This window comes from Lolium perenne, chromosome 4 (genome assembly GCF_019359855.2).
Source record: "Lolium perenne isolate Kyuss_39 chromosome 4, Kyuss_2.0, whole genome shotgun sequence".
Lineage (NCBI taxonomy): Eukaryota > Viridiplantae > Streptophyta > Magnoliopsida > Poales > Poaceae > Lolium > Lolium perenne.
In genome coordinates, this window is record NC_067247.2 from 256173105 (window position 1) to 256245193 (window position 72089).

Here is a 72089-nt window from a genome sequence, read left to right on the forward strand (position 1 = left end):
ATAGTTTTTGGCTCAAGGATTTGGATGCACGAGAAGAATTCCTCTCAATACAAGGCTAGGCTAGCAAGGTTGTTTGAAGCAAACTCAAGTATAAAAGGTGCAGCAAAGCTCACATATGAACATATTGTAAGTATTATAAGACTTTACATTGTCTCCTTGTTGTTCAAACACCTTAACCAGAAAATATCTAGACTCTAGAGAAACCAATCATGCAAACCAAATTTTAACAAGCTCTATGTAGTTCTTCATTAGTGGGTGAAAAGTACATGATGCAAGAGCTTAAACATGATCTATATGAGCACAACAATTGCCAAGTATCAAATTATTCAAGACATTATACCAATTACCACATGCAGCATTTTCTGTTTCCAACCATATAACAATGAACAAAGCAGTTTCAACCTTCGCCATGAACATTAAAAGTATAGCTAAGAACACATGTGTTCATATGAAACAGCGGAGCGTGTCTCTCTCCCACACAAGCATGATCTATCAGATTTTATTCAAACAAAAACAAAAATAAAAGCACACAACGCTCCAAGTAAAGCACATAAGATGTGACCGAATAAAAATATAGTTTCAATAGAAGAAACCTGATAAGTTGATGAAGAAGGGGATGCCTTGGGCATCCCCAAGCTTAGACGCTTGAGTCTTCTTGAAATATGTAGGGATGAACCACGGGGGCATCCCCAAGCTTATACTTTTCACTCTTCTTGATCATATATCATCCTCCTCTCTTGACCCTTGAAAACTTCCTTCACACCAAACTTCTCATAAACTTCATTAGAGGGGTTAGTACTCAAAAAAACTTTAATCACTTTAGCCCTGCAGTGACACATTGAAAGAACTCAATAAAACATTAGCTACAGCTCTCCAAGTCTAGAAAGCCTTGCTTAAAGTCCACAAGAGACAATGCAAAAAAAAACAGAGACAGAATCTGTCAAAACAGAACAGCCAGTAAACACAAATTTTTAAGAGGTACTTCCGTTGCTCAAATCAGAAAACTCAAAACTAATGAAAGTTACGTACATATCTGAGGATCACTCACGTAAATTGGCAGATTTTTCTGAGTTACCTATAGAGAATCATACCCAGATTCGTGACAGCAAGAAATCTGTTTCTGCGCAGAAATCCAAATCTAGCATCAACCTTCTATTAGAGACTTCACTTGGCACAACATTGCAATAAAATAAAGATAAGGAGAGGTTACTACAGTAGTAACAACTTCCAAAACATAAAAAAACAGTAGCAAACTAAACACATGGGTTATCTCCCAAGAAGTGCTTTCTTTATAGCCATTAAGATGGGCTCAGCAATTTTAATGATGCACTCGCAAGAAATAAGAGTTGAAGCAAAGGAGAGCATCAAAAAGCAAGTTCAAAACGCATTTAAGTCTAACCCACTTCCTATGAAAAGGAGTCTTGTAAATAAACAAGTCATGTAGGCATAATGCAACAAGCATAGAAAAGTAACACAAGCGCAACTTCAAGATTCTCAACATAAAGAGGGAAAACTTAATATTATTAAGATGCATATAACTATGTTTCCTCTCTCATAATAACTTGCAGTAGCATCATGAACAAACTCAACAATATAACTATCAAATGAAACATTCTTATCATGAGCTATATGCATAAAATTATTACTACTCCCAACATAAGCATAGTCATTCTTATTAATTGTAGTGGGAGAAAATTCAACAAAGTAGCTATCATTATTATTCTCATCAAGTGTAGGAGGCATAGTATAATCATAATAAAATTTACTCTCCATAGTAGGCGGCACCAAAAGACCACTATCATTATAATCATCATAAATAGGAGGCAAAGTATCATCAAAGTAAATTTTCTCCTCAAAACTTGGGGGACTAAAAATGTCATGCTCATCAAAACCAGCTTCCCCAAGCTTAGAATTTTCCATATCATTAGCAACAATGGTGTTCAAAGAGTTCATACTAATATCATTGCTACTAGCATGCAAATAAGATTCCATAGGTTTTTTAATTTTCGCAGCAAACAATCCATGTCTTAACTCAGGAAATAGAATAAGAAGCTCATTGTTATTGTCCATTATGCCTAACTAGTGAACAAGAAACAAAAAGATGCAATTGCAGGATCTAAAGGAAATAGCTTCGAGCACTCATACACCGGCAACAGTGCTAGGAAATAGCTTAGTAGTCGGAGGATGTGAATACCTTTTACCTTACCTCCCCGGCAACGGCGCCAGAAAATAGCTTGATGTCTACGCACGCTTCTATTCCTGTAGACAGTGTTGGGCCTCCAAGAGCAGAGGTTTGTAGAACAGCAGCAAGTTTCCCTTAAGTGAATCACCCAAGGTTTATCGAACTCAGGGAGGAAGAGGACAAAGATATCCCTCTCAAGCAACCCTGCAATCACGATACAAGAAGTCTCTTGTGTCCCCAACACACCCAATACACTTGTCAGATGTATAGGTGCACTAGTTTGGCGAAGAGATAGTAAAATACAGGTGGTATAGATGGTGGTAATATTGCAGGAAGTAAAGATGCAGTAAACGAACATGTAGCAGAACAGTAAATAAACGGTGCCAGAAAATAGCTTGCTGGCGTGGGAGGCAATTCTCTGTGGTGTAAACAAGGCCTAGGGATCATACTTTCACTAGTGGACACTCTCAACATTGATCACATAACTGAATAAACAAATACTACTTTCTCTACACTCTCTTGTTGGATGACAAACACCATTCATTGTGTAGGGCTACAAGAGCACCTCAATGCCGGAGTTAACAAGCTCCACAACATTCGATATTCATATTTAAATAACCTTAGAGTGCACGATAGACCAATGCAATTATACCGAGTACTAACATAGCATGCGCCTGTCAACATTAGCTATGAAAGGGGGAATAGATCGCATCAATACTATCATAGTAATAGTTAACTTCATAATTTACAAGAGATCACAATCATAACCTATACCAAGTACTTCATGATGCACACACTGTCCACATTACATCATGAAGGAGGAATAGACTACTTTAATAACATCACTAGAGTAGCACATAGATGATATTCAACTAGATCACAAAGCTCATGATCACATAAAGATTACATGGGAGAGAGAGATGAACCACATAGCTACGGTACAGCCCTTAGCCTCGGGGGAGAACTACTCCCTCCTCATCATAGGAGACAGCAGCGTTGATGAAGATGGCGGTGGTGTTGATGGAGATGCCTTCCGGGGGCACTTCCCCGTCCCGGCGGCGTGCCGGAACAGAGACTTCTGTCCCCCAGATCTTGGCTTCGTGATGGTGACAGCTCTGGAAGGTTTCTCGTACCGTGGCTTATTCGTATCGATGTTTTAGGTCAGGGAGCTTTAAATAGGCGAAGAGGCGGAGTCGGAGGGCTGACGAGGCCGCCAGACAATAGGGGCGCGCGCCCCCCTGGGCCGCGCCGGCCACATGTGTGGGCCCCCCAGGGCTCCCCTCTGGTGCCTCTCCGGTGTTCTGGAAGCTTCGTGGAATTATAAGATGCTGGGCGTTGATTTCATCCAATTCCGAGAATATTTCCATACTAGGATTTCTGAAACCAAAAACAGCAGAAAACAGGAACTGGCACTTCGGCATCTCGTCAATAGGTTAGTTCCGGAAAATGCATAAAAAAATTATAAAGTGCAAACAAAACATGTAAGTATTGTCATAAAACAAGCATCGAACATCAGAAATTATAGATACATTTGAGACGTATCATTATGTTTTGGGGGAGGATACCCCTTGGGGTCTTCTTCCTCATTATCCCCCATCTCCAAAACTTCCATGGCCGCCGCCTCCACCACCTCCACCACGTTCTAGGACCTTCCCACCACGAGAACTCTCAAACTCCACCAAACCATAGATCGGGACCCTTGGAACATCTCCACCAAAGGATTTGGTCCCTCTCAAGCTATTTTGGGAGATCTTGGAGATTTGGCTCTCAAGGCTTTCCTAGGTGTTCTTCTTGTTCTCTTGATCAAGGAGGACCATGTCTTCGGGTACTTTGTTCTCTCTTTCTCTCTACTTCCTAGTTCTCATCACACATTGCACATCTTTGAGAAGATTTGAGGAAATTTTAGGGTTAGGGTTAGGGTTTGTAAGTCCTCATGCCTTTAGAGTGTCTCACAAACACAATGCACATACTCCACTCTATTGCTATAGTCTATGTCCAAGTTTATGAGTTTTTGCATGATTTTGTGGTATAAATTCTGGGCAACATCTCACAAATCGATAGATCCGGTCACCAGCCCGGTCAACCGGCCTCTCAACCGGCCGGCCCGGCCTGCCGCCCGGTCAACCGGATTGGCAACCGGCTCGTCCGGTCTGCCGTCCGGTTCGACCGGCTTGTGCGCCGGATCGCCCAGTACTTCGCATAATCTCATCAAAACACTTGGATATATGCTATGCTTTTTGGCTTCCCTACTTACTGATGACATGTACACGTACCCCAATGCTATCCTCGCTCTATTTTGCTCTTTCACAGAAAGTTGGAGTGGTGAAGACCGTGGCGCCCTTGCCAAGAGAGGACGGCCTACGGTGCCTCCACCCCGTCGTTCTAGCAGCCGCATGCCTCCTAAAACACCTCAGACTCATGACACTGGCAGCTCAGCTGGGGGAAGAACCAAGACAGTTGGTGGTAAGAGGAAAGACAAGCACGCAGCTCAAGAGGATGATGAAATAGTGCCAACCTTCAATATAGCAGACGCACATCGTGGTGATTGGCAGGATTTGAGGACGGCGAATCCATATCGCTATGAGCAACGGACTTACACTGGTGGGGACAAGTTCTTCTGGACCAAGACTCAAGCAGCCATATGGGAAGGTTTCTATGACACTCGAGAGTGTATGAAGAATGGTGCTATTGTGATGCCCAAGGCCATCAACCCTGACGAGCTTGCCTTGCATGAAGCCACAAAGTACCGCTTTGTGGTTGAAATCTTGAAGGGTTTGGGACTATATGAACTTGTGTGCCTGAAGCCCGATGATGAACAAGCAGAAAGCATCTATTGTCCCCTTCTAGTCCGTCAATTCCATTGCACCGTATTCTTCCATGATGATGAGGATCGTACTATCACTTGGATGACTGGCAAGGAGAATAACTCATGCACCTACACTCAGTTCTGTGCATCCATGGGTTGTGGTGGTGACCGTGCTCCAGGGTTCAAGATTCATTCTCGGCCTAAGCTTACTAAGGGTGACATCTCCTTTTGCTATCCTCCGAACCCTACACCTGGGCCTCCCACTATCTCTGGGATGTAATACTCCTATCTTGTCCTTGCCAAGATGTTCCGTGAGAGTCTCATCAGCAAGTCAGGCGACACTAGTGAAGTCAGGAACTACCACCTGAATCTGATGTACTATTGCCATCCTGACAGGGTAAGGAAGATTGATGGCTGTGATCTCATTCACTGTGAACTGAAGCGGTCTATTATGGGCCGCATGACTCCCAACTATGCCCAGTACGTTCACCGGCTCATCAACTACATTGTACCTCCTCCTCTCAACACACTTGATCAAAGGGTCATCATGGAACCATTCAAGTTCCCCACTCAGGACGGTCGCCAGGACGTCCCTTCCATGATGCCCTCCTCTGAGCACCGTTCCAAGGAACGCTATGATCATGATGCTAGTTCCAGCTACTCTCGGCGCCCCAAGCACGGTGCCGCTCGCTTCTTCTCCAGCATGTGGCAAATGTGCAAGAATACCAATGATGTTGCACATCAAAGTCTTGCTTTGAACCAGGAGACACGGAGGCGACAAAATGAGTTCATGGCTGCAAGGAATATCCCTGTCCCTCCTTCTGGCCCTAAGATGGAGCCTGTGGTTGCACCTGCTTGGGAGATGCCTACCATTACTGATGAGATGCTCCAGAACTTCGACCTCTCCATGTATGCTCATGGTGGCCTTCCTCCTAGGACTGCTAGTGCCCCTGCTGTTGATGATGATGATGACGAGGATGAAGGTGATGCGGATGCGGCTGCGTGTGATGATGGCGAGAGCTCCTATTCCGCTGGGCATGAGTTCTATTGATGGGTGCGCTAGCATCTCTCCTCTTTTCTTCGCCTTTTTGGTGTTCCGATGCCAAAGGGGGAGAAGAGTCTAGGACCACGGGGTTCTTTGATTGTCACAAGCCATGGGTGTTGCTTTATTTGATTCTTATATGGCTTGTGCTTATTTGCTTTGATTTCTCAAGAACCATTTGCTACTTCGAATAATTCGTGTATGGACGACTATTATGTGTGCTACTCTATGTTAGGATGATTATGTGTGCTATGCTTATATATCTTGATATGCACATCTCCATACCATGCTTGTTTCCTAAAGATATTGGGGGAGCTTCTCATGATCCACTAGTGTTGCACTTTGCATTCAAACGCAAATTCTCCAAGTGCACACTTTATGGGGGAGCCGTCTCAATATCTTATATGGAATCAAGGTTTAAAGCTTATGATAATATCTATATATGACTCTAGCTCGGTTTGTCATCGTATACCAAAAAGGGGGAGATTGTAAGGGTATTTTACCCTTATCCATTATTTTGGTAACAATGACACCGTGCTAGAGTATTTGGCCTAATACATGTTTATAAGGATAATCTCAGGTATTAGGCAAAGAGGTATAAATGGTGTATCAACGGAACAAGAAGGCTAATGGAGACCCCCCATTTCAACAACAATCAAAAAGGGGTCTACAGCAGGAATCCGGCCTGCCGCCCGGTCAGCCGGCCTACCAACCGGCCAGGCCGGCGTGCCGACCGGTCAACCGGTCGTCAACCGGGCGCCAACCATGCGCCGGACTAGCTCCGGTCAGCCGGCCTCCCAACCAGCGGGCCCGGCGTGCCGACCGGTCAACCGGTCACCAACCGGGCGCCAACCGGATGACCTCCTGGACGACACAAAGTGACCCCGGTCGGGGTCCGGCCTGCCGACCGGTTTGGATCGGCTGGTCCGGTCCCTAATCCGGTCCGACCGGCCTCTGGACCGGACACTCCGGTCTGTGATCAGGTTGACCGGGACTGTCGGGAGAAAAGCTGATGTTGTAAGTGACCAACGGCCATATTTCGAAGAAAACTATAAATAGCCCTTCTCCTACCTCTGAACAGTTAGGCACTACACTACAAGTTGTTCTTGAGCTCTCTCTCTCATACTCCATTGCTAGAAACACCAAAAGCCTCAGATCTCCCTCCTCCTCCACTCAAACTCAAATCCCTCCGGGGAAACGATAGAGGAGGACCCGATCTACTGTTCTACCAAGCCAAATCTCATTCCCCCTTGTATTCATCAAGAAACTTGCTCTCTAGGGTTCCTTGGAAACCCTAGGTGGGCAAGAGTGGTCCGGAAGCATCTGGGCTATGGATTTGCTCCGGGCAAGATTGTGAAGGTTTGGAGGCTACCTCAAAGTCTACCACAAGTGAGTGAGCTATTCCTTCGTGGGATAGGCTCCGGAGAATAGGGTGAGCCTTTGTGGCGTGGGGAATCCTTCGTGGGACCTCCACCTCTACAAACGTGACGTACCTTCTTGCAAAGGAAGGGAACACGGGAATACATCCTCGTCTCCGCGTGCTATCGGTTATCTCTAACCGAACTCCTTACTTGTGATTTAACTGCCTGTGAGAGCCTTCGTGCTCGAGTTAGTTGTATCCTCATATAGGTTGTTTCACTTAGTTTGCATGAGGCTCACCTTTATATTCCGCAAAGCCTAATATTGCAAAGAAAGAATTAAAATCTGTAGAAACCTATTCACCCCCCCCCCCCTCTAGGTTTACCATCTCTATACTTTCATTATGCGTAAAACATCCTATAAGTTGCAAGCCTCATGCATCGAATGCCAATAGTGCTCGCACCTTGTCCTAATTAGCTCGAATTTCCATGGATTATCGTTGCATTACATATGTTTCAACCAAGTGTCACAAAGGGGTACCTCTATGTCACCTGTACAAAGGTCCAAGGAGATAGATCGCATTTGATTTCTCGTTTTTGATAAATCTCACCTTAAGGACATCCATACCGGGACAACATAGAAAACGGATAATGGACTCCACTTTAATGCTTAAGCATTCAACAACAGATAATATTCTCATAAGAGATTGAGGATTAATGTCCAAACTGAAACTTCCACCATGATACATGGCTTTAGTTGGCGGCGCAATGTTCTTCTCTAACAATATGCATACTCAAACCATTTAATCATGATAAATCACCCTTACTTCAGACAAGACAAACATGCATAGCAACTCACATGATATTCAACAAATGTGTAATAGTTGATGGCGTCCCCAGAAACATGGTTACCACTCAACAAGCAACTTATAAGAAATAAGATACATAAGCAACATATTGAATACCACAATAGTTTTTTAAGCTATTTTCCCATGAGCTATGTATTGCAAAGACAAAGAATGAAATTTTAAAGGTAGCACGCAAGCAATTTACTTGGAATGGCAGAAAAATGCCACGTAGTAGGTAGTTATGGTGGACACGAATGACATAGGTTTTGGCTCAAGGTTTTGGATGCACGAGAAGCATTCCCTCTCGGTACAAGGCTTTCGCTAGCAAGGTTGTTTGAAGCAAACTCAAGTATGAACCGGTACAGCAAAACTTACATAAGAACATATTGCAAGCATTATAAGACTCTACACTGTCTCCTTGTTTTTCTACACCTTTACCAGAAAATATCTAGACTTTTAGAGAGACCAATCATGCAAACCAAATTTCAGCAAGCTCTATGGTAGTTCTCCACTAATAGGTTTAAACTACATGATGCAAGAGCTTAAACATGATCTATTTGAGAGCTAAAAACAATTGCCAAGTATCAAATTATTCAAGACAATATACCAATTACCACATGGAGCATTTTCTATTTCCAACCAAATAGCAATGAACGAAGCAGTTTTCAACCTTCGCCATGAACATTAAAAGTAAAGCTAAAAACACCAGTGTTCATATGAAACAGCGGAGCGTGTCTTTCTCCCACACAAAGAATGCTAGGATCCGAATTTATTCAAACTAAAACAAAAATAAAAGCATACAGATGCTCCAAGTAAAGCACATAAGATGTGACGGAATAAAAATATAGTTTCACTAGAGGTGACCTGATAAGTTGTCGATGAAGAAGGGGATGCCTTGGGCATCCCCAAGCTTAGATGCTTGAGTCTTCTTGAAATATGCAGGGAGGAACCACGGGGGCATCCCCAAGGTTAGACTTTTCACTCTTCTTGATCATATTATATCATCCTCCTCTCTTGATCCTTGAAAACTTCCTCCACACCAAACTCAAAACAAACTCATTAGAGGGTTACTGCATAATCAAAAATTCACATGTTCAGAGAGGACACAATCATTCCTAACACTTCTGGACATTACCCAAAGCTACTGAAAGTTAATGGAGCAAAGAAATCCACTCAACACAGTAAAAGAGGCAATGTGAAATAAAAGGCAGAATGTGTCAAAACAGAACAGCCCGGAAATACGAATTTTTCAGAGGTACTTAACATGCTCAGATGAATAAGCTCAAATTGAATGAAAGTTGCGTACATATCTGAGGATCACTCATGAATTTTCGCAGATTTTTCTGAGTTCCCTACGAAGAGTTCTACTCAAATTCGTGACAGCTAGAAATCTGTTTCTGCGCAGAAATCCAAATCTAGTATCAACCTTACTATCAAAGACTTTACTTGGCACAACAATGCAATAAAGTAAAGATAAGGAGAGGTTGCTAAAGTAGTAACAACTTCCAAGACACAAATATAAAACAAAAATTGCAGAAATAAAATAATGGGTTGTCTCCCATAAGCGCTTTTCTTTAACGCCTTTCAGCTAGGCGCAGAAAGTATAACTCAAGTATTATCAAGAGATGAAGCATTAACATTATTACCAGGGGCTTTGCACCTATCCTTCTTACTCTTATTCTTACTCTTTGGTCTAGGGAATACTTGACCGCATCCGTGTGTAGAGGTAAAATTTAGAGTGCCTTTTCCCACATCTATGGTTGCTCCCAAGAGTTTCAGCAGGGATCTTCCAAGTGTGATTTGTCCTGTCCCTACACATTCAATAACGAGATAATCAGCGGATACCGTTCTTCCAAGAAAGGTTGTGAACACACCTTCAGCTAGCCCCTTAGGACTTATAACAGAATTACCAGTAAGAGTTATTCCTTCTCCACCTTCAGTAAGTCCCCAAAGTGTCAAAGATTCATAGATACTTTTAGGCATAAGGCAAAACTCAGACATAATATCACAACGGGCATAAAAAGTTTCACCACAAATAGCAACCTTAATAGTAGGGACCCACATTGAAGGTTCAAAGCTTACTGGAACATAATCATAATATTCACGAATATGGTTGTACCCTTCTTTTAAACAAGATATATTTGTTTCAAGAGTGTTTAATCTATTATGAATGCTAGCAAGAGATGAATCAAAATTATTAGCGGGGCTAGATGATGTAACCAATTTCTTTATGGCATTAAAAGCTTGATCCCCATCGCAGTGAAGGAAATCTCCTCCCACTAAAGCATCCAAAGCATATCTATAGCGAACAATAAGCCCAAAATAAAAATTACTAAGAAGCAAACTTAGAGTCATTTTAGGTTCAGTTTTACCATAAGAATCAAAAATCCTAGACCAAGCCTCTTTAAAACTCTCCTCACTCCCTTGTTTAAAAGTAAAGATCAATTCCTCGGGTGACAGAGTAACAAGTGAACGACTAGACATGATAACAAAATAAAGTAAATGCAAGTAACTATTTTTTGTGTGTCTTTGATATAAAGAAAGCAAACAAAACAGAAAATAAAATAAAGTAAAGCAAGACAATAACAAAGTAAAGAGATTGGATGTGAGAGACTTCCCTTGCAGCGTGTCTTGATCTCCCCAGCAACGGTGCCAGAAATTAGCTTGATAACGCGTGAAGCACACGTCCGTTGGGAACCCCAAGAGGAAGGTGTGATGCGTATAGCAGCAAGTTTCCCTCAGTAAGAAACCAAGGTTTACTGAACCAGTAGGAGATGAAGGCCACGTGAAGGTTGTTGGTGAAGGAGTGTAGTGCGGCGCAACACAAGGGATTCCGGCGCCAACGTGGAACCTGCACAACACAATCAAAATACTTTGCCCCAACTTAACAGTGAGGTTGTCAATCTCACCGGCTTGCTGAAAACAAAGTATTAAACGTATGGTATGGAGAATGATGTTTGTTTGCGAAGAACAACAGAGAACAGAGATTGCAGTAGATTGTATTTCAGATGTAAAAGAATGGACCAGGGTCCACAGTTCACTAGTGGTGTCTCTCCAATAAGATAAATAGCATCTTGGGTAAACAAATTACAGTTGGGCAATTGACAAATAGAGAGGGCATAACAATGTACATACATATCATGATGACTAATATGAGATTTACTTAGGGCATTAAGACAAATAACATAGACCGCTATCCAGCATGCATCTATGCCTAAAAAGTCCACCTTCGGGTTAGCATCCGCACCCCTTCCAGTATTAAGTTGCAAACAACAGACAATTGCATTAAGTACTGTGCGTAATGTAATCAACACAAATATCCTTAGACAAAGCATTGATGTTTTATCCCTAGTGGCAACAACACATCCATAACCTTAGAACTTTCGTCACATCGTCCTGCATTCAATGGAGGCATGAACCCACTATCGAGCATAAATACTCCCTCTTGGAGTTACAAGTATCAACTTGGCCAGAGCCTCTACTAGCAACGGAGAGCATGCAAGATCATAAACAACACATATATGATAGATCAATAATCAACTTGACATAGTATTCCATATTCATCGGATCCCAACAAACACAATATGTAGCATTACAAATAGACGATCTTGATCATGTTAGGCAGCTCACAAGATCTAAACATGATAGCACAAGAGGAGAAGACAACCATCTAGCTACTGCTATGGACCCATAGTCCAAGGATGAACTACTCACGCATCAATCCGGAGGCGGGCATGATGATGTAGAGTCCTCCGGTGATGATTCCCCTCCCCGGCAGGGTGCCGGAGGCGATCTCCTAAACCCCCCGAGATGGGATTGGCGGCGACGGCGTCTCTGGAACTTTTCTAGTATCGTGGCTCTCGGTACTAGGGTTTTCGCGACGGAGAGAATAAATAGGCGAAGGGGCAGAGTCGGGAGGCGGCCGAGGGGCCCACCCCACAGGCCGGCGCGCCCCCCCTCCAGGCCGCGCCGCCCTAGGGTGTGGGGCCACCTTGGCCCCTCTCCGTCTCTCCTTCGGTGTTCTGGAAAGCTCCGTGGAAAATAAGACCGTGGGCATTTGTTTCGTCCAATTCCGAGAATATTTCCTGTGTAAGATTTCTGAAACCAAAAACAACAGAAAACAGGAACTGGCGCTTCGGCATCTTGTTAATAGGTTAGTGCTGGAAAATGCATCAAAATGATATAAAGTGTATATAAAACATGTGAGTATTGTCATAAAACTAGCATGGAACGTAAGAAATTATAGATACGTTTGAGACGTATCAAAGGCTCACGACTTGGTTGTTAACAAGGATAAGTTCTCTTATGGGAAAAGTAATGCACCTCTGCAGAGTGTATCGAATTGTGGCTGTCACTCCCTGTTCCGGGAAGGGAACTACGAACGCGGCAGGAAAGGAACTCCACGAAGTTCTGTTCAACCTGTAAAGACTGACGGGCATAGTTTTCATAATAAAATAAACCTTTTGAAGAAATGTTTACGAAAACTTGCATTCGCCTATTACTTTCTGGTCTATAGTTGCAGGTAGTGCATGATACACATATTTCCTAATGTGAACTTGCTGAGTACGCTCGTACTCATTCCCTCCCATTTGAACCCCCTTCTTAGATCTAGGCACCGAAGGAGAAACTACCGTGGAACTCGAAGACAAAGGAGTCAACTGCAATAAGATGGATAACTCAATCAATGAAGTCAATGGAGTCAACCTTTTCCTAATCCTAGCACCTAAGTAGCTAGAATTCTATAGCAAGCCAAGTATCTCTAGAGCTAGGATTAGCAATAAGTTAGACTACGAGTCGTTCTTCTGGAGCTTTATTTGAAGTTTTACCTCACTGTAAAGTAGGAGGCTGTGTTGATCTTCTGTAAACAGTTCATGTATCCTTCTATAGACATACCTTGGCCTCGCATATGTTTCTGTTGTACCACTCTGAGGGCTGTAATATGAGTGGAATGGTGTTTCACTTGTGTTATGTCAATGACTTGTGTACTACACCATGTAGTGGTATGCTAAGTCACCGCATCCTTCCAAATGTTCCAAGCAACAACAATGAAGATTGCTCTTGTCCATTGTGTTCTACCTTGTTCAACTATTTGACATCGATCTCCAGATGGCTGCCATGCAAGGTTGAGGGATGACCAACATTCATGGCTGAATTGACAGTGGAAAATTAGATGGTCAATTGTTTCCTTAGGAGTTGAAGAGCATATAAGGCAATCATACCCAGAGTTCAGAGTAAAATGTCATCTTCGTAACATGTTTCTAGTGTTTGTTTATTCCATTCATGGCTACCCGACTCCACATTAAGTTATCAGCCTTACGGATATGAAGTTTTATAAGAAAATCTCCACCTGAAATAGCCAACACATGCATGGTATATGCTCTGACGCCTAGTAGTAAAACACTAGAGAGGCCACGCCGTGGACGAAAAAACCAAGTAAAGTCATCCCCACCTGAAAGGCGGTTTAGGAGACTTGTCGAGTAGTCTCGTCTACCTGTTTCGGAAATACCAAGAAAATCCAAAACTATGTCCCTGAACACAATCAACAAAATGCAAATCTTTATCCAAGTCTCGAAGACCTCTACTATTTGCAAACATTTCATTCATTTGGAAACTATTGGAGAACTTGCAATGATTTCATTCAAAGTTGTTAAATTAATGGCAGTACCAAATCAGTGCAGGCTTAGTTAGGCTCGAGGGAGGATGTTGATGCAATATAGAGTAGGCTGCCGTAGTAGAATTAGGAACTACAACATGTGGTCGCCCAACACTACGTAGAAACTTTATTACTGTCTGCTGGCAAGAAATGCTCTAAGGGGAGCCATAGTGTATGCCAAATAAGAGTTTCAAATCGTGACTTTGGCTTTTGGCATTGGTTCCCTCCATTTTGGAGGGCATTGACATAACCAAAAATTAGGGTGTGGAAGCAAGTAGCTGCTCTTACAAACAAATTTTGACGACCACTATAAATTAGACGTCTTTCTCTCTCCCCTATCTATATTATCAATCTGTGTTGTGGGCCATGGAAACTTAACGCCAGATAATAGATTTGTAAGCACATTCAATCTGTTGTGGGCCTAATGTTGGAATTCTTTAGGAAATCTACACACTGTGGGAAACTTAGCCATTTGTAACCAAAGCTAATTTTTATTACGTGTCATATTTGTCCTTTAGCAACACTATGACTGCTCTAAGAGTACATCTTCTATACTCCTCGATGCACGTCGAGAAGGAGAGTCCACTATGTCTTGAGTGACATTGCACTTAGCACAAGTTTGAGGACCAGAAGAAATGAGAGGTGTCTGGTCAATTCGAGACTGTAAACCGCGACATAAGTGGCTGCGGTAAGTGTGGTGGTTTTAGTTGTTGAAGACGTGATGATCATCTCGGGGCACAAAAGAGGCGCCTTGGGAGCTCGTCAAGTCAAGGCGTAGCCTGCCGCATAGCTTTCGCTCCTCTGGTGATAAAGACTCATCCTCGCCCTCCTTCTTTACTCAACGGCCCAGGGGAGACCTTGTCCAACTCCACACTTGGGTTGATATCTTGAATTTCATTCCATAACAGGTCCCGTTGGGCTAGCTCTTTAGGGCCAAAAGAGCGTCAGAAGAAAACCTGCCAGCCCATCGTAAAGAAGGCATATGAGTGACAAAAATCGTAAGGTTGGCACAAATATTGAACAATCTTGGATATCGGGTACAAAGTGGTGTATCCCCAAGCCACCAATCTGTCTGCACACAAATTATCTGACCATTATCGAGGTTGAATTTTGCCCCCAGATTGAACATGTGCTTGATTTTGTTGAGGCTTTGCCAAAATTGAGAGTCACCCTGGCTAGTGGTGGCAAAGATGTTACCAGTACTAGAGTATTTGACTTGTATAAGCTTTGACCATATGGGTTGGTTTCTTCCTTCGAGAACAGGTGCTAAAATTTTTTTTCACCAGGGACACATATAGTATTCTTGAATTTTAAACCCAGAGCACCTGGGCTTTAGGGTGACACAGTTCTGGCCATTTTACGCAGTGATATTTGTGTTTTTCACCCACACGCTCCGAGAAGAAGTGCGACATGTATTTGTCAAAACCACCATGAGTGCAGCCAAGAGAAAATGCCCCATAGAGAAAATGGTTAGGCTTGAGATGGCTAAGTTTGCGAGGGTTAGACCAGCCACATACGACATGAACCTACCCCTGTCAAGGATCATATGATGCCCTACCGAGCCTTTCCAGTATGCCAGTCAATTTCCAATCAACTATAGGAAAACCAAGATAGGAGAATAGGAAAGTCAACACACTTTTATATTGAGGATATTGACCACTGTAGTCCTGCTCCTTCTGGGGAACACCCATAACTAAAACCTCGCTGGTTGAGGAAGTTTATTTTGAGCCTAGGCAGATATTGAAACAAATTAGGATAAAATTAAGGTTTGCTAAGCTCCTAGGGAAGACCTTGAAACATATCGGGATAAACTTGAGATTTGATAAGCATAAATCATATAGCCCTAGGAGGGTAGTGTCGTGGGGTGGGGAAGACATGAGCGCAGTCTGTGTGGCGTAGTGATGTTACGAGGGACATGTGGTAGTGCTACAAATGAACCTCGGCGGTGCTACATTAGATGTGAAACTGTGCTGCAAAGGAACACCACCGGTGCTACAAATGAATACCGGAGAAGTAGGTGCTATAGTACAAACAATTTTCTTTCGAGGTTTTGCTTTAGTGCTGCATGGGTGTTTTATGAATGCTTCAAACTTGTCTGTCGTTTGATACAAACACGCAAGCCCGATACTGCCATGATTCTAGACATCTGCTGTGAATCCTTGTTCTCGCAATTTTTTAATGTTACATGGGTGTTTTTTGAATGCTCTAAACTTGTGTGTGTTTTTGTTGCGAACACGTTAGCGAGATGCTACAACGATTTTGGACGTCTGCCGTGAACAATTGCTCAATGATGCAATAATAATACAATAGCATAATTTTTTTGCTATGACATCTCCGGCCAGGTCTCAGATGAGGTCTCCGGCGAGGTCCATGACCGACGGGTCTTTTTGTTTTATTTTTTCGAATCGTTTTTCAGCATAGAAGCAACAGCAGGGGCTTTTCTGTTACATAGAAGCATTTGGAGGATTTAGGTGGAAACTGGTTCTGCTACAATGAAACAATTTTTTTGCTTTGATAGAAACAATTTTTGTGTCATGGTAGGATTTTCAAGCTTCGGGAGGCTAGCAGGACAAGTGTCGGCTTTTGGACCCGTGGGTTCAGGGCATTTGATCCTCAGAGGAGGCCTGACGCTCCCCATTGGAGAATCACCGCTCTAAACTTCTTAGACTTGATCTCGTGGATAATTTCGTGAAGGGCCAATGCCCCATCATGAATGCCTCCCCTTGATAAAAGTTGTTTGTGACATAGAAATGACTCGGTGCGCTAACATACACAATATGATCGTATATATTTTGAAAATCATTTTTTAAATGGGGCCAAAAGCCCCCTATCAATTAATTAATGAGAAGTTTGTTGACAACATGGTTCACACAAAAAGAAAATAAATATACAACACAAGACTTCTCTCCTGTGATTATTTCACTCAAGCATTTGTCTCCTGCGACGACCCAAAGCTTCACCTTATTTTTTAATCTTTGCAAGCAATACAGATGGAGGAGCATGCTTGTTATGGAAGACGCGCATTTTGCTGGTTCCAAACCTTCCAAGAGAGGAGGAAGACCATGGACATATATTTAGTTGCCTTTGTTCAAAGAACTATGAATTGCCTCATATGATCCATACCAAAATCCTCATCCGTTGTAATTTTGGCGATCCAAGCATCATTGAACAATGCTGCACTTCCTTCTCTTGGATGGCTTGAAAATTAAAGGGGCAATGTCTACTGGTTTGCTTCCATTAAGCCAAGGAGTTTGAAATGACATTAATGGGCGAAATTGCGTTCAAAGTTGTGCACTGGAGATCGTAAAACCTGACTTATTTTTGGAACGTACATGATAAAATGTCAAATGCGCAGAAGTTCGAGTTCTAGGGCTTCTAGCACGAAAACATTTTTACTTATTAGCAGCTTAATGTCAATTGGTGACATCTCACAAAAACAAAACTAGCTAAGACCGGCCGAAGCAAACTTACAACGACTCTAGCCAAAACAGCGTGTGATTGAGTAAGATTAGCATCTGGTTTTGGATATTATTAGGCTTAGCAGTCTCATGGTGCGTCAATCGATCTTAACGCCATGCACCGATGACGCTGGCCGGCCAGCTTCGGCCGGCTGGCATGTCGACGCCACCAACCGAACACAGGGACGCCGGCGACAAGGCACGTTCGCCTTCTTTAAAACACTTGCTGATTGCTGACTAGCTAGCCACAGCATTGGATCCGAGCCGCCAGAATGAGCAACCACATCCAAGCAGCAGGCGACGAAGCAAAGGATGATGCGGCGGCGCACTTCGTGTTCGTCCCGCTCATGGCCCAGGGGCACATCATCCCCGCCGTCGACACCGCGCTGCTGCTGGCCACCCACGGCGCGCACTGCACCATCGTAGCGACGCCGTCAACCGCGGCGCGGGTGCGGCCCACCATCGACTCCGCCCGGCGGTCCGGCCTGGCGGTGAGCCTCGTTGACTTCCCGCTCGACTACGCCGCGGTCGGCTTGCCCGACGGGATGCCAGGCGGGGCGGACAACATGGACAACGTGCCCCCAGAGCACATGCTGGCCTACTACTCCGCCATCGCGCTCCTCAGCGAGCCGATCAAGACCTACCTCCGTGTGCACGCGCCGCGGCCACCGACTTGCGTCGTGTCCGACTTCTGCCACCCGTGGACCACGGAGCTCGCGTCCAGCCTCGGGGTGCCGCGTCTGAGCTTCTTCAGCATGTGTGCATTCTGCGTCCTGTGCCAGCACAACGTGGAGAGGTTCAACGCCTACGACGGCGTGCTCGACCCCAACGAGCCGGTCGTGGTGCCGGGGCTGGAGAAGAGGTGCGAGGTTACGAGGGCGCAGGCCCCCGGCTTCTTCCGGGGCTGGCCCGGCTGGGAGAAGTTCGCGGACGACGTGGAGCGCGCGCTGGTGGAGGCCGATGGCGTCGTCATGAACACCTTCGAGGAGATGGAGCCCGAGTACGTCGCCGGCTACGCGGCCGCCAGAGGGATGAAGGTGTGGACCGTGGGACCGGTGTCTCTCTATCACCAGCACGCCGGCACGCTGGCAACGAGAGGGGACACGGCGTCCATCGACGCCGACGACTGCGTCCGGTGGCTCGACGACAAGGCGCCCGGCTCCGTGGTGTACGTCAGCTTCGGCAGCATCGTGCACGCTGACCCGAAGCAGGTTATGGAGCTCGGCCTCGGGCTGGAGGCGTCGGGATACCCGTTCGTGTGGGTGGTCAAGGGCGCCGAGCGCCACCAAGCGGCGGCGCTCGCGTTTCTACGCGAGCTCGAGGCGCGCGTCGCGGGGCGCGGCCTGCTGGTGTGGGGGTGGGCGCCGCAGGCGCTGATCCTGTCGCACCGCGCGGCAGGCGCGTTCGTGACACACTGCGGCTGGAACTCGACACTGGAGGCGGTGGCGGCGGGGCTGCCGGTGGTGACGTGGCCGCACTTCACGGACCAGTTCCTGAACGAGAAGATGGCGGTGGAGGTGCTGGGTATCGGCGTCAGCGTCGGGGTGAAGGAGCCGGTGGTGTTCCAGGTGGACCACAAGGACATAGTTGTGAGGAGGGAGACAGTGGAGGCCGCGGTGAGGAGCGCCATGGACGGTGGGGAGGATGGCGAGGAGAGGCGGCGCCGGGCGCGCGAGCGAGTAAATGACAAAAAACTACCACAATTGTGCCGGTCGTGACACGGAACTACCAAATGGGTAGCGTTTGTCACATGACTACCAGTTTTGGGGCATGTTCGTGACGAAGAGCACTGATTTTCTAATTTATGGGTCTTAATCCATTTTCTAACAGTTGGGACCCACTGTCAGGTCCTACGTGGCAAAAGCAAATGACTTTTTTTCGCTAATTTTACACAAAACCCCCTATCTTCTTTTCCAAAAAAGCAATCAAGGCCAATGGACTTCTTCCTCGTGATGGGAGGCTGCCTGGGACGGCCAGCGCTCGCCAGCAACCGCGTACGAAGACCGGCGCCCTGCCGGAGCTCGCCCAGCGCCGTCGGAGCTCGCCGCGGCCATCCCTGCCCTAGCTCGCCCGCACATGCCACCTGCTCGCTCGCGCCGCCGCATCTGCTCGCGCGTGCGGCGTGCCCTGCTGCGGTCGCGCGTGCCCCGCCCCGTCCGCGGCCCGCTCGGCGGAGCTCACCGGCGCCCGCCCCATGCCCGGTCAGCTCCAAGCTCGCCGCCCCACGTCCGCATGCATGCGCCCGAGTTCACCGCCCGCCCTGTGCCCGAGCTCACCGCCCGCCCCGTGCCCGAGCTCACCGCCCGCCCCGTGCCCACCCTTCTGCGCCCGGTCTAACCCGTCGTCCGCTACCGAGCTCGGCGGCGCTCGCGCCCAAGCTCGTCGCCCCGCGTCCGACCGGTCCGAGCTTGCCGGTGCTTGCCCCGCGCCCTCCTACCCGTGCCCGGTCCATGGTGAACCTCCTTGTCCATGCGCGCGCACGCGCGGCCAGAGCCGCGCTCGACCGGTAGCTCCCGCTCGCCTCCTGCGCACCCCAATTTGCACTCGCGCTAAGCTCGCAGCAGGCACGGCGGTGCGGCGGACAGGCACGGTGGCGCGGCGGGCAGGCGCGGCGGCGGCAGCGAAAGGGGCTGGTAGGAGGTGCAGCCATGGTGGTGCGGCAGCAGGCGAGCACGGCCAAGCACGCGGCGGGCGGGCACGGCGGCGCGGCGCAGCGGACAGGCACGGCGGCGTGGCCGGCAGTCGCGGTAGCGGGCGACCTGGCATGCGTATTTGAGGTTTTTTTCTTTGTGTATCTATTTTTTCTTTTTTTATGTGGGGAAGTGGATCTGTGTGTGACGCAAAATATATTCTGAGGTTATTTTTGCAAAGGGAAGCTAGCAGTTAGGTTTTTATCTGCCACGTAGTCCTGACGGGTGGGTCCAAATAGTTAGAAAACGGTTTAACACGCCTAAATACTGAAATCAGGGCTCTTCGTCACGAACATGCCCCAAAACTGGTAGTCATGTGACAAACGCTACCTATTTGGTAGTTCCGTGTCACGACCGGCACAATTGTGGTAGTTTTTTGTCATTTACTCCGCGCGAGCTCGCCGTGAAAGCGACGGCGGCCATGAGTGAGGGGGGTTCGTCCAATGCCAACATTTGTGATCTGGTCAGGTGTTTCCAGGTGGGCGCGACACAAGAACAAGATGTTACCGAGTGACACATGCGCTTCCGGGAGAGACAAAGGTTTTTTTTTTTTTGAAAGAAAGGCAAAAGATTTGCCTTAATTCATTAAATAAGGAGAAGTCATGGAACTAAGTTTTACAGTTACAACCACACCGAGGGAAAAGCCTACTCTCTCGAAATCAAAAGACCCAAATGTTTTGCACTAGCTATAATCCAAGTTCTAGCTTCCGACTTAATTCTATCGAAGATGATGGTTGGCATAGTGCTCTTGTTTTTTAAGGTTCTCGCGTTCCTCTCATTCCAAATCTCCCAAGCGACTAGCATGAGGAGAGAGGCCATAGCCTTCCTTCTTCCGCCATGAGCAAGAACCATGGAAGTCCACCAATGTTCCACACTATCAAACTCACTCCAAGAGGCAGGGTCAAAGTCGTGGATGTGAAGCCAATTCCTAATCATAGTCCAAATACGAAGAGAGGCGACATTTGAATAGAAGATGGGCCGCCGACTCGTCATGGCAACGACAAAGGGGGCAAATCCTCCCATTAGGCCACCCGTGTCTCTCAAGGCGGTCCGCCGTCCAAACCCGGTTTTGTATGACAAGCCAAGAGAAAAGCTTGTATTTTGGGGGCGTCCAAGCCTTCCAAACGACCATCTCCATGGAAGAGTGGATGGTTCCGGCGAATTGCGCCTTGTAGGCCGACGAGCAAGAGTATGGTCCGTTCGCGGTGAGCTTCCAAACAATAGAGTCCGGCACATCGTCTTGGAGAGCGATTTGCGAGGTATGTTGCCAAAGAAAGGTAAATTCATGGAGGTTTTGGACTGAGAGACCAGCGGAAATGTCAAGATGTAGGATCCAAGCATCATTGTTGATTGACTTCCAGACGTTCCAAGTTTTTCTCTTAGAGATAGCATAGATGGTAGGCGCAATGCACTTCGGGCATAGGCCATCGGCCCAAGGATCGTCCCAAAAGCTAGCCTTATTTCCATCACCAATGGTGACTTTGGTCAACGAACAAAAAAGCTCCAAGTCCTCCTTGTTGCAAGGGTTCTCCATTCCAACCCAAGGCTTATCCGGTGAAGTCCAAGCAAGCCATGGCCAACATAGGCGTAAAGCTCTCGAAAATTTATCCATGTTAAGGATACCAAATTCGCCAAGGTAGGTAGGGCGGCAAACCGCGGTCTAATTGACTTTGCACTTTCCACCGGTGCCATTTTCATTGCCCGCCCAAAAGAAGCTTCGGATTAGCTTAATGATAGCTTGTAGGGGCTCCACGGGCACCTCGAGGGCCGTGAGAGGGTAGATGGCTTGCAAGGAGAGAACCGATTTGACCAGCGCCATCCTCCCGGCGATGTTGAAATATCTTCCATGAAGAGGCGCAAGGCATGCCGCCGCTTTATCTTCGATGTATTGGAAATGTGATCTTTTGAGGCGCTTCGCCGCAAGAGGGAGACCATGGTATTTCATAGGAAAGGTCGTGGTGGTAGCCGGAAGGTCTTGTAGAACATGCACAAGGTCCACCTCATTGCACCGGATAGGTACCACAAGGCTCTTCTCAAAGTTAGTGAAGAGGCTGGTAACATTGCCAAAGTTGTTCAAACCCTGCGCAAGGTTGGAAACCTCTGCATGGTTGGGGGCCATAAAAATGATTGCATCGTCGGCGTATAGAGATGTGCGGAACCTTGCCCCTCTTCCGGAGAGGCGGCTGAGAAGGCCGTGGTCGGTGGCCACTTGAAGGATGCGTTGGAGAGGGTCAATCGCGATATCAGAAAGTAACGGGGATGTCGTCTTCAGCGTATGTCAGTGTGAGATGGTGCTTCTTTGTTTTTCAGCAGCTCTGCTTTGTTTTGGCTGGCTGCTTGGGCAGAACTGCTAGCTGGAGGTGTTATGGACCATAAGAAATATTTTATGAGGTATGAGCTAATATTTTATTTTATGTAGGCATTATAAGACTTTTATAGGATTAGTTTCTATAAAATATGTTTCTATGAATCAAATAACTTGTGTAGAAAATTTTTCTGTCGGATATATAATCCTACACAACTCCTATATAAATGTTATGAATTAAAGGAGCTCTTAGATTCTTGCTAACCCTGGAGCATATTTAAAAGAGAGCAACCCCCACCCCACCCCAGGATTGGAGTCACTGAACCAAAGATCATGCACAACAAATTTGTGCACACCAATGATTCACTGATTCCAACCTGAATTTTTTTGTTCCCAACAAATCATCATCGGCATAAATTAACCGAATGAGATTGATTACTGGCATAAATTAACGGCCTGGGTTAAATTCCCTAATCCCCAAATCTTAAACAAAATTAAATATTGATTACTGAATTGAAAAGTAAAATCGAAGAAGAAAGGTGAAAGGGTCGGAAAGTCCTCTGGTTTGCACTGTTGTTGTGCCTTGATCCAATAGATGAGAAATGGAAGAGCAGAAACAACAAAAATCTCGAACAAAAAAAACTAAATTGGTGTCCTTCGCTCTGATATGATGAAATAAAAAATTAAATTCTAGCGTTCATGTGTGGCTTTGGAGGTTTTCGAGGATTCAGAGGACTATGGGTGGCAATGGAAACACTAGTTCCAATGGCTGCAATGGTGTGAATGAGCGATTGTTTGCTTTTGAGAGCTTGATTTCTCCACTATGATTGTGGAGACATGCTTATATTTGAATGCGAAATTCAAAAATTGTGGATTTATAGTGTTATTAATTGTGCTATGCCTAAAGATGGAAGTTTTAATTATCATGTCATGAAATTTTAGTTAATTCAGATTAAATATGCAGCCATAGAAGAGAAATACTACCTACGTTCGGGATTATAAGACCCACATGAAATTTGAGCCCAACTTTGACTATGAATTTAACGTAAAATTATATGTTACATAAATTATACTATTGGATTCATATTTTTAAAAAGTTTCCAACGGTGTAATTTTAGTGAAAAATAAATTATAGTTTATTAGTTAATTTTATGGTGAAAATTGTGCTAGAATTTCGAGCGGGCCTTATAATCACTAACGGAGGTAGTAGCCGAGAAAATTATGATGGCATCCAGTTTTGGTATGGTGCAAAAGTGTTGCACAAATGTTCCTTGGAAATATTATATCAGCTCTACCAATAATTGATTTTAGGTATAAAATGGGTAAGGCATTGAGATGGCCGAATCGTTCCTCTCAGAGGGGCCCAAACCAAACCAAGAACAAAAACAGAATTCGACTCACTCTCGTATGGCTAGCCCTCAAGCCCTCAAGCCCTCAAACAGTTTGGGAATTTTATAAAGGTGATGATTTAATTATCTTTGCACCCAAGGAGATCGACTCATGGCGAGGATGTCGTAGCTGGTAGGTTCGAGAACGGAGACCTGAAAATCGAACCCCATAGTGTGTTTGGTTTGTGGGAGTTCGACCAAAAGGAGGACTTCCCCATAACGAGAAATGTGTTTTCTACAATTTAGCGGAGGAAGATACACAACATTTATTCAACATTTATTCATTGGGTGCGCAGTGGTAAACATAATTTGGATCTCTCTGTTGAAATGGGCTGGTTTTGATCAAGTGGTTCAAATATCAAGCTAATACCTCAGAACTTGGTGGAAACAAGCGTTGAAAAAATATGCAGAACACAAGCAAGAAGAAACTGAATTCTATCATCATGCTTGTCTCTTGGTCGATATGGAGGGAAAGGAATAGCCGGGCGTTCGAAATTGCTTACAAATCAATTCCGCAACTCATTGATCAGATACAATCAGAAGCAATGATGTGGTCGATAGCAAGTAAAGGTCGTTTCATTCTGTAGGTGTCAGGCCGCTAGGGCTGCTGTGTGTGTTTTCCCTTTTGCTTTTTTGGTCAGGTCAAGTTTCACAAGACTACATTTTGTTTTGTACTCTTTGCCCTTTTTGGACCTTTTTCGCCTTTCTTAATATTTATACATGCAATTCTCCTACATGGTTCGGAAAAAAAAAAGAATTGGGGCGGGGTGGGATGTAAAATCCCTTGTTGAGCACGGTAGGGAAAACGGAATTTTGAAGAGCAACTCCCGATGTGTCTTTCCTGGGTACCCCTGCTAACTGAGCCGAGATAGGGAATTGGTGAAAAGAAGAGCCTTTGTGTTGGCTACGACCTCCCGCGAAGGACAGAACTTAAAAACCAGCGAAAATCTTTGCCAGTTCATGGAGAGTTCCTCGCTAAATAAGCGTCATCGTTCCTTCCATCATTTCTCAATCCGCAGAGGCTACGCCACGGGAGGAAGTTACTATCTCCGATGTTCGCCGCTGAATATAAATTTCTGGCGAGCTTTAACAAGAGATAAATGACCTGTATGGCTGAACTTAGTGGAAAGATTAATGGAGATTCAGTTCGTGGATGAACCGGACCGATTCTCATGGCGCCTAACTTCCTCCGGTATGTTTTCGGTCAAGTCTATGTATGTAGACTTTATGAGTGGCCATACTAGGTTCTTACGAAAATACCATTGAAAACTAAAAATACCACTTAAAATAAATGTCTTAATGTGCTTTCTTAACAACAACAAAGTTGTACTCACTAAAGAAAATTAGCAAAGAGGAACTTGAATGGGTGTACAAAATGTGTTTTTTGTGATGTTCAGGAATGAATTAATCAACTTTTATTACTTGTCCTTTTGCTAGATGTGTGTGGAGAGTTGTTCATTTTACTTTTAATACCACCGCCTGCCAATGTAAATAATATGTTTGGAAATTGATTTAATAAGATTGAACCTTATTTAAAGGCTCGAATTAGAGTTCGAGTTTGCGCCTTAGTTTGGGCAATATGGAATTGTCAAAACAATGTTATTTTTAACGAGACAACTGTTCCAAAATTTGTGTAGGCCATTTACGAAGCTATGTATTAGATCAACATGTGGTCCTTCCTTCTTCATGCGGAGCAGGAAGAACATATGAATTCCGGATGCACTCGGTTGATGGCGGTCGCTCAGGCTATCTTCAACCAGGGTGGCTGGCGACAATAGCGTAGAATTCAATATGATTACAAGATATCTTTGGTTTGCTCTATTTCGATGATTGATTCATGTTGCAACTTTATGCGGCTTATAATTTGTAATTTGTTTTTATACTGTGATGTGGCAATAAAGAAGGCCGTGTGCATCATTTTCGATGCAGAGGCAAGAGCTCAGCTCCCCTTCTTGAAAAAGCAAATCTGATTGTTTGAACAATTTTTAATTCTGCTAGTTTATCTTCACCAGATCTGTTCCCCTTTTCTAATTTCGTTTTTCTCTTTCATTTGTTCACAGATGGATTTATTGATTATGATCATGTTCACTAGGCTTCATAGCAAGTTAAATTGATCACGGCCCAGCCCAATAAATCCAGTTAGATGACTTTGTCAAGTAGTTCCTTCATGTATCGGAGGAGGCTTTTATGGTTTTACCTTTCCTGGTAAATCGAGCACCACACTAGAATTGGGATACAAGTTTGTTGATTTGCTTCGAATGTTTAAGATATTTTCCATGATTAAAGGGTTCTCTTGATTCCGTCGAGCATATGCATCCCTCTCTGTCAGCACCGTGTTCGCTCTGTATGTGGTTCCGAAAATATCTGTTTTCGTTTCTTGTTTCCAAAAATTTTGTATTCTTTTCGTTACCTCAAAAAATATAAAAATAAATGTGGCAGCACTCAGCTTCTCTTTTTCATTCGATATTTATCTCTACAAACAGGTTGTGATGGAGCTGGTGGCTCTGTGATGCTCAGCCTAAAACGAACGAATTGCGCCTAATTTTTGTCCCCTGGTGTGCTCTGCTGTGCTGCAGTGACTCGGAGTCGTGGCGGGCGGTTCTCCACCGGTACTAGCCCGGTGCAATGCAACAGCGCAGATTGAGCGCGTGAACTGTGAAGGCACACTGCCTGAGTGCGTTGGGTTTGGACCCAAATCTTCGTCCACTTGTGCGACCAGCACTACTAGTTTTAGTCGGCGTGAACCGAACCCATAAAACCCAGGGGAGAGCAGGGGTGGTTCGCACCACCTTCTCCGCCGGTGAGATCGTTGCCGCCGATCACTCCTCGAGAGCTCGTCGCTACCACCAGCGGAGCAGCGTCTCCATCGCTTGGATCCGTGGGCCGCCAACCGGTTCTCCTCCCGAGCCGAAGTCGGCGACCGTCAGTGTCGGGGAGGGAAGATCGCCGCCCTCTCGACGATGAGCGACTCCGCCTCGCCCCCCGCAGCGGTATGCCACCTGTCCATTCCATCCGCTTGCGCTCGAATCCGTCTGCTGGTCTGCCGCTTCACGTGCTCCTACGAGGGCTCCATCCTGCGTGCTCATCGACCGCTCGGATGATAGGAGTGCTCCTTTGTCACGACAACAAGATTCTGGCTAATTGGTGTGTGCTTGGTTTCGCTAATGCAGAAGAGAAGCTTCTTCACCGGGTTCACCAAGCTCTGCAAGGGCCTCGCCGTCGTCCTGTTCCTCGGCCACGTTTTGATCCAGCTGTTCCCTTCAGCTGCCACCTATCTCGCCCTCATCCCCGCCAGGTGCCCACAGAAATCTATTTAAAACCCAGCCCACCAGATCAGCTTAACTTTTTTTTTTTCGGGTGGTCAATTTAACTCTTAATAACTGGGTTCTGCTGCCTGCATTGCAAGAAATCGTACTACTAGCACATGATGTGTCAAATTTGAGTGATAAGGTGGTAGTCAGTGCTTAGTTGCAAACTTGCAATAATACGATTGGCTACTTGATGGAATTTTAAATGTCCATTTTGTGAGCTGAATCATCGCAATTAAAATGTATAGCTGCAGTTCCCATTTTCATGAAACGAAAATGGATAATCATGACGGCTGTTTCCTAGTTTAACCGAATCTGTATTTCTACAGGACGATCCCATTTGGCTGGAACCTCATAACAGCTGGTTATATTGAGCAAACAATTCCAGGGGTAGGTTTTTTGCACTTCACATATAATTCAGCATGTTTTCTGATATTTTATTTTGTACCTAATAATCTTTCGTGTGTCCGCTTCTCTAAAATTATCTTTATGGAACAAAACCTTTCAAAAGAAGTATAAAAATGTAAGAAAAGGGTATCAAAGAAATTTTGGAGTAGAATTATCTGCTGAGCATGTTTTATTTGTCAATCTTATAATCCCCTTCCGTCTATCTGTGTTGTCTAAATCTTGTGTCTATGGAACTAAGCCTTCAAAAACAAAATGAGAAATGGAAATATAAGCAGATGGTACTAGACAAAGTTTTTGTGTAGAACTTTATGTTGAGCTTAATTTGTATGTCAAATACATGTCATGTCATGATGCCGTGTGTTGACATTTGACACCTCCCTTTATTAAAGAAATTTCCAGTCTCCTGGTTATGGTATGCTCTTTAACCTGGACACTTATCACACCACTACGTCATGTGTTGAATATTATTTGTCCACTGCTTTAGTGCAATTGCAACCTTATCTGACAAGGATGGCGCCATTCCAGGTCATTGTGAGCATAGTTGGCCTTCTTTTATTTGGGAAGCTATTGGAGCCTTTATGGGGTGCCAACGAGTTGCTAAAGTTCATTTCCATTGTCAACATTTCGACTTCATTCTGCGTCTTTGTAACTGCTGTCATTTTGTACTACCTAACACAGCAGGAGATCTACCTGTAAGTGCACAATTCTGTAACAGCTCACCAGTAAAATACTTTCTTATATTAGTTGATGCTTTATCTTAGAAAATAAAACATCACGCATGATGATGGAAAAAACAGTGCTGCGTCTTGAAACTGTTCCGTAAATATGCCATATGTTCATGAGTGCATGGATAGAAATATTGTTGGACCCCCATCATGCAGTGCAGATTGGATCAACAAATATTTGATTCCTATGTTCACCCATGCTTGAATTCTTAGATTAGTGTTACCTAGCTGGCTGACTTGAAAGCTTGAATGATGGTTCGACCTATCCTTGTTCGGTTGTTCCTCATGATAATATCGTAACTTTTATGCAGGAACGTGAGAATCTAGCTTTGCGTGCAATGTTTTGTAGAGATGCAGCAATATGACATTTTATGATTTTAATGATGAACCTTCATGTTATTTTATTAATGATTTACTTGCCATACTTGGTTGTTCTTTACCCATGAATCTTGACATTGGCATCCATTTGATTCTCCAGTTACACACCTCTTTCTGGATTCTATGGAGTTCTTTCAGGATTCCTGGTGGGCATCAAGCAAATTATACCTGATCAGGAACTTGATCTTTTTCTGCTGAAGATAAAGGCAAAGGTGATTTCCACAAATATTATTAAATAGAAATTTCGTCCGATTGGTTTCTCTGTTTGCAATCGCATGGGTTTCCTGACGTCTAATGTCTTATTTTTTACTCAGTGGATTCCGTCTCTTGTTGCATTTATCTCGGTTTCTGTAAGCTTCTTCCTAAAGGAGTCAATGTTTTACCTTCCAATCGTACTGTTTGGCATCTACACGAGTTGGATTTACCTGCGTTACTACCAAAAGAGGCTGGAAGCAGGCCTAAAAGGGGACCCAAGTGATGAGTTCTCATTCTCAAGCTTCTTCCCTGAATTTATGAGGTACTAACTTCTCCCTAGCAATCCTAGAAACTGTACATTTTCTCTAAATCATACGATGTGCAAACAGATTACATGATATTTCCATAAATACTTGAAACATTTTAGAATACCATGTAGATTAAACATAGCATTTGACTCTATACTTATAAATTTAGATAAAGAAAAGTTTGAAAATGCTCAAGAGAAATTACCCTACCACACGACAAGCTATAGGAGACTCTTAGCCCCAATAATGCACACAGCCATCTAGCGGAAATCAGTTCATAGGTTATGTTTCCCTAGTCTAAGGGATCTTCCCTTATTGAAACAAAGGAATCAATAGGGGATCTGCAAATAGTTCTAAGGAATCTATTCGTGGATTCTCTATAAATAAAAGGGTTAGTATTCTACATTTTTAAACCAGCGATGCAGGTGAATGCCCGAAAGATACAAATCTGACCTTCTATATCTGTTTTCTGAGCTGAGATGATTTATTCTTCAAAGAATCTCTGGAACCCAGAACTGTCTCTGTACCACATCTGTAAAACACACTTGTTGATCTATCAAAATTTGCAGGCCAATTTTGGACCCAATAGCTTCCATATTTTATAAGCTTCTTTGTGGACGATCTGAAGCCAAAGATGCATTGGATGAACTATTGCCTGGCTCAGACTCCATTATGGCAAACCGGAGGAGGTATGAGTTCCCTATTATTGATCCTCCTATGTACGTAGTCAAAGTGTGCAACTATTTGCAATTGTGATCATTCACTGTTGCTTTTATGGAACTGCATGTGTAAAAACTTGGGAACTACTCAGCAGTGAGAGCAGGATTTATACTCCTTCTGTTGCTTATCGAGGATATGACAACTACTAAATTCCGCAATTTGTCTTCCCCTACACCTCCAGTGTGGAGCTCCCAAGCAATTAACTCTTGTGTATTGCCCACTAAGTTACTGGTGTTTTGTGTTTAAGTATCAATTAAGCTACCCTGTAGGTCACGAACATGGTTGCAATGCTCAAACCCGTTCAACTGGCTGTTTGACTGCTTGTTTTTTTCACTGCAGAGAAAGGGGTCAGAGGGCACTGGAGCAAAGGTTGGCGGAAAAGCTGGCCGCGATCAAGAGCTCTGAGGTCACGCCCCTACACGAAGATGCTTCTACTGAAGTCTGAGGCATTCCACCTGTATTCGCTGCTGGTGCAGCTTTATCCTGGAGATTCTTCTATGGGTTGGTGAACTGGTGTATCAAATCTCATGTTTTCTTCTCTTTTGCCCACTCACATGCAATCGCATTGTGTAGCCAGCCATATCTTGCAATTTTTTCTACTGGACTATTAGTTATCCTGTAGACTGTAGAGTAATGAAAAAGTTTAGCTAGTGATGTTATATCTTCCCTGACTGAAGAAGCTGTTGTTTACTTGTCATTCCCTTTTGGGGTGCTTGACAGAAGTTGATAGAACCAATTGTTGCAAAACAGCTAACAGTTGTGTCCAAATGTTCCTTCTCCAGTTCAGAAACCTAGGCATCATCATTGCCCCAAGGATTTTATACAGTATTTCTTATGTTCTCTGCCCTGACTTTTTACCAGTCAAGTTATCCTATGGCATATGCTGTCTGACCTAAACTATGTTAAAGTCCCTTTCTATGTGATGTTATGCTATCTGACCTAAAACCGTCTTGACATAGTTTTAGGACCTGATCACAGGCGTTGAAAGATTCATATTGATAATCACTATATGGCCATGCAATATGCTCTAGCTGCCAGATTCTGAAAAGAGTAAAGCATCCAAAACAGCCAGGCGGTCCAGCAGCATGGTTATGAAACATTACTTGGAACATGATGAGAGCACAAACACAAAACTCACATTAACTGTATATAATTACAGTCATTCAGTGTCTCAACTTCCTCAACGAATGAAAAAAGAAAAGGACAAGCCACAGGATACCGGTATGGACAAGTCAGGGGATATCGGTACAAACAAATTGGTGTCTACGTAACTTCCTACATGTACATAAACAAAAATCACAAATATGTAAGCATAAAAGTTCGTACCAATGGAAATATTACATTAGTTCACTGCCAGGGAGAGGCCTAGATATTACAACGATATACTTGTGCAAGAGCCTACTTCTGTTCCCCCTCAAGCGCCTTCTGCGAGTCAGAGCGGGCGGGAATATTCTCCTCCTCAGGCGCCTTCTGCGAGCCAGAGCGGGAGGGAATATTTTCCCCCTCAGGTGCCTTCTGCGAGCCGGAGCGGGCAGGAATATGTTCCCCCTCAAGCGCCTTCTGGATGTCTTTCTGCAAATTTGAAACCAATGTGTAAGAAAAAAGTACAAGATACGAAAGTGAGGGAGGGAGGGAGGGAGGGGGAAAATACCTCAAATGAAAACGGAGTAGTCGCAGTTGCATATCTGTTTATGACTTTTCCGTTCTTATCAACAAGAAACTTGGTAAAGTTCCACTTGATTCTTGAACCAAACAAACCAGGTTTGCTAGCTTTCAAAAACTTGTAAAGCGGTGCCGCATCTGGGCCATTCACACGCACCTGCAAATTCAAAGTCAAATATTGACCCTTTTCCCAATAAACAACAGTTCTGCAATTAATTATGTTTAGGTGATGGCTATCAATAATATCCCAAACCAAGAAACTCTAACCTAATATATCAAAACTCACATTTTGCAAAAGCAACTTAAACATTGCCTAGTTAGTGGAAGCAACAAAACAATTCATATCCATGTTTAATTTTTGGTTCTACCACATGAACTCAAATCCAAACTTGCTATATGTCCGAAACCATAAGGCACGACCTGTCCCATATACTCCCTCTGTTCCAAATTAATTAAAGTTCTCGCTTTGTCCTAAGTCAAAACTTCTTCAAGTTTGACCAAGTTTATGAAATCAACATCTACAACACCAAATTAATTTTGTTACATTCATCGTAGAAAATATTTTTGTCCTATGTGTATATTTGAAGTTATAGATATTCACACATTTTTCTGTAGAAATGGTCAAAGATATGTTGTACTTAGGACAAAACTAGAACTTCAATTAGTTTGGTACAGAGAGAGTATGTTCTAATTACCACGAGAGCTTCAATAGTGAAAAAATATGAGAAGCTTCTTGACAGTCAAGCAGGTCAGGCATGGTTCTTACCTTCTGAAAAACTGGATATTCAGCTTTGAATCTTGTGCAAGCAAAGTCTTTTATCTGCTGGTCACTGCCTGGCTCTTGTCGCAAGAATTGGTTGCAGGGGAATGCTAAGATCTCAAAGTCTGGCCATTTTGGAAGCAAAGATTAGTTTTCATCCTATCCAAGAAGATCAGTAAACTATACAACAGCTTAAGTTCAATAGACTGATAGCCAAATCAAACCAAATTGTCTTATTTGGCACAGTAAGAGGTAATTCATTCGCTACCTATATGCTAAACTCACACAGAGTAATATTTGATGAAAGTGTGTAAATGAGCTTAGTACTACTGAATCCAGGACTATCAATCTGTCCTCATAAGTTTCCGTTAAGTTCTAGAAGATTTATTCTTCATAACAGTACATCAGTACCCATATATAAGTTTACATACTTACTTAAACTTCACAAGAAATGCTTGGCATGCTATAATCATTTAAGAATGGAAGTTCATGCAATGGAAGCAATTTATTCTATTCATAGATGAAAATATGAAGGCCCATTTGACAATGAGCACTTCCATTGACCAGAATTATGTATCACGTGGGTGGTAGCTGTTAAGGAGTATTAGTATTGGTCTACGTCTATGTGAGTCCGTATTTGTCTAGGTTTACTATTCTTGTGCCTCAAAAGTATTTTGTGCTATATATTGTGGCCTTTGGCCCCCTGGTAATACAAGTTGCACCATAACATGGTATCAGAGTCCCAGGTTTAGGGTTTTTTTTCTGGTATCAGCGAAGAGAGTCGAGTTGGCGCCAGATAGCAGAGCTGTCTGTCGAACTCATCAACAGTGAAGTCCCGCTGTTGAACAGCAGCGGACCACAAACAAGTAGAGAGCATCACCAGAGGGCTGATAGCGTTGGCGAAGATGAGTCCACATCTGGGAGACAGTACCGAGGCCCATACACTCGGAGGCAAACTGGGGTGGGATACTGGAAGTGAGAACAGCAGCAGCACGAGCATCATCATCAAACCACTGAGTGTAAGCAGCTAGATCACCACGATAAGTGGGAAGAGCAAACTGCCATGCTTCGCTTAACTTTTAGGCCTTATAAAGGTAATTAGGGGAAACCACTTGGCTGTTGGCAAAGACTTCACCGATCTGTGGTCAGATATGGTTCGGTAGAATGCCCATTGAGCAGCGGAAGGCTTTATCTTCTTTAACGCAGCTCACAAAACGGTGGACATGAAAGCAGTGGAGCGCCTGCATCTTCTAAGACACCCAGCCGGTTAGTCCCCTGTTTGTTGGCATTATGAAGACATGGCTCACTCATCGGCCTAGCAGGAACCAAAGACCTCGATTTTTTCTACTGAGTTACTGTTGGCTTTTTTAACCTGAAGGGGATGCTAGACTTCTTATGGGTGTGTGATTATAACTCCTTTCCATCAGTGCATCGAGATGCAAAGCTTTTGTGTTTTTTGCAGGGAAACCCCCACAAGAAAGCAAAACTCTAGGATATATTAGTGGAAGCAATCCAATAGTTGAACATACTGGAAAATGAATCCCTTGGGATTTCTCAAACCCTTGGCTTAGTTCCAAAAAGCCTCTACGAAGCTAGATATCCAAATGTTCCATTAGAAAGTGCTCAGACTGGATCAGTTAAAGTGCCAAACTATATTCTCCTCGGGGAAGTTGTCACAAATGGACGTTTCAGTTTCCAACATACCACTGGATGCAGAGTATTTATGTGACTGTCCATACTACAGAAAATAAAAGACACGCGTCAATTACCTATGCTTTGGTGTGAATGTGATGTTTGTGTTACACCAAAGCTAAAGCTAAAATGACACTTCTCACAGAAAGTAAGCTAAGAAGCCGGTTATTTATTCCTATATAGCATCAACCAATTGATTCCAAGTCCACTTCTTCCAGAAAAAATTCATCCTATGATTTCGACGAACATCGGTATCACGCATCTTCCTCTGGTTGTTTGGGCATAATCTAGAAGATACTACATGAAATAAACCAGAAAGGGAAAGCTGACCTTTCTCCCTGTACTTCTGATAAAGCTCCGTGAGCTGCGTGTAATTGGTCTCCGTGAACCCGCTGGTGGCATCACATTAGAAAACAAGTTTCAGTACCCGACACGCCAACAGGAAGCAGAGAATTGGTGCGAAACTGCCAGCCACGGAGAGGAGGAGACGGGTACGGACCATTTGGAGGCGACGTTGACGACGAGGAGGACCTTCCCCTTGTACGTCTCCAGGCACACCTCCTTGCCGTTGCAATCCTGCTCCCGAAAAAATTCCCCCAAAATGAATTGGAGAAGAAGGAGAAGAAGAAGAAATCATGCGGGGATTTCCGCGAGGGAGATCCTTGGTACCTTGACGGTGAATTCGTGCAGCGAGGTCTCCGGCACGGATTCGGCCGCCCCCATCTCTTCCCCTCCCCGACGGCGGAAGTCCTCCCGAATCCTTGGTCGATTTTTATTAGATGGAGCGAGAGGAGAGAGAGAGAGAGGAGATTTCCGTGTGTGTGTTTGATGCGCCAACTTATAGGAGCGGAGGTGTGTCGGGATCATGAATTGATGCTGGCGGTGGGGCCCGTGCAGCAGTGGCACAGGCTGTCCGGCTGTCCCCGTCCAAGTTCCCGACGAGTCCGGCAAGCAAATGTGAATGACCTTTTCATCACGTGGGCCCTCGACAGCATTTATGGGACGGCAAAACATCAAAGTTTGGATTTGGGGTAGGTTCCGATTTAAACGCCAGCTTTTTATTTTATATTTTTTGAACACGAAGGGCCTAGAAAGACCCTGGGAGATCCATTAACCACGTGGCGGGTAAAAAATACAGAGTGACTGATGAGGCGGTTCCTCGACAATGCCCACCATGAGGGGCTTGGGTTTTAGAGAAAGGTGACGACGGAAGTTCCGGGAGCGAGGCGGTATACGATGTACCTAGGTTCACGTCCCCGCGGTGGAGCTACGTCCTGCTAGCAATCCAGTATATGAATATATGTGTACAGGGGCCGCTATAAGCGGAGTTGTTGGATCTAGTCTAGTTCTATCCGCGGGTTGCGGTTTCTAGACGTGTCGCCTCTATGATTATGTTTCTGATTGTGTCCGTCCCTAAGGGGTGCCCCTGCCTGGCTTTATATATCAGCCAAGCTAGGGTTTACAAGAGTCCTAGTAGGATTCGTGTTGGAGTCTTTTTTCCTTGTAGTCCAAGTTGAGACGCGTGCAGGTCCAGCTCGTCGAGTCCTTGTGCTGGTCCAGCTTCATAGTTTGCACTGGGTATGGCAATGTCGAGTACCCGAAGGGTTATGCCCACGGCAGTAGCCCCCGAGTGTCTGACCGAAGTGAAGCTTTGGGCAGGGACTAAACTTGTCTTCGCCGAATGTCTTGATCATCTGTTGAATCTTGTGCTTGATGTAGAGTCGAAGTTGCTTTCTGTCGGGTGCGCGAAGCGCTCCCGATGGGAGTAACCCCCGAGTCTATGGGCGGGTGCTTGCAGCCACGCACGGACTCAAGTTGTACTACTCGAAGATCTTGATTGTTGATGCCGATGTCTTCAAGTTTATTCTTCTTTGTTGGCGAGGTTGCCATCTTTTTCTCGGGTGCGCGACCAGCGCTCCCGATGGGAGTAGCCCCCGAGCCTGTAAATGAATATGAAACAGTTATGTATAGAGTGTAAAATGCTGAGTCGAATACCGTACATGTCTTCGAGTTCCGAGAACATGATGTCGATGACCCTGATGATTTCATAGATAGAGGATTTGACGATTTGGATGATGTCACAGAGGAGCCGATGATTTGGATCTTGTCCCAGAGGAACCGATGATTTGGATGATGGCCCAGAGGACCCGATGATCTGGATGATGGCCCAGAGGAGCCGATGATTTGGATGATACCCAGGAGGAGCCGATGCTTTTATCGGGTGCGCGTCCAGCGCTCCCAATGGAAGTAGCCCCCGAGTCTGGATACTGATGCTTGCAACCGTGAGTCGAGCAACTCGATGTTTATAGTTTTCTTCAGGTGGCGTTGACACATTGTTGTTTATTTCAAGGGGCAATTCTTAATGCACCTTGAGCATCGTTGATGCCATTGTTTGTAAATTTATCGGCAACAAATCATTTGAGTGATCAGCTCGTGTTGCGGGTCTTGCTAAACCCGTTGTATGTGCAACTTTGCTTTCAACCGATGCATGTCTTGACAGCAGCTCCCGAATAGATCGGTGGCACTAGATCTGCCGATGACTCCGTCACTCTTTGATACGTCTGCAGTTTAAAGTATCGAGTGTGGGTCGTTTTCGTACGTGTTTCATGATCCTTCCTATCTGCGGCACTCTTTGAGGCATCTATAGCAAAGGAAAAGAGCAAGGTCCCCGTTGGTTCATGATCCTTGCTATCTGCGGCACTCTTTCAAGCATCTATAGCGAAGGAAAAGAGCAAGGTCCCCGTTGTTTCATGATCCTTGCTATCTGCGGCACTCTTTAAGGCATCTATAGCAAAGAAAAAGAGCAAGGTCCCCGTTGTAATCTTCAGGGGACCGTGAGCTCAGTCAAATCTTCAAGGGACTGTGAGCACAGTCAAATCTTCAAGGGACTGTGAGCAGATACGTTTGAGACGTATCAAGCATCCCCAAGCTTAGTTCCTACTCGCCCTCGAGTACGTAAACGATAACAAAGATAATTTCTGAAGTGACATGCTATCATAATCTTGATCAATACTATTGTAAAGCATATGAGATGAATGAAGTGATTCGAAGCAATGGTAAAGACAATGATTAAACAACTGAATCATATAGCAAAGACTTTTCATGAATAGTACTTTCAAGACAAGCATCAATAAGACTTGCATAAGAGTTAACTCATAAAGCAATAAATTCTTAGTAGAAAGTTTTGAAGCAACACAAAGGAAGATATAAGTTTCAACAATTGCTTTCAACTTCAACATGTTTATCTCATGGATAATTGTCAACACAAAGTAATATGATGAATGCAAATAAGCAAGTATGTAGGAATCAATGCACACAGTTGACACAAGTGTTTGCTTCTAAGATAGAAAGAAGTAGGTAAACTGACTCAACATAAAGTAGAAGAAATGCCCTTCGCAGAGGGAAGCATGGATTACTATTTTTGTGCTAGAGCTTTTATTTTGAAAACATAGAAACAATTTTGTCAACGGTAGTAATAAATCATATGTGTTATTGATAACCCACAAGTATAGGGGATCGCAACAGTCTTCGAGGGAAGTAAAACCCAAATTTATTGATTCGACACAAGGGGAGGTAAAGAATACTTATAAGCCTTAACAACAGAGTTGTCAATTCAGCTGCACCTGGAATAGCACTAATAACAGGGGTGATGTGAAAGCAGTAGTAATATGAGAGTAATAGTAACAGTAACACAGTAGCAGTAACAGTAACACAGAGGCAATGGCACCAGAAAATAGTTGATACTACTTCCAATGACATATAGAACGAGTATATGATGATGAGAGATGGACCAGGGTTCCCAGCGATCTACACTAGTGGTAACTCTCCAATAACAAGTGACAAGTGTTGGGTGAACAAATTACAGTTGGGCAATTGATAGGATTGAAAGCATTAAGACAGAACATCAAGATTATTAATCATGTAGGCATGTTTTCCATATATAGTCATACGTGCTCGCAATGAGAAACTTGTACAACATCTTTTGTCCTACCAGCCGGTGGCAGCCGGGCCTCAAGGGAATCTACTGGCTATTAAGGTACTCCTTTTAATAGAGCACCGGAGCAAAGCATTAACACTTGGTGAAAACATGTGATCCTCATACCTACGCCTTCCCCTCCAGTTGTCCCAATTTCTGTCACTTTGGGGCCTTTGGTTCCGGACATAGACATGTGCATACAACTTGTAGATACAATCTAAGCAATAATTATGGAGCTTAAATCTAAGATCATGCCACTCGGGCCCTAGTGACAAGCATTAAGCATAACAAGATTGCAGCAACAATAACTTCACAAACTTTATAGATAGACTAATCATAATGTATCATCCATCGGATCCCAACAAACACAACACCGATTACATCAGATGGATCTCAATCATGTAAGGCAGCTCATGAGATCGTTGTATTGAAGTACATGGGATAGAGAGTACCAACTAGCTACTGCTAGAACCCGTAGTCCATGGGGGAACTACTCACGGAGCATGATGGAGGCGGTGGCGTCGATGGAGATGGCTTCCGGGGGCACTTCCCCGTCCCGGCAGGGTGCCGGAACAGAGACTTCTGTCCCCCGAATTGGAGTTTCGCGATGGCGGCGGTGCCCCTGGAGTCTTTCTGGAGTTTCGTCAATTGGTATCGCGTTTTTAGGTCGAAAGGGCTTATATAGGCAAAGAGGCGGCGCAGGAGGGGCACCAGGGCGCCCTCCCCATAGGCCGGCGCGGCCAGGGGCCTGCCCGCGCGGCCCTATGGTGTGGGGGCCCCAGGCCTCCCCTCTGACTCCCCTTCGGTGTCCTGGTCCGTCTCGGTGAATTATGATGTTTGGTCTTCGTTTCGTCGAATTCCGAGAATATTGCCCGAACAGCCTTTCTGGAACCAAAAACAGCAGAAAACAGGAATTGGCCCTTCGGCATCTTGTTAATAGGTTAGTTCCGGAAAAACGCATAAAAACATTATAAAGTGTGAGCAAAACATGTAGGTATTGTCATAAAACAAGCATGGAACATCAGAAATTATAGATACGTTGGAGACGTATCAGCATCCCCAAGCTTAGTTCCTACTCGTCCTCGAGTAGGTAAACGATAAAAAGAATAATTTCTGTAGTGACATGCTACTTACATAACCTTGATCATACTATTGTAAAGCATATGAAATGAATGAAGTGACTCAAGGCAATGATCTATAGTTGCTAACAAATAGATAACATATAGCAAAACTTTTCATGAATAATACTTTCAAGACAAGCATCAAAAGTCTTGCATAAGAGTTAACTCATAAAGCAATAAATTCAAAGTAAAGGCATCGAAGCAACAAAGGAAGATTTAAGTTTCAGCGGTTGCTTTCAACTTCCAACATGCATATCTCATGGATAATTGTCAATGCAAAGTAATATGATGAATGCAAATAAGCAAGTATGTAAGGATCAATGCACAGTTGACACAAGTGTTTGCTTCTAAGATGGAAGGAAGTAGGTAAACTGACTCAACATAAAGTAAAAGAAAGGCCCTTCGCAGAGGGAAGCAGGGATTAAATCATGTGCTAGAGCTTTTCAAGTTTTAAAATCATATAGAGAGCATAAAAGTAAAGTTTTGAGAGGTGTTTGTTGTTGTCAACGAATGGTAGTGGGCACTCTAACCCCCTTGGCAAACAGACTTTCGAAGAGCGGCTCCCATGATGTAGTTTATTTTTATTTTTGGGTGACACTCCTTCCAACCTTTGCTTTCACAAGCCATGGCTAACCGAATCCTCGGGTGCCTTCCAACAATCACATACCATGAAGGAGTATCTATTTATTTTAGTTCTATTTAGATGACACTCCTCCCCACCTTTGCTTTCTCAAGCCATGGCTAACCGAATCCTCGGGTGCCTTCCAACATTTCACATACCATGGAGGAGTGTCTATTTGTGATTAATTGGGGCTGGGAATCCCATTGCCAGCTCTTTTGCAAAATTATTGGATAATCGGATGAAGCCACTAGTCCATTGGTGAAAGCTGCCCAACAAGATTGAAAGATAAAACACCACATACTTCCTCATGAGCTATAAAACATTGACACAAATAAGAGATGATAAATTTTGAATTGTTTAAAGGTAGCACACGAAGTATTTAATTGGAATGGCAGGAAATACCACATAGTAGGTAGGTATGGTGGACACACATGGCATAGGTTTTGGCTCAAGGTTTTGGATGCACGAGAAGCATTCCCTCTCAGTACAAGGCTTTGGCTAGCAAGGTTATTTGAAGCAAACACAAGTATGAACCGGTACAGCAAAACTTACATAAGGACATATTGCAAGCATTATAATACTCTACACTGTCTTCCTTGTTGCTCAAACACTTTTACCAGAAAATATCTAGACCTTAGAGAGACCAATCATGCAAACCAATTTCAACAAGCTCTACGGTAGTTCTCCACTAATAGGTTTAAACTACATGATGCAAGAACTTAATCATGATCTACTTGAGAGCTCAAAACAATTGCCAAGTATCAAATTATTCAAGACAATATGAGGCATTTTCTATTTCCAACCAAATAACAACAAGTGCAATAGCTTCCAACTTTTACCATTGAACATTAGGAGTAAAACGAAGAACACAAGTGTTCATATGAAAAAGCGGAGCGTGTCTCTCTCCCAAACAAGGATTGCTAGGATCCATCTTTATTCAAACAAAAACAAAAATAAAAACACACAGACGCTTCAAGTAAAGCACATAAGATGTGACCGAATAAAAATATAGTTTCAATAGAAGTGACCTGATAAATTGTTGATGAAGAAGGGGATGCCTTGGGCATCCCCAAGCTTAGACGCTTGAGTCTTCTTGAAATATGCAAGGATGAACCACGGGGGCATCCCCAAGCTTAGACTTTTCACTCTTCTTGATCATATATCATCCTCCTCTCTTGACCCTTGAAAACTTCCTTCACACCAAACTCAAAACAACTCATTAGAGGGTTAGTGCATAATCAAAATTCACATGTTCAGAGGTGACATAATTATTCTTAACACTTCTGGACATTGCACAAAGCTACTGAAAGTTAATGGAATAAAGAAACCCATCAAGCATAGCAAAACAGGCAATGCGAAAGAAAAGGCAGAATCTGTCAAAACAGAACAGTCCGTAAAGACAAATTTTTTAGGTGCACCAGACTTGCTCAAATGAAAATGCTCAAATTGAATGAAAGTTGCGTACATATCTGTACATATCTGAGGATTACTCACGTAAATTGGCAGATTTTTCTGAGTTACCTACAGAGACTACTGCTCAAATTCGTGACAGCAAGAAATCTATTTCTGCGCAATAATCCAAATCTAGTATGAACCTTACTATCAAAGACTTTACTTGGCACAACAATGCAACAAAATTAAGATAAGGAGAGGTTGCTACAGTAGTAACAACTTCCAAAACACAACAAAACAGTAGCAAAATAAATACATGGGTTATCTCCCAAGAAGTGCTTTCTTTATAGCCATTAAGATGGGCTCAGCAATTTTAATGATGCTCACATAAGGAGTAAGACTTGAAGCAAAAGAGAGCATCAAAAAGCAAATTAAAAACACATTTAAGTCTAACCCACTTCCTATGCATAGGAATCTTGTACACAAATAAATTCATGAAGAATAAAGTGACAAGCATAGGAAGATAAAACAAGAGTAACTTCGAAATTTTTAGCATATAGAGAGGTGTTTTAGTACCATGCAAATTTCTACAACCATATTTTCCTCTCTCATAATAATTTTTAGTAGCTTCATGAACAAACTCAACAATATAACTATCACATAAAGCATGCTTTTCATGATCCACAAACATATAATTCTTATCAAGCTCAAAAATAGTGGGATTAAAACTTTCGAACCCACTTTTATCAATAATATAACAAGATGGTTGATCAATCTCAAGAGGTATGGGACTCCTACATAAAGTTAAAACCTCTCCAATCCAATTTTCATTAGTAGTATAATTAATATTATCAAGAAACATAGGACCATCATCTAGAGCTTTATCATAAACATTTGCTACGCAAAACTCTTTAGTACCATGCATTTCGACATCAGGCACAAACAAAGCATTATCATAAGATTTATCAAAATAGCATGGATTATCATAAATAACAGTAGCATAATTATTCTCACAAGTTTTACTCATAGGGAATATTTCAAGAGAATCCACAGGAACATAACATTCATCCACCTTCGGTAAGCATGGAGGACAATCAAATAGTGTAAGAGATAAAGAGTTACTCTCATTAGAAGGTTGGCATGGGTAGCTAATCCATTCTTCCTCCTTTTGTTCATCACTCTCCTCTTCTTTTTCATCCAATAAGCTTTCAGGTTCATCAATTTCCTCCTCTTTTTCATCCAATGAGCTTTCAGGTTCATCAATTTCTTCTTCCACAGGTTCCTGCAAATTGCGAGTGCATTCTTGTGCATTAATGAGTCTCTCTTTATAATCAATGATATAAGGATTATCACTGTAACTTTCTATGCAAAAATTAAGGATAGAAGAGACATAATCTTTAAGGTCCTTACAAACAACACAAGTTTCATAATTCTTAACCATGAAGGATTCGATCTCAGAGGCTCCCATAAATAAGACAAATTGTTCTACTTATTCGAACCCAAGATGAATATAGTTATTCCAATTATAGTTCTTAATTAAAACTTCTTCACTAAATGCACATTGGAATTTCAGATGTTTAGTATCCTGTTGAGAGCAACAGTTTATATCATGGCGTTTAAGCAAGATTTTAGCAATTGAATTCAATTTTTCTATCACAGCACTCATCACTTCACCCGCTCTTGATTTTCTATAATTATTATATAATTCTATAAGCTCCAACATGGTTATGCGTTCTTCCATAACAACAGTTTTTAATTTTTCGATTTTTCAAATTTTTATGGATTTTTGGGTATATGAGAAAAATAAAACAAGACAAAAAGAAACTAGACAAAAGTAAACTAAGCAAAATAATACTAGACAGAAACAAACTAAGCAAAACAAAATAAAACAAAATAAAAACAGAGAGAGAGGTAGAGTGTACTCCCCAAGTGAACTTATGAGTAGAGCTATGAATCCCCGGCAACGGCGCCAGAAAATAGTCTTGATAACCCACAAGTATAGGGGATCGCAACAGTCTTCAAGGGAAGTAAAACCCAAATTTATTGATTTGACACAAGGGGAGGTAAAGAATACTTATAAGCCTTAACAACTGAGTTGTCAATTCAGCTGCACCTGGAAGAGCACTAATAACAGGGGTGATGTGAAAGCAGTAGTAATATGAGAGCAATAGTAACAGTAACACAGTAGCAGTAACAGTAATACAGAGGCAATGGCACCAGAAAATAGTTGATACTACTTCCAATGACATATAGAACGAGTATATGATGATGAGAGATGGACCGGGGTTCCCAACGATCTACACTAGTGGTAACTCTCCAATAACAAGTGACAAGTGTTGGGTGAACAAATTACAGTTGGGCAATTGATAGGATTGAAAGCATTAAGACAGAACATCAAGATTATTAATCATGTAGGCATGTTTTCCATATATAGTCATACGTGCTCGCAATGAGAAACTTGTACAACATCTTTTGTCCTACCAGCCGGTGGCAGCCGGGCCTCAAGGGAATCTACTGGCTATTAAGGTACTCCTTTTAATAGAGCACCGGAGCAAAGCATTAACACTTGGTGAAAACATGTGATCCTCATACCTACGCCTTCCCCTCCAGTTGTCCCAATTTCTGTCACTTTGGGGCCTTTGGTTCCGGACATAGACATGTGCATACAACTTGTAGATACAATCTAAGCAATAATTATGGAGCTTAAATCTAAGATCATGCCACTCGGGCCCTAGTGACAAGCATTAAGCATAACAAGATTGCAGCAACAATAACTTCACAAACTTTATAGATAGACTAATCATAATGTATCATCCATCGGATCCCAACAAACACAACACCGGTCACATCAGATGGATCTCAATCATGTAAGGCAGCTCATGAGATCATTGTATTGAAGTACATGGGATAGAGAGTACCAACTAGCTACTGCTAGAACCCGTAGTCCATGGGGGAACTACTCACGGAGCATGATGGAGGCGGTGGCGTCGATGGAGATGGCTTCCGGGGGCACTTCCCCGTCCCGGCAGGGTGCCGGAACAGAGACTTCTGTCCCCCGAATTGGAGTTTCACGATGACGGCGGTGCCCCTAGAGTCTTTCTGGAGTTTCGTCAATTGGTATCGCGTTTTTAGGTCGAAAGGGCTTATATAGGCAAAGAGGCGGCGCAGGAGGGGCACCAGGGCGCCCTCCCCATAGGCTGGCGCGGCCAGGGGCCTGCCCGCGCGACCCTATGGTGTGGGGGCCCCAGGCCTCCCCTCTGACTCCCCTTCGGTGTCCTGGTCCGTCTCGGTGAATTACGATGTTTGGTCTTTATTTCGTCGAATTCCGAGAATATTGCCCGAACAGCCTTTCTGGAACCAAAAACAGCAGAAAAGAGGAACTGACCCTTCGGCATCTTGTTAATAGGTTAGTTCCGAAAAACGCATAAAAACATTATAAAGTGTGAGCAAAACATGTAGGTATTGTCATAAAACAAGCATGGAACATCAGAAATTATAGATACGTTGGAGACGTATCAGTTATGCATAAGACATCCTATAAGTTGCAAGCCTCATGCATAGAATACCAATAGTGCTCGCACCTTGTCCTAATTAGCTTGGATTTACATGGATTATCATTGCATAGCATATGTTTCAACCAAGTGTCACAAAGGGGTACCTCTATGCCTCCTGTACAAAGGTCTAAGGAGAAAGTTCGCATTGCATTTCTCGCTTTTGATTATTTTCAACTTAGACATCCATACCCGGACAACATAGAAAACAGATAATGGACTCCTCTTTAATGCATAAGCATTCAACAACAGATAATATTCTCATAAGAGATTGAGGATTGATTGTCCAAACTGAAACTTCCACCATGGTTCATGGCTTTAGTTAGCGGCCCAATGTTCTTCTCTAACAATATGCATATTCAAACGATTTGATCATGATAAATCACCCTTACTTCAGACAAGATGAACATGCATAGCAACTCACATGATATTCAACAAACGTGTAATAGTTGATGGCGTCCCCAGAAACATGGTTACCGCTCAACAAGCAACTTATAAGAAATAAGATACATAAGCTACATATTCTTTACCACAATAGTTTTTAAGGCTATTTTCCCATGAGCTATATATTGCAAAGACAAGGAATGAAATTTTAAAGGTAGCACTCAAGTAATTTACTTTGGAATGGCAGAGAAATACCATGTAGTAGGTAGGTATGGTGGACACAAATGGCATAGTTTTTGGCTCAAGGATTTGGATGCACGAGAAGAATTCCCTCTCAATACAAGGCTTTGGCTAGCAAGGTTGTTTGAAGCAAACACAAGTATGAACCGGTACAGCAAAACTTACATAAGAACATATTGCAAGCATTATAAGACTCTACACTGTCTTCCTTGTTGTTCAAACACCTCACCAGAAAATATCTAGACTCTAGAGAGACCAATCATGCAAACCAAATTTCAACAAGCTCTATGGTAGTTCTTCATTAATAGGTGCAAAGTACATGATGCAAGAGCTTAAACATGATCTATTTGAGCACAACAATTGCCAAGTATCAAATTATTCAGGACACTATACCAATTACCACATGAAGCATTTTCTGTTTCCAACCATATAACAATGAACGAAGCAGTTTCAACCTTCGGCATGAACATTAAGAGTAAAGCTAAGAACACATGTGTTCATATGCAACAGCGGAGCGTGTCTCTATCCCAAACAAAGAATGCTAGGATCCGATTTTATTCAAACACAAACAAAAATAAAAACATACAGACGCTCCAAGTAAAGCACATAAGATGTGACGGAATAAAAATATAGTTTCACTAGAGGTGACCTGATAAGTTGTCGATGAAGAAGGGGATGCCTTGGGCATCCACAAGCTTAGATGCTTGAGTCTTCTTAAAATATGCAGGGATGAACCACGGGGGCATCCCCAAGCTTAGACTTTTCACTCTTCTTGATCATATTGTATCATCCTCCTCTCTTGACCCTTGAAAACTTCTTCCACACCAAACTCGAAACAAACTCATTAGAGGGTTAGTGCATAATCAAAAATTCACATATTCAGAGGTGACATAATCATTCTTAACACTTCTGGACATTGCACAAAGTTACTGAAAGTTAATGGAACAAAGAAATCCATCAAACATAGCAAAACAGGCAATGCGAAATAAAAGGCAGAATCTGTCAAAACAGAATAGTCCGTAAAGACGAATTCTTCTGGGGCACTTAACTTGCTCAGATGAAGAAGCTCAAATTGAATGAAAGTTTTGTACATATCTGAGGATTAGTAATGAATTTTTGCAGATTTTTCTGAGTTATCTACAGAGAGACCTACTCAAATTCGTGACAGCTAGAAATCTGTTTCTGCGCAGAAATCCAAATCTAGTATCAACCTTACTATCAAAGACTTTACTTGGCATAAAAATGCAATAAAGTAAAGATAAGGGGAGGTTTCTACAGTAGTAACAACTTCCAAGACACACATATAAAACAAAAATTGCAGAAATAAAATAATGAGTTGTCTCCCATAAGCGCTTTTCTTTAACGCCTTTCAGCTAGGCGCGGAAAGTGTAAATCAAGTATTATCAAGAGATGAAGCATCAACATAGGAGTTGGGAGTTTTATCAACAATGCATTGTATCTTATCTATGTAAGAAACTCCTCTTTCGTTACTCTTAGGCTTACTATCCTCCTCAAATATCCTCCTCAAACAAATTTTCAGGAACAATCCAAGTAAAATTCTTTTCTAGTGCCTCATGCATTCCTAAGAGTTTATTATATTGGTATTTTAATCTCCCCCTCGCAATTGAATTTATTAGTGTACATTAGTCTATTTTTCTCCATCTTTTCAAGGGTATTTGCAAAGTTGGTATAAAAGCCAAGCATCTTATGTTGAATAAAGACTTTTCTAGCTTCTCTAGCTACATCACCAAATTCTTTAAGAAGGGTTTGTAAAACAAAATCTCTCTTTTCTCCTACTTCCATATTTGCAAAATCTTTAACTGTACTAACATGAGTGAAAAATTCTTCTATATTATCTCTTCCAATGATAGACCCATGCCCTACTGATATATCTTTCAAAGTGAACTTAGGGGGAAACATGATGAAATAAACAAAAGGTAAATAAAGTAAATGCAAGTAACTATCTTTTTTGTGTTTTTGATATAAAGAAAGCAAACAAAACAGAAAATAAAATAAAGTAAAGCAAGACAATAAACAAAGTAAAGAGATTGGATGTGAGAGACTTCCCTTGCAGCGTGTCTTGATCTCCCCGGCAACGGCGCCAGAAAACAGTCTTGATGGCGCGTGATACACACGTCCGTTGGGAACTCCAAGAGGAAGGTGTGATGCGCACAGCAGCAAGTTTTCTCTCAGAAAGAAAACCAAGGTTATCGAACCAGTAGGAGATGAAGGCCATGTGAAGGTTGTTGGTGGAGGAGTGTAGTGCGGCGCAACACCAGGGATTCCGGCGCCAACGTGGAACCTGCACAACACAATCAAAATACTTTGCCCCAACTTAACAGTGAGGTTGTCAATCTCACCGGCTTGCTGTAAACAAAGGATTAAACGTATGGTGTGGAGAATGATGTTTGTTTGCAAAGAACAGTAGAGAACAATGATTGCAGTAGATTGTATTTCAGATGTAAAAGAATGGACCGGGGTCCACAGTTCACTAGTGGTGTCTCTCCAATAAGATAAATAGCATGTTGGGTGAACAAATTACAGTTGGGCAATTGACAAATAGAGAGAGCATAGCAATGCACATACATATCATGATGACTAATATGAGATTTACTTAGGGCATTACGACAAAGAACATAGACCGCTATCCAGCATGCATCTATGCCTAAAAAGTTCACCTTCGGGTTAGCATCCGCACCCCTTCCAGTATTAAGTTGCAAACAACAGACAATTGCATTAAGTATTGTGCGTAATGTAAACAATACAAATATCCTTAGACAAAGCATTGATGTTTTATCCCTAGTGGCAACAACACATCCATGACCTTAGAACTTTCTGTCATTGTCCCAGATTCAGTGGAGGCATGAACCCACTATCGAGCATAAATACCCCCTCTTGGAGTTACAAGTATCAACTTGGCCAGAGCCTCTACTAGCAACGGAGAGCATGCAAGATCATAAACAACACATATATGATAGATCAATAATCAACTTGACATAATATTCCATATTCATCGGATCCCAACAAACACAACATATAGCATTACAATAAGATGATCTTGATCATGATAGGTAGCTCAAAAGATCTAAACATGATAGCACAAGAGGAGAAGACAACCATCTAGCTACTGCTATGGACCCATAGTCCAAGGATGAACTACTCACGCATCAGTCCGGAGGCGGACATGGTGATGTTGATTCCCCTCTCCGGCAGGGTGCCGGAGCCGATCTCCTGAATCCCCCGAGATGGGATTGGCGGCGGCGGCGTCTCTGGAACTTTTCTCGTATAGTGGCTCTCGGTAATAGGGTTTTCACGACGGAAGGAATATATAGGCGAAGGGGCAGAGTCAGGGGACGCTCGAGGGGCCCACCCCATAGGGCGGCGCGGCCAGGGGTGGGGCCGCGCCCCCCTAGGGTGTGGCCGCCTCGACGCCCCTCTTCGTCTCCTCTTAGGACTTCTGGAAGGCTCCGTGGAAAATAAGACCGTGGGCTTTTGTTTCGTCCAATTCCGCGAATATTTCCTGTGTAGGATTTCTGAAACCAAAAACAGCAGAAAACAGGAACTGGCGCTTCGGCATCTTGTTAATAGGTTAGTGCCAAAAAATGCATAAAAATGATATAAAGTGTATATAAAACATGTGAGTATTGTCATAAAACTAGCATGGAATATAAGAAATTATAGATACGTTTGAGACGTATCAGGCCGCCATAGGCAGAGTTGTTGGATCTAGTCTAGTTCTAATCCACGGGTTGCGGTTTCTAGGCGTGTCGCCTCTATGATTATGTTTCTGATTGTGTCCGTCCCTAAGGGCTGCCCCTGCCTGGTTTTATATATCAACCAAGCTAGGGTTTACAAGAGTCCTAGTAGGATTCGTGTTGGAGTCTTTTTTCCTTGTAGTCCAAGTTGAGGCGCGTGCAGGTCCAGCTCGTCGAGTCCTTGTGCTGGTCCAGCTTCATAGTTTGCACCGGGTATGGCAATGTCGAGTACCCGAAGGGTTATGCCCACGTCAGTGACACTTTTGCATCACTCACACGAAGAACCAAGAAATTTGAGATAAGGGCCTCCACATTTATAAAAAAACACTCTAGCACAAAAACATAAAAATCAATCCAGTTCCTAAGAGTCGCCGCGGTTTCAAGGCGTCCCCGCCGAGATTCAAGGGTTGACTGCTCGAAAGCCCTGTTCCGGTAAAGAATCTCTGTTGTCAGCCGATGAACTATCACCAGGGACGAACCACTTGGAGATAGCACGTCGTCGAACTCCGAGGTAGAGATTCGAAGAAAGCCTCCATGATGGAGGTTGAGATCAGGCCGCCCTTCCGGCCAAGGATCACGACGCCGAACAGCGACGCCATGTGTTCTGCTCCAAGGATCTTGCAGAGCAACGATCCATATCACCACTCAGGCAGATGACGAGGCAGCTCAGCAAGAGAAGCCATGATGCCATCGAATCCCTCCTTGCCACCATGGCAGGCTAGGGAACAACAACCGAGAGCTCCTGGAACGAGAGCAGCATCAACGGGGAGAACAAGATCTAGCTCCCGGATCCAAAAACGATGCACCATTCCTCACCACCTCCTCGCCACCACGGCCGGCCAGGGGAGAAGCAATAGAACACCTTCCTATTCCTGAACAGCGCCCCCCTCGCCACCACGATCGGTTGAGACCTCATCCAAATTGTAGCCAGATCCGAGCAGAAGAGATCTTGGAGCCACAATTTTATTCTTGAAGGCGGCGTTGCCACTTCCGAAGCCATGCTTCAACCAAAGAAGCAGTTGCACGAAAAGCAGAAACCCTAAAAACGCCATGAATCTGGTGGCCATGACCCAGAGCTCCGCCTCATCTACAGGGCAAACGCCCAAACTCCAGCAAGCGCCGAAAACAAACAACACCTATAGATCTAAGCCCTAAACTACTCCGGCGCAAACCTAGGCTAGCTCCAGCCAGTTAATCCGGCGGAGTGGCTATCGGCGGCCCGATCAAAGTGGAGAGCCCCTCAAGGGTACTGTAGCAGAGCGAGAGCAAGGGAGGGGGAAATAGTGTTGTGCAGCTTTTTATTACTCCTACAGTGCAAATCCTTTTACATGAAAGAGTATGTTAGTCAGCTTTATTTTTACGCAAACGTTAGTCATGCAATTTTAGCTACAACCGGTTTCGCTAGAAAAAGTGTCTGTGTAATATTCTTAATGGGCATGTAGCATTTTAAAAAAAAGCTATGTAGTTTTGTAAAAAAATTCTAGAATACACCTAACATTTTAGGCTAACTAATCTAACATTGTAAGAATATGTAATATTGGTGCATTACAACATAGCATACATAGAAAAATTATTGTACCATTTTTAGTATTGACCTTTTAGAGGAAGAGAGAATCAGACTCATGGCGATCTTGAGCAAGAACCCCAAGGCTTTTTTCCGTATTCAATAGCCAATCTTAAGGGATAAACCGCACTATAGCCACTGATGCATGTAAAATGCATACATGAACTTTTGTCCTTTATCATATTGAATTCCTACATATTTACAACATATATGACGATAATACCATTTTTTACATTGATTTATGGGGATTTACTAATGGTCCCCTTTATTTGGTTTATAAGGAAAACCTTGTTTTGCGTATTTTTCACTTTTAAAGACCTGTACGGAGTCAAATTGACCTCGGATTTTTTAGCATTTTTTTTTCATCGGGAGAAGCACCATGGGCCCTGGAAGCACACCTGGAGAGGCCTGAGGCCCGAAAGAGACCAGGTGGCATGCCAAGCAAGGGAGGGCGCACCACCCATGCTATTTCGGTCGTCGGTCGTTCGATTGCCTGATTCTTTCATCCACCGACGTATTCTAACCTAAAAATTCACTATATATATGGCCCCGAAAATTTCTCAGGAGGAGAGCATCGCACAAACACAAAAACGCGAAAACGGAGGCTGCTGCAAAGAAGATTTGTGGGGAAAACTCCGCCAGGATCACCGCCGGAGGGATCTCCACCTTCTCCAACATTTTCATCATCACCATGATCAAGGGAGAGTAGTTCACCTCTGTACTACGGATTGTGGCAGCAACTTGATCTATTTCTCTCATGTTTTTCATAGTTCTTAGTGCCATATGAGTTGCATAACATGATTATGGCCATATTTGTAATACAATGTGGTGGATCCTTATTCTATGATATTGTGCTATGATATCTGATCATATTATGTGTAAGATGTATTGATAGATGCATATTATGTACCCTTTCTTAAGTATTTGTTCTGATCTGACATCTATGCAAAAGCGTATGTGGGGTGATATGTGTATTAGATGGAGTAACATGGTTTTAGTGATTGGATAGTGATAATATATTCAAGATCTATTATGGCTTTGCCTTTTCTTTTGCTTCCTCACTAGGGATAAAGTGAATGCATGTGCTATGTTCGTCACGTGACAGTAGTGATGATCTTGTTTGTTGAAGGTAGCATATTTGATATTCAAACTTCATATCAAAATACTTATGGCTATGCTCTGTGAATTGTTAATATAAGATTGATGAAGTTTCTTTCTTGTGGAGCACTAGTTGAATGCCCGTGCTTTGCCACAGATCTATTAAATTATTTTGTATATAAACATAATATAAATTATATTTAACATGTATAAAAAATTATACCTACTCAACAATCTAAAAATATTACTCCCTCCGCTCCATATTACTTGATGCTAAAATAAATGTATCTACAACTAAAATATGTCATCTATATTAGCATCAAGTAATATGAATCGGAGGGAGTAAGTTATTTGTAACTTAAAATGTAGTTCAACAAAGATACATGATTTGATATGCAAAAGCAATAACCAAACTATTATCTCTTATTATCTCACCATGCATCCTCTTCCTTCACCTCCCTCCCACGACCATGTTTGTGCCTCTAGCTGCACCTAGACTACACATTGTTTCGTTATCACATGATCTCATTTTCTCAATCGTTGTGAATCTTCGTGATGTATGACAATATTACTACATTCGACATGAAAGCAAATGAATTGCAGTGGCGCAAGCTTTGCATCCACCCTACAACAGGCTATGTCTCCTTTTTGTTTCACACTTCAGTCAATGATATGCTACATAATATCAAAATACATAGAACTATTGATCAAATTGGTGTTACATTTAAGTGAATACATGCTTCGAGTTCTAGATCACACCATGGAAAATGGTGGTACAATTTACTCGGCCTTTTTGTATCACACTTCAGTCAATGATATGCTACAGAATATCAAAATACATAGAACTATTGATCAAATTGGTGTTACATTAAGTGAATACAGGATTCGAGTTCTATACCACACCACGGAAAATTGTGGTACAATTTACTCGGCCCTCTTTTGTGATCACCACATGCACCCTTGTTTCTTTCTCCATGGCATCATCTTCTACTCTACCTGAGAGTTGTAAGAAGGCAAAGTCAGTTTCTCCCTTGGAAGCCTATGGAGAATAAACAAAGCTGACAAACTCTGTACACCTATGAGAAATCTAAATGGCTACATATTATAGTAGGAATATGTATAATAAAACAAGCATAGAAAAGGGGTGTTCAGTAAACACAAAATCTATAACCGTCAAAATTCGTCTTGGGAAAATGAAACACCTTTAAGAACGAGATAGACATGTGTTCACCCTTGATCATTCTTCTTAGTTCTACACCCAACAATCCAGGGCATCCAAAATGCCAAACATTGTCAATCTTGTAAATAAAAAAACCGTCATGAATAATGGAGTGCAGGAGTGTTTTTTTACCACTTGGTCTGAGCGCCACGCCGCCACCAATCACTCTCTGCTCCTTTTAGTTGTTGCAGTCTCGCAACACCTTTTAGCCTCTGGCTTGGATATCTCTCACATTGTCAAATATCCATACTCTTGCTTTTAATCTTGTAAATTAGAAGAAAAAATTGAATTGATTCTTCATGCTATGTCCAGCAACACATTTGAGGGAAGAAAGTACCTTGTTGTGCCAAATAAGACAGACTCATTTGACACAGATACAAGCCCCAAGTTATTTGTTAACTTTGTAGCGCTAACAAAGTATATACAGAGCGTTTCATAATTTATACTTGAATCAGTAATGAGAAAGAAAAGAGGCAACAAGAAAGAAGGAAGCTTATGTTAGCTTGTTAAGATGCTCCATGTGTTCACTACAAATACTACACATAATGCATCTCCACACAAGTAATCACATCACCGACTTTCCGTTGTGTGCCTCCATCCTTCTTTAACTTCTCTTTTTGTATAGCACGTAAATGATACCTGCAAAAACACAATAATCTATCTCAGTTCTAAAGTATCAATGGTTGCTGACAAGGTGTAGCTAATAGAAAATTTTCCACAAGGCTGCAAATTAACTAACTGCATACATTTTGTTCTACTGTCATGCATGATGGACAATTATGTTAGCTGAATTATGTGTAGTATAACGTTGCATAGAAAACAAAAAATTTCCTACCGCGAGAACGCAATCCAAGCCAAGATGCAATCTAGAAGACGGGAGCAACGAGGGGATGATCAAGACTAACCCTTGAAGATTTCCAAAGCCTATAAGAGTAGGATCTTATTGCTGCGGTAGACGATCACTTGCCGCTTGCAAAAGCGCGTAGAAGATCTTGATCACGGTGCCACGATCGGGCAGCACCTCCATACTCGGTCACACGTTCGGTGTTGATGAAGACGACGTCCTTCTCCCCGTTCCAGCGGGCAGCGGAAGTAGTAGCTCCTCCTTGAATCCGGCAGCACGACGGCGTGGTGGCGGTGGCGGTGGAGATCTCCGGCGGAGCTTCGCTAAGCGTGCGGGAGAAGAGGAGGAGAGAGGGGGCGGCTAGGGTTTGGGAGAGGGGGTGGCCGGCCACCTAGGGGTGCGGCCAAGCTATGGGCTTGTGGTGGTCACCCCCCTCTCCTATGCCCCTCAATATATAGGTGGAAGCCCCAAGTGTTGGACTACAAGTCTTCGAATAAGACCCGAACCAAAAACCTTCCATGTGTAGGGAAACCTACCCAAGGTGGGAATCCCACTTGGGGTGGGATTCCCCCCTTCCATGAGGGGTTTGGCCGGCCACCCTTGGGGAGTCCACCTTGGACTCCTCCCCTTTAGGGTTGGCTGGCCATGCAAGGTGGAGTCCCTCCGGGACTCTACTTTCCATGGTGATTTCTTCTGGACTTTTCTAGAACCTTCTAGAACCTGCCATAAATGTACCGGATCATTTCCAAACTTGGAATATGACTTCCTATATATGAATCTTATTCTCCAGACCATTCCGGAACTCCTCGTGATGTCCGGGATCTCATCCGGGACTCCGAACAAATATTCGAACTCCATTCCATATTCAAGTTCTACCATTTCAACATCAAACCTTAAGTGTGTCACCCTACGGTTCGCGAACTATGTGGACATGGTTGAGTACTCACTCCGACCAATAACCAATAGCGGGATCTGGAGATCCATAATGGCTCCCACATATTCAACGATGACTTTAGTGATCGAATGAACCATTCACATACGATACCAATTCCCTTTGTCATGCGATATTTTACTTGTCCGAGGTTTGATCTTCGGTATCACTCTATACCTTGTTCAACCTCGTCTCCTGACAAGTACTCTTTACTCGTACCGTGGTATGTGGTCTCTTATGAACTTATTCACATGCTTGCAAGACATTAGACGACATTCCACCGAGAGGGCCCAGAGTATATCTATCCGTCATCGGGATGGACAAATCCCACTGTTGATCCATATGCCTCAACTCATACTTTTCGGATACTTAATCCCACCTGTATAACCACCCATTTACATAGTGGCATTTGATGTAATCAAAGTACCTTTCCGGTATAAGTGATTTATATGATCTCATGGTCATAAGGACTAGGTAACTATGTATTGAAAGCTTATAGCAAATAACTTAATGACGTGATCTTATGCTACGCTTAATTGGGTGTGTCCATTACATCATTCATACAATGATATAACCTTGTTATTAATAACATCCAATGTTCATGATTATGAAACTAATCATCCATTAATCAACAAGCTAGTTAAGAGGCATACTAGGGACTCTTTGTTTGTCTACATATCACACATGTACTAATGTTTCGGTTAATACAATTATAGCATGATATATAAACATTTATCATAAACATAAAGATATAAATAATAACCACTTTATTATTGCCTCTAGGGCATATCTCCTTCAGTCTCCCACTTTCACTAGAGTCAATAATCTAGATTACATTGTAATATACCTAACACCCATGGCATTCTGGTGTTGGTCATGCTTTGCCCTAGGGAGAGCTTTAGTCAATGGACCTGACATGCTTAGAACCGTATGTATTTTGTAATTCATTTGCATCTCAACGCATCACTCATTTCCAAATGAGTCAGCATTAAATATGTTTGGTCTTCTGGTGGAACCTTAATTCCGTGGTCTGAAATATGGCACTAATATTGTCACACACAATATAGCTTCAAAGTTCTGACTCTGTCGGAACTACACCAAGTTCTTAAAGAACCTCTTGACTTAACATCCTTTGCCATTGTCAAAACAATGACATACTCTGCCTTCTTTTGTAGAATCTGTCACAATATTTAGAACTCTTCTGAATCTAGCATAGACAACTTCTAGCTCATTGTGCTACCTTTTAAACAACACTTAGTCTAATTTGTAATTTTATTTTCATATGTGACAAAACAAATATCGGTGCAACATCTTACAGCGATTTGTTTGTCATTTATCCATACAAAACTATATATATATCCTTGGTTCTTCTAAAGTACTCAAGGATACTCTTACTGTCGTCCAATGATCATCTCATGAATCATTCTGGTATATGCTCATAACATTTTAGAGCACAAGACATCTGATTGTGTACATATTATCTGTGATTCATAATCACTCATGTGTTTTTACTCATTGAGTATCAGATACACTCAAGTCTTGTTAAAACTTCACATGACAAGAACATTTTCTTAATATTTCTATATTGAACTATTTCAATATCCATTCTATGTACTTTGACTTAAACTTATTTTGTGTTTCAATCTATCTTCATAGATCTTGATACTAGATATGTTTCAGTCCATATTCTTTCATTGAAATTAATTTCTCAATGAAACCTTTTAATCAAGTATATAATTACATCATTTATAACCAACTATATGTCTCCTACATAAAGTATTGTAAATATGTCTTAGCGCTCCCACTTAATTTCTTGCAAATGCAAGCCTCTTCATCGTCTCTGATGAAATCAAAAACTCTTTGACTATTTCATCTGGTGAAGATTCTAACTCCGCGATACTTACTTCATTCAATTGAAGTTCGTATACCTATCTAGTATTCCACGGACCAGCAAAACTCTTGGTTATATCTTGTATACACCTTTAATACACACTTCTGTTAAGTAATGTATTTTGCCATCCTACTAGCATATCTCATAAAAGAAATATGTAGTGATTACTAGAATAATCCACATAGACTATAAGCATTGCTACGGAAGATCTAATCTTATCGTAGTCAACTCTTTGAACTTTGTCGTAAACAACTTTTCGACAAGTTGAGCTTCTTCAAGGATATTTCATCCAAGTCCATCAATTTCATAGATCCATTTACTTTCAAAAAAGTATTCATCTATCTTGGATTTCATGGCGTATAGCCATTTTAACGGAGTCAGGGCCCATCATAACTTCTTTGTTTGTAGTTGGTTTATCATTGTTCAAAATCAATCCTTTGTCCACAAATCATTTATTTGATCACAAAGTAAACCATACCTACAAGGTTCAATATCTACTTCGATCTCCATGGCTAAAACACTTTGTAGTCATGGGAGCCATGATCGTCGTGGCCGCTTCCGAAACCAATTCCGATGCTGCGCTACTCTGATCATTATGCTCAGGTTCATAAACCTTATCAAATTATATTGTCCTCCCACTCAAATACTTCACTAGAAACAATTTCTCGGAAATAAGAAACATTGACAAACACTTTTGTCTTTGTCTCGTGGGAAGAATTCCCAATTAAATCTCTGGGATAACCAACAAAGACATTCATCCGATTTTGGTTGTAAACTCATAGACCAAAATTTAAAGAAAAGACTATTAGGGTTTATACCCATACCATAACTTGTATGGTGTCATTTCAACGGATCATGATGATGCTCTATTCAGTGTAAAAGCGGTAGTCACTAAAGCATAATCTACAAAAATATAATGGCGTCATAATATTTTATCTCATCATTAATCCAACAAGGTTTGGATACATCTCTTGGATACTATATCATCATTATGATACTCCAAGAAATGTGAGTTGTAGAACAATTTCATGACTCTCTTAGATGTTCGCTAAAACTCATAATTCAAATATTTTCACCATGATCCAATCATAGATATTTGACTTTTCTATTACGATGATTTCCACTTCATGCTGAAATTTATTTGACTCCATTCAAATGTTTCAAACTTTTTCCTTATTGAATATATCCACATATATACTCAATTCATTGTTGAAAGTTTTCATGAAGTAGAAGAATCTCCCGCACACAACTATGCCCAGTGAACCACATATATCATTATGTATGTTTTCACTAAGTTAGTTGCCCGTTCAACTCTCGGCCTATGAACGGTATTTTAGTCATTACCTTTTAGAAAAGATTTTGCAAGTGCCAAACGATTCAACAAATCGAATGACTCCAAAAATCCATTTGCATGGAGTTCCTTCATGCGATCCTTTCTAACATGACCTAAATGGCGGTTCCACAAATAAGTGGAATTCAAATCATTTGCCTTATGGCATTTTAGCGTCAGTGTTATGTATGTGTGTTTCACCATTAAGATTTATAATAACTTATCCATCGTACATGGAGTAATGTCATAATTTGAACAACTCATTGTTTTCATTTGACCAGAGCAAAATAACAATTATTAAGTTCTTTATTATAAATTCTAAGGGCTAGATAGAATGCCAACGACGAACATAATAACACTTTATTTTTGTTCCAGACGTGCATTCTTATCATATTCCTTGTCAGTCACTTAGGCCATTGTATTCTTGTATTGCGTTGTTTTGTATGACACTTCATACCAACCAATATAGTACTAATACCCAAGAATTTCATAGTGTGACTTAACTAGGAATACAACCATAACATGTATATCATTTATATACACTTGAGCTAGACCTTCTAGTCTTTTCTTTTCTTTTTGCCAAAATATCTTTTGCAGTTTCTCTTTTAGCTTTCCTCATTATTCAGAAAAACACTTTAACATTATTAACTTCTAGGTTTGTTGGTCAAATACCAATAACCTTGAGGTTCTTACTTTAAGTTGATCATCATATGACAAGTGTTTCAGATTTCACTATTAGTAACTTTGTAATATGATGAACAATTTCACTCATAATTTTATCCATCATATCATGACGACTTTCCGAGACCATGTCTGTACATGCTAGGCTCGTAAATTTTTAACCTTGGTATTCGTATGTGCAAATCTGGCTCGCACCCGTTGTAAGCACACGTAGAATCTATCACACCTGATCATCACGTGATGCTTCGAAACGACGTGTCTTAGCAACGGTGCATACTAAGGATGATAACTTCATGGATATGCGAATATTATTAGTGCCCCAATAGTTGGAGGATTGTGACGCCTGGCGTTTTCAACCTTCATACATTCTCATAAAACTTATGAGTTTATGTAATCTCACCAAATTTATATTCTATCATATTGCAATAAGGTCTTAGATATCACATATATCTCATACCTTGATTATTTCTGAAAACTAAATTTTCAGCTCCTTACTTTTCAAACAGATTTGAACTTCAAGTTTCACGGAGACAAGATAATTTTAGGTACTAATTGAAAACCATAGCTCCTTTGAATCAACAATGTGAGGTTTACTAAAAGTTTGCAACAGGACTTAATTAATTCTTGATTCTTTAACAATACGGTACCAATCCGTAAAGTTTCTTGTCAAATTTTAATAGTATTTATATCTCAGTTACAAGACTAGCGTATAGTAGTAAACGGATGCCAATACTACAAAATTAATTCAAAATACTACTCAGACTATGTTTATGATAATTAGTTCATGTTTTAATCTAATTACTAATGAACTCCCACTTAATACAACATCCCTCATAGTTGTTAAGTGGTACACGATCCAAATTCACTACACCAAAAACCGATCATCACGTGAGATGATGTAGCTTCAATGGTGAACATCAACATGTTGATCATATCATCCATATGACTCGTGTTCAACCTTTCGGTTTCCGTTGTCCCGAGGCCATGTCTGTACATGCTAGGCTCGTCAAGCAAACCCAAGTATTCCGCGTGTGCAACATGGCTTACACCCGTTGTATGTTGAGTTTATCACATCCGATCATCACGAGATGCTTCAAAACGTCAAACTATATCAACGGCGCATACGAGGGGAGAACACTTTATTATCTTGATATTAAAGTGAGGGATCATCTTATAATGCTACCGTCGCAATCTAAGCAAAATAAGATGCATAAAGGATTAACATCACATGCAGTTCATATGTGATATGATATGGCCCTTTTGTCTTTGCGCGTTTGATCTTCATCTCCAAAGCACGGACATGATCTCCATCATCAACGGGCATGATCTCCATCATCGTCGGCGTAGCGTCAAGGTTCATGGCGCCGTCTTCATGGTTGTTCACCTCATGTAACAACTATTACAACTACTTTGAAATACTACTCAACATGAAATTTAAAGACAACCATAAGGCTCCTGCCGGTTGCCACAATACAATAATGATCATCTCATACATATTCATCATCACATTATGGCCATATCACATCACCAAACCCTGCAAAAACAAGTTAGACGTCTCTAATTTGGTTTGCATATTTTACGTGGTTTAGGGTTTTCGAGAGAGATCTAATCTACCTACGAACATGAACCACAACGTTGATACTAATGTTTTCAATAGAAGAGTAAATTGAATCTTCACTATAGTAGGAGAGACAGACACCCGCAAAGTCTCTTATGCAATACAAGTTGCATGTCGAACGAGGAACAAGTCTCATGAACGCGGTCATGTAAAGTTAGTCCGAGCCGCTTCATCCCACTATGCCACAAAGATGCAAAGTACTCAAACTAAAGATAACAAGAGCATCAACGCCCACAAAACCATTGTGTTCTACTCGTGCAACCATCTATGCATAGACACGGCTCTGATACCACTGTTGGGATACGTTGCATAGAAAACAAAAAATTTCCTACCGCGAGAACGCAATCCAAGCCAAGATGCAATCTAGAAGACGGGAGCAACGAGGGGATGATCAAGACTAACCCTTGAAGATTTCCAAAGCCTATAAGAGTAGGATCTTATTGCTGCGGTAGACGATCACTTGCCGCTTGCAAAAGCGCGTAGAAGATCTTGATCACGGTGCCACGATCGGGCAGCACCTCTGTACTCGGTCACACGTTCGGTGTTGATGAAGACGACGTCCTTCTCCCCGTTCCAGCGGGCAGCGGAAGTAGTAGCTCCTCCTTGAATCCGGCAGCACGACGGCATGGTGGCGGTGGCGGTGGAGATCTCCGGCGGAGCTTCGCTAAGCGTGCGGGAGAAGAGGAGGAGAGAGGGGCGGCTAGGGTTTGGGAGAGGGGGTGGTCGGCCACCTAGGGGTGCGGCCAAGCTATGGGCTTGTGGTGGTCAGCCCCCTCTCCTATGCCCCTCAATATATAGGTGGAAGCCCCAAGTGTTGGACTACAAGTCTTCGAATAAGACCCGAACCAAAAACCTTCCATGTGTAGGGAAACCTACCCAAGGTGGGAATCCCACTTGGGGTGGGATTCCCCCCTTCCATGAGGGGTTTGGCCGGCCACCCTTGGGGAGTCCACCTTGGACTCCTCCCCTTTAGGGTTGGCTGGCCATGCAAGGTGAAGTCCCTCCGGGACTCTACTTTCCATGGTGATTTCTTCCGGACTTTTCTAGAACCTTCTAGAACCTGCCATAAATGTACCGGATCATTTCCAAACTTGGAATATGACTTCCTATATATGAATCTTATTCTCCAGACCATTCCGGAACTCCTCGTGATGTCCGGGATCTCATCCGGGACTCCGAACAAATATTCAAACTCCATTCCATATTCAAGTTCTACCATTTGAACATCAAACCTTAAGTGTGTCACCCTACGGTTCGCGAACTATGTGGACATGGTTGAGTACTCACTCCGACCAATAACCAATAGCGGGATCTGGAGATCCATAATGGCTCCCACATATTCAACGATGACTTTAGTGATCGAATGAACCATTCACATACGATACCAATTCCCTTTGTCACGCGATATTTTACTTGTCCGAGGTTTGATCTTCGGTATCACTCTATACCTTGTTCAACCTCGTCTCCTGACAAGTACTCTTTACTCGTACCGTGGTATGTGGTCTCTTATGAACTTATTCATATGCTTGCAAGACATTAGACGACATTCCACCGAGAGGGCCCAGAGTATATCTATCCGTCATCGGGATGGACAAATCCCACTGTTGATCCATATGCCTCAACTCATACTTTCCGGATACTTAATCCCACCTTTATAACCACCCATTTACGCAGTGGCGTTTGATGTAATCAAAGTACCTTTCCGGTATAAGTGATTTATATGATCTCATGGTCATAAGGACTAGGTAACTATATATTGAAAGCTTATAGCAAATAACTTAATGACGTGATCTTATGCTATGCTTAATTGGGTGTGTCCATTACATCATTCATACAATGATATAACCTTGTTATTAATAACATCCAATGTTCATGATTATGAAACTAATCATCAATTAATCAACAAGCTAGTTAAGAGGCATACTAGGGACTCTTTGTTTGTCTACATATCACACATGTACTAATGTTTCGGTTAATACAATTATAGCATGATATATAAACATTTATCATAAACATAAAGATATAAATAATAACCACTTTATTATTGCCTCTAGGGCATATCTCCTTCATTATGCAAGCCTGACAACAAAATGGCTCCATATCAACAGAGCTCTGAAAAGTTAGCAGTACTTCTCGATTGACAGTATATCTTGAACTACATTCAGAGATTTCACGCTATTAAGACATCAGCACATGTTGTACCATGACAGATATTAAAACAAAGGGCCATAACACTAAACAAACAAATCAATCATTTCATGCTATTAGGAAAATTAATCCGGAGAGTGGAGCACTAATTCAAGGACAGTAGAAGACATGGATATTTTTTCTAAGAAATAAAACAAAACTACATGGTAACACAGATCACATGAGAAGTGATACACTAATTAGTACTCACCCATGAGATCAAGAAGTACACTGTTGCATATCCACTGGCACATGGTCAGTCAACAACTTGAGGCCCACGACTTGCCAGCCAATGAAGCTACCCGTCAATCAACAGCTCTGTACAAGGTAGCCTGAAGCATTTTACTTTCGCATCCATTGAACAAAACTTATGCAACATTAATAAATTAGGTCTTGTACAAACACACCAAAATATACAGAGGCCCCTCAACTCACCGTGAATCACGAATAGAAAATCATTATTATACATTCACCCAAACTACACGTATTGTATGCTCGTCAGATGAAAAAAGTCGAAAACCACCTATTCACACCATCAGAGTGTTGTCTATGCAAATTATCATCTGAACATCTTGCCATGTCAATCATCCACAACACTCAAAGGCAACAGATAAAGTCATGCATATATGCGATATGCAAAGACACACATATATACACATGATGAATCCAGATACAACGCCAAGCTCCTTTTATTCTAATCTACCATAATATATGGATTTAGCAGACATGTTCAACAGAGTTGGAAAGAAGCATAGTCAACAATGGGCCGCCGACAGAAGATGTGTTCAAGAATTTCAGATTGTCATTTAACTATGACCTGCAAGAAAACTCGTATGAGTGATGTTGTCACGAAATTGTACCTGCTTGTTCACCTAATATATGTGGCCTAGACACGATTGTCCAGAATCAATGACACCAAGAGATGCTAAACATCCTTTTTGGGGACATTTAGCTCCTAAATACAATTAAAACAGTTGTATTAAGATGAATTGTATGTCTTTAGATCCTAAATACAAACAACTAACCAAAACTGTTGATAATGATTCGCAAACTATATGCCATACAAGAAATTTATATAATACTTTGATTGATATAAGTGCACACATATGATATATTGATATATTTGAAAATTGATCTGAAATGGGGTTTTTTCTAGCAAAGAGAACCAAGGAAATGACCCATCTTCGTGCCATATGACTTGTAAACCCTTAAAATAGACCAAGCACATGCCCAGCATGATGTATCTTACATGTAAATAATATAATATAATTATATTATAACAGTAAATTTCTGTTGAAAACAAGAACAAGCTTCCAGAAACAAGAAATTGTGGATATACACAAGTCAGTACTCATTGTGATGCCGGCCTAGTTCCAGCGATGTGTGGCCCGTGGCCGCCAGTGGTGCCAGGGTGTTGTCGTTGTCACCCTGGAGGGTTCGATGGGGCACCGGCCGATCCCGTCCTCGTTGAGCTCCGCAACGGATCTGGAGGAGGAAGTTGCGCGGGAGCGTGGGATCAAGGGCGATCCAGCCGAGCCCTCCTCGACGTTGGAGGAGGAGGTGACGCTGGGGCGTGACACGCGTACAGCACGCGACCGTTGGGAACCCCAAGTGGAAGGTGTGATGCGTACAGCAGTAAGTTTCCCTCAGTTAGAAACCAAGGTTTATCGAACCAGTAGGAGTCAAGAAGCACGTTGAAGGTTGATGGCGGCGAGATGTAGTGCGGCGCAACACCAGGGATTCCAGCGCCAACGTGGAACCTGCACAACACAACCAAAGTACTTTGCCCCAATGAAACAGTGAGGTTGTCAATCTCACCGGCTTGCTGTAACAAAGGATTAGATGTATAGTGTGGATGATGATTGTTTGCAGAAAACAGTAGAACGAGTATTGCAGTAGATTGTATTCGATGTTAAAGAATGGACCGGGGTCCACAGTTCACTAGAGGTGTCTCTCCCATAAGATAAATAGCATGTTGGGTGAACAAATTACAGTTGGGCAATTGACAAATAGAGAGGGCATGACAATGCACATACATGATATGATGAGTATTGTGAGATTTAATTGGGCATTACGACAAAGTACATAGACCGCTATCCAGCATGCATCTATGCCTAAAAAGTCCACCTTCAGGTTATCATCCGAACCCCTTCCAGTATTAAGTTGAAAACAACAGACAATTGCATTAAGTATGGTGCGTAATGTAATCAATAACTACATCCTCGGACATAGCATCAATGTTTTATCCCTAGTGGCAACAGCACATCCACAACCTTAGGGGTTTCTGTCACTCCCCCAGATTCAATAGAGACATGAACCCACTATCGAGTATAAATACTCCCTCTTGGAGTTACAAGCATCAACTTGGCCAAAGCCTCTACTAGTAACGGAGAGCATGCAAGATCATAAACAACACATAGATAGATTGATAATCAACATAACATAGTATTCTCTATCCATCGGATCCCAACAAACACAACATATAGCATTACAGATAGATGATCTTGATCATGTTAGGCAGCTCACAAGACCCGACAATGAAGCATAATGAGGAGAAGACAACCATCTAGCTACTGCTATGGACCCATAGTCCAGGGGTGAACTACTCACTCATCACTCCGGAGGCGACCATGGCGGTGTAGAGTCCTCCGGGAGATGATTCCCCTCTCCGGCAGGGTGCCGGAGGCGATCTCCTGAATCCCCCCGAGATGGGATTGGCGGCGGCGGCGTCTCTGGAAGGTTTTCCGTATCGTGGCTCTCGGTACTGGGTTATTCGCGACGAAGGCTATATGTAGGCGGAAGGGCAGGTCAGGAGGCGTCACGGGGGCCCCACACGCTGGGGCCGTGCGGACCCCCCCTGGGTCGCGCCGCCCTAGTGTGGCGGCGCCCCGTGGCCCCACTTCGTCTTCCCTTCGGTGTTCTGGAAGCTTCGTGTGAAAATAGGCCCCTGGGCGTTGATTTCGTCCAATTCCGAGAATATTTCCTTACTAGGATTTACAAACCAAAAGCAGAAAACAAAGAATCGGCTCTTCGGCATCTCATTAATAGGTTAGTGCCGGAAAATGCATAAATATGACATAAAGTATGCATAAAACATGTAGATATCATCAATAATGTGGCATGGAACATAAGAAATTATCGATACGTCGGAGACGTATCATCATCCCCAAGCTTAGTTTTTGCTCGTCCCGAGCAGGTAAACGATAACAAAGATAATTTCTGGAGTGACATGCCATCATAACCTTGATCATACTATTGTAAGCATATGTAATGAATGCAGCGATCCAAACAATGTAAATGACATGAGTAAACAAATGAATCATATAGCAAAGACTTTTTATGAATAGTACTTCAAGACAAGCATCAATAAGTCTTGCATAAGAGTTAACTCATAAAGCAATAATTCATAGTAAAGGCATTGAAGCAACAAAAAGGAAGATTAAGTTTCAGCGGTTGCTTTCAACTTGTAACATGTATATCTCATGGATATTTGTCAATGCAAAGTAATATAACAAGTGCAATATGCAAGTATGTAGGAATCAATGCACGGTTCACACAAGTGTTTGCTTCTTGAGATGGAGAGAGATAGGTGAACTGACTCAACAATAAAAGTAAAAGAATGGCCCTTCGCAGAGGGAAGCATCGATTGCTATATTTGTGCTAGAGCTTTGGTTTTGAAAACAAGAAACAATTTTTTCAACGGTAGTAATAAAGCATATGTGTTATGTAAATTATATCCTACAAGTTGCAAGCCTCATGCATAGTATACTAATAGTGCCCACACCTTGTCCTAATTAGCTCGGATTACCTGGATTATCATTGCAATGCATATGTTTTAACCAAGTGTCACAAAGGGGCACCTCTATGCCGCCTGTACAAAGGTCTAAGGAGAAAGCTCGCATCGGATTTCTCGCTATTGATTATTCTCAACTTAGACATCCATACCAGGACAACATAGACAACAGATAATGGACTCCTCTTTTATGCATAAGCATTCAACAACAATTAATTTTCTCATATGAGATTGAGGATATTTGTCCAAAACTGAAACTTCCACCATGGATCATGGCTTTAGTTAGCGGCCCAATGTTCTTCTCTAACATTATGCATGCTCTAACCATTCTAGCGGTAAATCTCCCTTACTTCAGACAAGACGAACATGCATAGCAACTCACATGATATTCAACAGAGAGTAGTTGATGGCGTCCCCAGGAACATGGTTATCGCACAACAAGCAACTTAATAAGAGATAAAGTGCATAAGTACATATTCAATACCATAATAGTTTTTAGGCTATTTGTCCCATGAGCCATATATTGCAAAGGTAGAGGATAGAAATTTTAAAGGTAGCACTCAAGCAATTTACTTTGGAATGGCGGAGAAATACCATGTAGTAGGTAGGTATGGTGGACACAAATGGCATAGTGGTTGGCTCAAGGATTTTGGATGCATGAGAAGTATTCCCTCTCGATACAAGGCTTAGGCTAGCAAGGCTATTTGAAACAAACACAAGGATGAAGCGGTGCAGCAAAACTCACATAAAAGACATATTGTAAACATTATAAGACTCTACACCTTCTTCCTTGTTGTTCAAATTCAATACTAGAAATTATCTAGACCTTAGAGAGACCAGTTATGCAAACCAAATTTTAGCAAGCTCTATGTATTTCTTCATTAATAGGTGCAAAGTATATGATGCAAGAGATTAAACATGAGCACAACAATTGCCAAGTATCACATTATCCAAGACATTTTAGCAACTACTACATGTAGCATTTTCTGATTCCAACCATATAACAATTTAACGAAGAAGAAACTTTCGCCATGAATATTATGAGTAAAGCCTAAGGACATATTTGTCCATATGCAACAGCGGAGCGTGTCTCTCTCCCACACGATGAATGCTAGGATCCATTTTATTCAAACAAAACAAAAACAAAAACAAACCGACGCTCCAAGCAAAGTACATAAGATGTGATGGAATAAAAATATAGTTTCACTAGAGGAACCTGATAATATTGTCGATGAAGAAGGGGATGCCTTGGGCATCCCCAAGCTTAGACGCTCGAGTCTTCTTGAAATATGCAGGGGTGAGCCACCGGGGCATCCCCAAGCTTAGAGCTTTCACTCTCCTTGATCATGTTGTATCATCTCCCTCTCTTGATCCTTGAAAACTTCCTCCACACCAAACTCAAAACAACTCATTAGAGGGTTAGTGCACAATTAAAACTTACATGTTCAGAGGTGACATAATCATTCTTAACACTTCTGGACATTGCACAAAGCTACTGAAAGTCAATGGAATAGAAAAATCCATCAAGCATAGCAAAACAGGCAATACGAAATAAAAGGCAGAATCTGTCAAAACAGAACAGTTCGTAAAGATGAATTTTATTGAGGCACCAGACTTGCTCAAATGAAAATGTTCAAATTGAATGAAAGTTGCGTACATATCTGGGGATCACTCACGTAAATTGGTATAATTTTCTGAGTTACCTACAGAGAATTAGGCCCAGATTTGTGACAGCAAAGAAATCTGTTTCTGCGCAGTAATCCAAATCTAGTATGAACCTTACTATCAACGACTTTACTTGGCACAACAATGCACAAAACTAAGATAAGGAGAGTTTGCTACAGTAGTAACAACTTCCAAGACTCAAATATAAAATAAAAGTACTGTAGTAAAATCATGGGTTGTCTCCCATAAGCGCTTTTCTTTAACGCCTTTCAGCTAGACGCAGAAAGTGTGTATCAAGTATTATCAAGAGATGGTGCACCAACATCATAATTTTCACAATTTGTCCCATTGGGTATCTTAGATGCTCCCTTATCTATAGTGGTTTTAAGAGCTTTATTAATTTTAGGCCTATAATAGCTTTTTGGTTTAGGCACCTTAGAACATACATGAACTTTTGCTCCTTACCCACATAAGCTTTCTCTCTAAACTTTATAGATGAAAAGGTTGAACCCAATGTTCCCATAACCTCTTCAAGTTCGCTAATACTCTGGGTTTGATTATCATGAATAGCACAAGATTCTAAGATGGCGATTCTCTCATTAATTCCACCTAGAGATTTATCAAGTTTATCGGTGCTATCAAGTAATGCTCCCAAAGTAGTATCAATACTTGGAAGGTTTTGCTCTATGGCTTCCAACTTTTTCATGACATCTTCAAGAGAGGTTTCAATTTTAACTTCATTAAAAGATGGTATTCCAAATAGACTCTCAATAATGCAACTAGCTTCTAAGGCAGGAGTACCTAGGAAGTTACCTCCCGCAAGACAATCAAGAACATACCTATTCCAGCTAGAGATACCAACATAAAAATTCCTCCGTAGGATAGTGGTGGAGTGTTTCTTAGTGCACCTATTATGGGTATCACTAATTCTATACCAAGCATCTTTTAAACATTCTCTCCCTTTTTGCTTAAACGAACGAACTTCTACTTCAGGATTACTCATTTTAGCAAAAGTAAATAAAGCAAACTAGATAAAGTAAATGCAATTAACTAATTTTTTTTTTGGGTTTTTGATATAGCAAACAAGATAGCAAATAAAGTAAAACTAGCAACTAATTTTTTTGTGTTTTGATTTAGTGCAGCAAACAAAGTAGTAAATAAAATAAAGCAAGACAAAAACAAAGTAAAGAGATTGGGATGTGGAGACTCCCCTTGCAGCGTGTCTTGATCTCCCCGGCAACGGCGCCAGAAATTTAGCTTGACACGCGTACAACACGCGACCGTTGGGAACCCCAAGTGGAAGGTGTGATGCGTACATCAGTAAGTTTCCCTCAGTTAGAAACCAAGGTTTATCGAACCACTAGGAGTCAAGAAGCACGTTGAAGGTTGATGGCGGCGAGATGTAGTGCGGCGCAACACCAGGGATTCCGGCGCCAACGTGAAACCTGCACAACACAACCAAAGTACTTTGCCCCAACGAAACAGTGAGGTTGTCAATCTCACCGGCTTGCTGTAACAAAGGATTAGATATATAGTGTGGATGATGATTGTTTGCAGAAAATAGTAGAACGAGTATTGCAGTAGATTGTATTCGATGTTAAAGAATGGACCGGGGTCCACAGTTCACTAGAGGTGTCTCTCCCATAAGATAAATAGCATGTTGGGTGAACAAATTACAGTTGGGCAATTGACAAATAGAGAGGGCATGACAATGCACATACATGATATGATGAGTATTGTGAGATTTAATTGGGCATTACGACAAAGTACATAGACCGCTATCCAGCATGCATCTATGCCTAAAAAGTCCACCTTCAGGTTATCATCCGAACCCCTTCCAGTATTAAGTTGAAAACAACATACAATTACATTAAGTATGGTGCGTAATGTAATCAATAACTACATCCTCGGACATAGCATCAATGTTTTATCCCTAGTGGCAACAGCACATCCACAACCTTAGGGGTTTCTGTCACTCCCCCAGATTCAATGGAGACATGAACCCACTATCGAGCATAAATACTCCCTCTTGGAGTTACAAGTATCAACTTGGCCAAAGCCTCTACTAGTAACGGAGAGCATGCAAGATCATAAACAACACATAGATAGATTGATAATCAACATAACATAGTATTCTCTATCCATCGGATCCCAACAAACACAACATATAGCATTACAGATAGATGATCTTGATCATATTAGGCAGCTCACAAGACCCGACAATGAAGCATAATGAGGAGAAGACAACCATCTAGCTACTGCTATGGACCCATAGTCCAGGGGTGAACTAATCACTCATCACTCCGGAGGCGACCATGGTGGTGAAGAGTCCTCCGGGAGATGATTCCCCTCTCCAGCAGGGTGCCGGAGGCGATCTCCTGAATCCCCCGAGATGGGATTGGCGGCGGTGGCGTCTCTGGAAGGTTTTCCGTATCATGGCTCTCTGTACTGGGGTATTCGCGACGAAGGCTATATGTAGGCGGAAGGGCAGGTCAGGAGGCGTCACGGGGGCCCCACACGCTAGGGCCGCGCGGGCCCCCTTTGGGCCGCGCCGCCCTAGTGTGGCGGCGCCCCGTGGCCCCACTTCGTCTTCCCTTCGGTCTTCTGGAAGCTTCGTGTGAAAATAGGCCCCTGGGCGTTGATTTCGTCCAATTCCGAGAATATTTCCTTACTAGGATTTCTGAAACCAAAAACAGCAGAACAAAGAATCGGCTCTTCGGCATCTCGTTAATAGGTTAGTGCCGGAAAATGCATAAATATGACATAAAGTATGCATAAAACATGTAGATATCATCAATAATGTGGCATGGAACATAAGAAATTATCGATACGTCGGAGACGTATCAGGGCGTGGCAGCACGGACAGAGGACGACAATGGGGGCGGGGACACATATCCTTCAGCGGGTGATCGCCGTCGTTGCCTCAGCGCGGGAGGAGGCGGGCCTAGGCGAGCCCCACCTCGCCGACCTGCGCATCGCCGCTGGATTGGGAGATGCGTCGGGGAACCCTCTTCGCCAGATGCGGTCGGAGCAGGGGCGAAGACGGAGGCTGTTGATTTGGACCTGGAGGGTTTTCTGGATCACATGTTGATTTCATTTTTTGTGGAGGGCTAAAATGCAAAAGATCAAGTGAGGGCGAGGCTCGGATGGACGAAGGACGACCGAATGACGAAGGGAACGACAGACCGCCTGATCACGAAACACCTTCCTCTTTTTAAAGTAGTAGATATAAGAGATGTGTTGCAGCATCTCTATGTTAGGACGTGATGCCCATATTAATTCTGATCTTATGTATATTATTATTTGCACATTCACATCTAATTGATAAATTGTTATTTTTCCACTACAATTTAAAGAGGGAATATTCAAATGAACCCATGAACTCTGGTCCACTTTTTATCATAAGATACACCTTTATATTGCTTTCATCTTGTTTTGTATTTGATGCACTATTTTAACCTAAAATAAAAAAATACTAGTTGTTCTTATTTTTATCCAAAACATCAAAAATAATCAACCCCTTTAGAGCTTTTACTTAGTTATTTTATCTAGTCTAGTTTTATTTGCTTTATTTTTACTTGTGTTTATTTACTTACACTAAACCTTGTGCTTGACAACCACACGGTGGAGTTACGGATACAAGGCATTTATTTTACTTGCAGGATTGCTAGAAGAAGGGAGAAGGGTATACTCTTTGTCTAGTTCCCTAAGTTTGATATATACCCCCGAGTCGCCCTTGTGGGGAAAATACTTTGCTGACACAACACTCTGCACTTGAAGTCCCAACGTTATCAAGACATTTTATGGCGCCATTGCCGGAGAACGTACTGAAAAGAGTGCATTACAGTGATTGCCAACTTCCACAACTAAGTAAGAGATTTTCTGGCGTCGTTGGAATCTTCTTACAACTGCGTCTCACCAAAGATTGGGGAGGTAACAGTGTTGTAAGCTCTCTTATCTCTTTAGATTTTGCATAGTATTTTACTTGTCTTGTGTTTATTCTTTTTTGTTTTTTTAGTCTTTGCTTGTTAGTTCTTTTTCATAAAACACAAAAATTCATAAAAATGAAAAATGAAAAATATCTAAAATACTCATGGTATGGCTACTAGTAAAGATAAAAATGTCACGTTGAAAGAGGAATATAAAAATGCTATGACATTTATGAAATATAGAGAATCATGTGAAGGGAAACGACTAAAAAGTTTCTTGGGGGCGCTCTATCGCCTAAGCATCGCTTAAGCGTCCTAAGGTGGACACCTTAAAAACCATGGTTGGTACAGTTCAGCATTAGCTAACTCTGGAGGTAAGGTTGTGGCGAAAAGGAATTTGCGGGTTACGGAT

The 72089-nt window shown here is 42.5% G+C and overlaps 3 protein-coding genes across 3 annotated transcripts; 2 read left to right on the forward strand and 1 right to left on the reverse strand.

Annotated features, from left to right (window-relative positions):
• The first annotated feature begins 17476 nt into the window (after positions 1-17476).
• On the forward strand, positions 17477-19174 carry LOC127329941 (UDP-glycosyltransferase 73C12-like). Its single transcript, XM_051356338.1, has one exon. It carries the CDS (start codon positions 17620-17622, stop codon positions 19063-19065), a length of 1446 nt encoding a protein of 481 aa, XP_051212298.1. The 5' UTR covers positions 17477-17619; the 3' UTR covers positions 19066-19174.
• Positions 19175-26508: 7334 nt separating this feature from the next.
• LOC127332185 (rhomboid-like protein 19) lies at positions 26509-30612 on the forward strand. The gene is made up of 8 exons (XM_051358452.2): positions 26509-26720; positions 26901-27025; positions 27368-27428; positions 27972-28138; positions 28650-28761; positions 28864-29066; positions 29622-29741; positions 30112-30612. The coding sequence occupies exons 1-8, from the start codon at positions 26691-26693 to the stop codon at positions 30215-30217; spliced, it is 924 nt and encodes a 307-aa protein (XP_051214412.1). The 5' UTR covers positions 26509-26690; the 3' UTR covers positions 30218-30612.
• A 276-nt stretch (positions 30613-30888) lies between these two features.
• On the reverse strand, positions 30889-34714 carry LOC127332186 (probable glutathione peroxidase 4). Its single transcript, XM_051358453.2, has 6 exons — positions 34556-34714; positions 34386-34462; positions 34217-34278; positions 32201-32319; positions 31424-31591; positions 30889-31344 (listed from the first exon to the last, which is right to left on the reverse strand). Exons 1-6 carry the CDS (start codon positions 34607-34609, stop codon positions 31171-31173), a joined length of 654 nt encoding a protein of 217 aa, XP_051214413.1. The 5' UTR covers positions 34610-34714; the 3' UTR covers positions 30889-31170.
• Between the last annotated feature and the right edge of the window lie 37375 nt (positions 34715-72089).

Excerpts from the sequence above, each read along its gene's own strand:
- LOC127332185 (XM_051358452.2), top strand. The coding sequence starts at position 26,691 with ATGAGCGACTCCGCCTCGCCCCCCGCAGCG. Across the intron at positions 27,026-27,367 it reads CTCGCCCTCATCCCCGCCAG|GACGATCCCATTTGGCTGGA; the intron begins GTGCCCACAGAA and ends GTATTTCTACAG. Across the intron at positions 29,742-30,111 it reads ATTATGGCAAACCGGAGGAG|AGAAAGGGGTCAGAGGGCAC; the intron begins GTATGAGTTCCC and ends TTTTCACTGCAG.
- LOC127332186 (XM_051358453.2), bottom strand. The coding sequence starts at position 34,609 with ATGGGGGCGGCCGAATCCGTGCCGGAGACCTCGCTGCACGAATTCACC. Across the intron at positions 34,279-34,385 it reads GTCAACGTCGCCTCCAAATG|CGGGTTCACGGAGACCAATT; the intron begins GTCCGTACCCGT and ends TGATGCCACCAG. Across the intron at positions 31,592-32,200 it reads AATATCCAGTTTTTCAGAAG|GTGCGTGTGAATGGCCCAGA; the intron begins GTAAGAACCATG and ends TTGAATTTGCAG.
- LOC127329941 (XM_051356338.1), top strand. The coding sequence starts at position 17,620 with ATGAGCAACCACATCCAAGCAGCAGGCGACGAAGCAAAGGATGATGCG.